At 47.5% G+C, this 70,895-nt stretch overlaps 5 protein-coding genes across 6 annotated transcripts; 3 read left to right on the top strand and 2 right to left on the bottom strand.

The window, feature by feature from the left end:
* The first annotated feature begins 5,440 nt into the window (after window positions 1-5,440).
* LOC136544995 (zinc finger protein CONSTANS-LIKE 13-like) lies at window positions 5,441-11,781 on the top strand. 2 transcript variants are annotated; one of them, XM_066537062.1, is made up of 4 exons: window positions 5,441-6,313; window positions 6,437-6,637; window positions 11,011-11,306; window positions 11,404-11,781. In XM_066537062.1, exons 1-4 carry the CDS (start codon window positions 5,714-5,716, stop codon window positions 11,495-11,497), a joined length of 1,191 nt encoding a protein of 396 aa, XP_066393159.1. In that variant the 5' UTR covers window positions 5,441-5,713; the 3' UTR covers window positions 11,498-11,781. The 2 variants fall into 2 exon arrangements, with proteins under 2 accessions (XP_066393159.1, XP_066393151.1); XM_066537054.1 differs by having other exon boundaries at window positions 5,456-6,313; window positions 6,437-6,667.
* A 145-nt stretch (window positions 11,782-11,926) lies between these two features.
* On the bottom strand, window positions 11,927-14,133 carry LOC136544985 (divinyl chlorophyllide a 8-vinyl-reductase, chloroplastic-like). Its single transcript, XM_066537045.1, has one exon. The coding sequence runs from the start codon at window positions 13,748-13,750 to the stop codon at window positions 12,251-12,253; it is 1,500 nt and encodes a 499-aa protein (XP_066393142.1). The 5' UTR covers window positions 13,751-14,133; the 3' UTR covers window positions 11,927-12,250.
* A 17,410-nt stretch (window positions 14,134-31,543) lies between these two features.
* On the bottom strand, window positions 31,544-33,063 carry LOC136466061 (uncharacterized). The gene is made up of 3 exons (XM_066464556.1): window positions 32,533-33,063; window positions 32,103-32,481; window positions 31,544-32,031 (listed from the first exon to the last, which is right to left on the bottom strand). The coding sequence occupies exons 1-3, from the start codon at window positions 33,061-33,063 to the stop codon at window positions 31,544-31,546; spliced, it is 1,398 nt and encodes a 465-aa protein (XP_066320653.1).
* Window positions 33,064-46,557: 13,494 nt separating this feature from the next.
* On the top strand, window positions 46,558-51,691 carry LOC136544976 (UDP-glucose 4-epimerase 1-like). The gene is made up of 9 exons (XM_066537034.1): window positions 46,558-46,904; window positions 48,507-48,556; window positions 49,450-49,585; window positions 50,165-50,266; window positions 50,367-50,594; window positions 50,698-50,782; window positions 50,905-50,987; window positions 51,095-51,186; window positions 51,301-51,691. Exons 1-9 carry the CDS (start codon window positions 46,710-46,712, stop codon window positions 51,395-51,397), a joined length of 1,068 nt encoding a protein of 355 aa, XP_066393131.1. The 5' UTR covers window positions 46,558-46,709; the 3' UTR covers window positions 51,398-51,691.
* A 6,953-nt stretch (window positions 51,692-58,644) lies between these two features.
* On the top strand, window positions 58,645-59,220 carry LOC136466050 (uncharacterized). The gene is made up of 2 exons (XM_066464550.1): window positions 58,645-58,734; window positions 58,840-59,220. The coding sequence occupies exons 1-2, from the start codon at window positions 58,645-58,647 to the stop codon at window positions 59,218-59,220; spliced, it is 471 nt and encodes a 156-aa protein (XP_066320647.1).
* The last annotated feature ends 11,675 nt before the right edge of the window (window positions 59,221-70,895 follow it).

The raw sequence follows: 70,895 nt of genomic DNA, 5'->3' as shown, positions 1-70,895 counted from the left end.
TGCACACCCCTACCTAGCATGCCAACTATCGACAGAATATCATCGGTAGTCCTCCAAGGGGTATCCCACGAAGGTAGATTGATAGGTAGAGAAGCGTGTGATCAAGAACAAGAAGAAAATAGAGACACACGAGTTAGACAGGTTTAGGCCGTCAGTATGATGTAATACCCTACTCCTATGGTCTGTTGGTTTGTATTAGCTATCATATAATATTGCGTGAGTTTAGAGGGGGTCCCTGCCCGCCTTATATAGTATGGGAGGCAGGGTTACAAGTCGGTTAGATTTGAGAGATAACCATAAAATAATAACAGATTACAGGAATCTTGGGATCATACATATCTTAACAAATCTCATAGTATCTTCAGGATATCTTCCCGGTGTCTTGCAAAAGGCACCGAGCAGAGTCGTGCCCCGCAAGGCTTCGTCTTGTGGGCTGGGCCGCCCCTAGGGGCATAGTCCATGTAGTCTACCGTGGGTATCCGGGGTCATACCCCCCACAACAAGAGATGATGACAAAGGCCATGTGTCGGGGACCAATATTAGGGTACCCAAAGAGGAGGAGCTAATGACCGTCAACATTGATTCATCCGCGTGATCAAGAGCACGACTGCACCGCTTGCCGGGTCACTTTTCGTCCATCCACCGTGACCATGGGCCCAGCCTCATCTGACCCTTGAGGGTTGGCTCCGCCTTGGTGGGCGCTGTGGCCGTAAGCCTCATCTTGCCCGACCCCTGAGGGTTGACTCTACCTCAGGCTCACTCCTGAGGGCTAGCTCCGCCACGCTCGATGTCTGAGGGCAGACTCCGTCTCGCCCGACCCCTGAGGGCTGGCTCCGCCTCGCTCGATGTCTAAGGGCAGACTCCATCTCGTCGGACCCTCGAGGGCTGGCTCCGCCTCGCCCGATGTCCAAGGGCTAGCTCTGCCTTGCCTGATGTCTAAGGGCAGACTCCGTCTAGCCCGACCCTCGAGGGCTGGCTCCGCCTCGCCCGACATCAGAGGGCTAGCTCTACCTCGCCCGATGTCTGAGGGCAGACTCCGTCTCGCCCGACGTCTTCGCGTTGCTCCTTCATAACTACGCGCACAAATAAGGCAGGGCACTTAAGTCAACTATAATACCGAGGACCATATCCTGCACGCCTGTAGGAAAGTACCATCAGGATATGATAAGAAGAGCGCTTTGAGACCATCCAGGCATGTCATAACCCGAATAGTGTTGTAGGCGCCAACATTTGTCTTATAGTGTTGTGGGCGCCGTCATTTGCCCTCGGGCGCGGATACTGACGGAAGCTCACGACAACCACTACGGTCCAGGAGGAAACTTGCATCATCTATAGTAACAGACGTGCGATCACTGCGCCGTCTGATCCATGTATTATCGTGGCTCAGCACCCTGGTCCGTCGCGCCGCCCACCGGGGCGGGATGGGACATGACAACTTGCTGACAAATGCCAGGATATGACATCATCAGCGGACAAACGCCCAGTGTGGGGCTATCCCTGGCACCGCCTGCCATGTTAGCGGGGCCCGCATAGAGGAAAAGGAAGACCCGACATCTTTGAAAGACCTCCTTTGCCTCTGATTTTTCTTCTTTCTCCTATCTGTAATCACTGCTCTCCCTTGGCCTATAAAAGGGAAGGCAGAGAACCCCACTAAGGAGATCGATTCAACACATAACGCATCACATCACACATAGCTGAGCAGCAACCAAGCTCTCAGCACCTATTCGACCTTTCCATCAGAGACTTGGGACATATCCCTCTCTCGCGTGTTTGTAACCCCTACTATGAACTTTTCAGTGCTAATAACACGAGCAACAGTCACACTGGATGTAGGGATGTTCAGCCCGAACCAGTATAAACCTTATGTCTTTTTAGCACACGACAAATTTACTTATTGGTGTTTACTCGAAACAACGACACCATGACAAGCTCACATCGCACAGGACGGTTGGCGAACCACCACCGTGCCAACAATGCCGTCACGGCCGGCACTGTAACATCACGCCATGTCATACCATGCTGCGACGTGGGAAAAAGACCATGACGACAACCACGCTAGGACGTGCATTGACGCCAGGATAAGACGACCTTCCTTGCAAGCCAAGCTTACTAGTTTCCCCCTCCCTTAGGCTCACGACCACCCGATCGGGAGAACGTCTCCCTCTGTATGTAAGCTAGCCTCCAGACTCTATATAAGGGCGGCCAGGCCTCATTTCCAAGGAGACAGACTCTCGAGACTTTATTCGGTCTTCGTCCACCTCTCTCCTCCTACCTCTTTCCCTCAGCTTACACACACCCCATTATAAGAACTTCAGAGCATTTAACCGAGGAACACACACTCGAACTACCTCTGAGACTGGACGTAGGACTCCGGAATTTCTTATGTCTTTGGATGCTACCATCGTCTTACTAGAGCAGCGTGACACACGTATAAATTCACTGATCTGTCGACAAAACACCGACAACCTACAAATTATTTTACTTATGGGATTATCTCCATTCTCTATCATTTCTGTATTTCCCTTTCTCATTTCTTATTCCCCGGCCACAAAAACTTCCAACTTTGCCCCAGCCCCTTATCTCTGTTCTCCCGTTCATCTGTTCATCAGCCGGAAAACATCGTTCATCTGTTCCTCAATCGGATGGAATGGCACGACCGCGCGAGCCTGCTGCAGTGACTTGGTGGCGACGTTCCCACGACCCCGCGACGACCGGGCGGGGCGGCTCCTGCAACCCCACGAACCCGCGACAGCGCCCCCACGCCCCGGTGAACTGTGGCCTCGTGAACCCACGGCTGCACGACCTCGGTGCGGCACGACGACTCGGCCAGCGCGCCCCCGCCGTCGGCGTGGCCTGCCTAGGCTCTTGGCAATGGCTTGGCCCACCTAGCGCCCTCTTCCTTCCCTCCCTTCCTTCCCTCCTGCTGTGTTGTGTACTGTAAATTTTGTGATTTTAGGAAAGAGAATGAACACAAGCATTGTATATTGTAACTTTGTAAGCGAGATTTCATTGTGGATTGTATGTTGTAATGAGATCATTTTTTATGAAGCAATATCATTTGTCCCCAGATCCATAACAGATAAAGAGATAAGGGGCAGCGGCAAAGTTGGAAGTTTTTGTGGCTGGGGAACAAGAAATGAGAAGGGAAATAGAGAAATGATAAAATATGGAGATAATTCCAGGAAATGAAATAATTCGCAGGCTGAGTCCTATATTCTGAAAGGCACGCGAATTGAATCCTACATTCAGTGAGGCAAGTGAACTCAGTCCCAAATACTGAAATTTCTGAAAAAGAACATGTTGTTTGGTTTCAAGTTTCAACTTATTTTGGTTATAAACAACTTATAAGATGTACCAAGCAGGGCTCTGGACTCGTATTATTGTTCCTCCCATTCATACCTCCAATCTGGGTCAAGTTCCAACCTGCATTCAGAATGATGTTTCACGTTATTTCCATTTTTCATCTGTGAATGGAGTTCTCAAAATGTGAAAAGAGACCATGTTCCACATATAAGGTTGCTAAGGGTTGATCACATACTCGCAAGGGTGCTGTAGGTTACATGACCCATAGATATCATCACGAAGGACAAATATGGTCTCTTGAAAATGTGCTATGAGGATGCAAGGTCAACTACTCGGAGTGTGGAGTCTACATGAGGTACAAAACAGTTAAAACCCTCATTCCATACGATACGGGATTCATTTGCATATGATGAGTAAATCAATCTGTAACACAATTCACTAAAAACATCGATGTTGTAACCCTTCTTCTCGAACTCGTAACACGAGATTCGATTGAATTTTATGCTGCTTTTGTTAGCATTAGTCATGACTAGAACTTGTAATAATAAATGCTCGCATGCATATAGCTAATAGAGACAAAAATAAAGACTACTGATTCTATTATAAAAACGGCGTGTCTCAGGGACATGTGATTGACGCTTTGATTAAATGTCAGTCACCTTCTCCTTCAGCAGCGGTCGTCGCGCGCCCGCTCTCCCCGCCTTCTTCTCCGCCAACGCAGCCTTCCTCTCCCACCCTTGTCTCCTCCCCCGCCGTCCCCGGCCACCGGCCATCTCGACCCCACCCTCCTCCTCGTCCTCGCCCCCGCCACCTCCCATCGCCCGCTGCGGCGTGCTAGGGTTTAGGGTTTAGAGCTCCCCCGTCACCCTAGCCATTGGATACCTTGCCACCGGGCGTCTCGACCTAGCCCTCCTCCTCTTCCTCGCCACCGCTATTGCCCATTGCCCCGCCGCGGCGCACTAGGGAAGACGGTGACCTCGGAAATGCGCCTTATTAGGCGATTGTAGTCAAGTATTTCTGTATAAAAAATAAGATGATTTTTGTGATTTTCTCAACAAAGTGAGTAAAAGTAGGCTGCCGAGGCCAGCGTGGGGGAGCACGTACATATCTGGTTCTCTCGCCTGCATGCCTCCGTGCTCGTATTAAAAAAAACAACCAAATGTGCTAAAAAAATTCCAACAAAAATACAAATGGATGGATGATGAAAAGTTCTACGTTCATATAAAATTGAGATGCAACAAAAAATTACACAGGACAGGGAGATTAAAAAAGTGGAATCAGCACTTTAGTGTCAAATCCGCAGCTTTTCATGTGCTGATTTCACTTTGCTGTTATATAGATTTTTGTTGCATCTCAAATTATATATGAACATAGAACTTTTTATAATCTATTCATTCATATTATAGTCGAAATTTTTTGAGCATATTTGGATGGTTCTTTTTAAAATCGGAACACGAGAACTTGGCAAAGGGTTTGTAGTCGGGTGGGAGACTGGAAGGCATCGAACTATGGAAGGGAGGAAATCGTCACTGCTGACATCACCAGGCTCCCGCAGGTTCCTCTGCTTCCGAGCTGTCAGCTGTCCCATCTCCACCAACGGCAGCATCTCCCGCCGGGTCGCACAGCATGACAGCAGATCTTCCCGCCAGACAGGTGCACCTCCTCTCTTCCCGATCCCCGTCCCGTCCCGTCCTCGTCGAACCGTGGCGAAGCTGCTGCTCCGTGCCTTTTGTCCTTTCTACCCCAACGGCCCTACCCTCCCGGGCAATGCGACGCCTTCTGGCTCCCCTCTCCGAAAGCGACCACACCTCCCGCCGTCGCTGCTGGCATCGCTCCTCGCCACGCCCGAGCCCGACGGGCCCCCGCTCCCTGCGCGCGTAGGTACAACGACCTTCTCCCTTGTGCCTTCGCCAATTGCCATCACGTCGAGAACGAAAACGAGCTTCTCGCGGCAAAGACGCCGTCCCCTCACGAGTCGCGCGCTGTGCCTGTGCGGGGTCACCACTCACCGGTCACGTAGTACACCCGATGCGGTGACAGGGTAACCGACGTGATCACGGGACACCTGTCCAGCGCCGACGGCCGGCAAAGCTTCGCGCCTTCGCGGGGAGTCGCCGAGCGGACAAGTAGCAGTGCACGGTAGACGCAGGGGCGAGCCTCTCGCTCTTTCTTCCTCGTCGACGTCGTGCGTGGCGCCTCCCTTTAAGGCTGTCCCTTTCCGCATTCACGCTTCTCGCTCCAGTCCAGTCTCCGCCCGCCCCCTTCTTATCCCCCACGCAAAGCCCGGTCAGGGCAAACGGAAGCGAAACAGGGCCCGTCTCTCCCTCCACTCCGCAGACCGCATCTCATCCTCTAGCTCAGTCTCACGATCCAGTAGTGACTAGCGGCTTGTCATCGCAAGTCCAACGGCATGGGTGAGGGTGAGGACGACCAGCGGAACCAGATCCTGGGCACGGGCCGGGACCATGAGCCGGAGCGGGCGGAGGCGGAGGAGGCCAAGAAGCCCGCGCCCGGCGAGGCGGAGGCCGGCGGCGCCGGCACGGAGGCGGCGACCTGTGACTACTGCGGAACCGTGGCGGCGGCGGTCTACTGCCGCGCCGACTCCGCCAGGCTCTGCCTGCCGTGCGACCGCCTCGTGCACGGCGCCAACGGGGTCTGCTCCCGCCACGCCCGCGCCCCGCTCTGCGCCGACTGCCGCGCCGCCGGGGCCGTCTTCCGCCGCGCCTCGTCCTCCGCCTTCCTCTGCTCCAACTGCGACTTCGGGAGGCACCGGGATGGCGGTGACCCGCCGCTCCACGACCGCTGCGCCGTGCAGCCCTACTCCGGGTGCCCTCCGGGGAGCGACCTCGCGGCGCTCTTCGGGGTGCCCCTCTTCGACAAGCCGGCCGCCGAAGATGGTGCCTGGTGGAACATCTGGGAGGAGCCCCAGGTGCTGAGCTTGGTGGATCTGATCGTGCCCACCACCCCTTGCCATGGATTCGAACCTCTCCTAACGCCGTCATCGCCCAAGGTAGCAGCAATGCTTTCTTCCCATATCTCACTGCCCCCCACTAAATTTTTGTGATGTCTATTTTTTACTCATTCGGTGTGATTTCTGTGATCTAAATTCTCGACTGGTTATCCAATGCACAAGTACCGGAGCATCTCGCCGGACGGGAAGCTGAACGAGGAAATCCTTCGGCAGCTGGGGGAGCTTGCAGAGTCAGATGGCGGTGTGCAGGCATCAGCAGGTCGTGACGAGGCAGAGCAAGCTGGTGGAGATCAGTTCCCTTCCTGGGCGTCGCCACAGTATGCCACTGGACATGGCAATTTTGGAACAGAGTACAACCACGAGGTTGCAACCATTCCTACTCCTCTTTACGAGGTTTGATCTGCGGACTTGAATCTCTTCTATGACTGATTACCCCCGTCTTTTACAACCTAAAACTATGGATGTAGACATGTGGTAAGGATCTTTCACTGCATTTGTTCACCCATTGAGGAGCCATTGAGGGACAGCCTCGTTCAGAAACTTATACCTAGACAAGTTAGTGTCTGAAGCGTTTCCATTTGAATGGCAGAAACCATAGATGGCATATTCTACAACATATATAATTTTTTTTTCTCAAAACGTGCTTTGCATTAAGTCATACCTATCAGATGAGGGATATATTCTGATCGAAACTGCCTCAGTCTCATGACTTCAGCATACATCTCACGGGAGTAAGGTAGTGAGCAGTGAGTACCCATGCTGTTCACAAACTATGGATGAAGTCAGTACTTAAAGAAGTTATGAAAAATCTTGTTATTCGCAAAACATGTGGTTTCTTCTCACTCGATAAAAACAACAATAACAACAACAAAGCCTTTAAGTCCCAAACAAATTAGGGTAGGCTAGAGTTGAAACCCAGCAGAAGCAATCAAGGTTCAGGCACGTGAATAGCTGTTTTTCAAGCACTCCTATCTAAGGCTAAATCTTTGGGTACATTCCATCCTTTCAAGTCTCCTTTTATTGCCTCTACCTAAGTCAACTTCGGTCTTCCTCTGCCTCTCTTCATGTTACTATCCTGGCTTAGGATTCCACTACGCATCGGTGCCTCCGGAGGTCTCCGTTGAACATGTCCAAACCATCTCAACCGGTGTTGGATAAGCTTTTCTTTAATTGGTGCTACCCCTAATCTATCACGTATATCATCGTTCCGAACTCGATCCCTTCTTATATGACCGCAAATCCAACGCAACATACACATTTTCGCGACACTTATCTGTTGAACATGTCGTCTTTTCAGAGGCCAACATTCTGCACCATATAATATAGCAGGTCTAATCGTCGTCCTATAAAACTTGTCTTTTAGCTTCTGTGGTACCCTTTTGTCACATAGGATACCAGATGCTTGGCGCCACTTCATCCACCCTGCTTTGATTCTATGGCTAACATCTTCATCAATATCTCCGTATCTCTGTAGCATTGATTCTAAATATCGAAAGTTATCCTTCCTAGACACTACTTGACTTTCCAAACTAATATCTTCCTCCTCCCAAGTAGTAGTGCCGAAGTCACATCTCATATACTTAGTTTTAGTTCTACTGAGTCTAAAATATTTGGACTCCAAAGTCTCCCGCCATAACTTCAGTTTCTGATTCACTCATGTCCGGCTTTCATCAACTAGCACTACATCGTCCACGAAAAGCATACACCAAGGGATGTCACCTTGTATGTTCCTTGTGATCTCATCCATCACTAAGGCAAACAGATAAGGGCTCAAAGCTGACCCTTGATGTAGTCCTATCCTAATCGGGAAGTCATCCGTGTCTCCATCACTTGTTCGAACACTAGTCACAACATTTTTGCACATGTCCTTAATAAGCCCGATGTACTTCGTTGGGACTTTATGTTTGTCCAAAACCCACCATAGAACATTCCTTGGTATTTTATCATAAGCTTTCTCCAAGTCAATAAAAACCATGTGTAGATCCTTCTTCTTCTCCTTATACCGCTGCATAACTTGTCTTATTAAGAAAATGGCTTCCATGGTTGACCTTCCGGGCATGAAACCAAATTGGTTCATAGAGACCCGTGTTATTGCTCTCAAGCGATGCTCGATAACTCTCTCCAATAGCTTCATAGTATGGCTCGTCAACTTAATTCCCCGGTAATTAGTACAACTTTGAATATCCTCTTTATTCTTGTAGATCGGTACCAATATACTTCTCCACTCGTCAGGCATCTTGTTCGATCGAAAAATATGGTTGAACAGCTTGGTTAGCCATACTATAGCTATGTTCCCGAGACATCTCCACACCTTGATTGGGATACCATCCGGTCCCATCGTCTTACCTCTTTTCATCCTTTTCAACGCCTCTCTGACTTCAGATTCTTAGATTCTCCGCACAAAGCGTCTATTGGTGTCATCAAAAGAGTCATCCAACTGAAAGGTTGTGTCCGTATTCTCACAATTGAATAATTTGTCAAAATACTCTTGCCATCGATGTCGGATCTCATTCTCCTTCACCAAGAGATGCTCTCTTTCATCCTTAATGCACTTAACTTGATTAAAGTCCCTTGTCTTTCTCTCACGAACCCTAGCCATCCTATAAATGTCATTCTCTCCTTCCTTTGTACTCAAATGTTTGTAAAGATCCTCGTACGCTCTACTCTTTGCCACACTTACAGCTCGCTTTGCAGTCTTCTTTGCCACCTTGTACTTCTCTATATTGTCCACACTCCTGTCATGGTATAAGCGTTTATAGCATTCTTTCTTCTCCTTAATAGCTCTTTGGACTTCCTCGTTCCACCACTAAGTATCTTTAGCCTCGCCTCCACTTCCTTTGGTTACTCCACACACCTCTGAGGCTACCTTTCGAATGTTGGTTGCCATCTTCTCTCACATGTTGTTTATGTCCTCTTTTTCCTTCCAAGAGCCCTCTTTGATAACCCTTTCCCTGAATACTTCTAACGTCTCCTCTTTCAGTTTTCACCACTTTGTTCTTTCAATCTTAGCTTGTTTATCCATACGGGCATGCACCTGAAAACGAAAGTCTGCCACCAAAAGCTTATGTTGAGAAACAACACACTCCCCTGGTATCACCTTGCAACCAAAGCATGCTCGTTTATCCTTTCTTCTTGCGAGGACAAAGTCAATCTAGCTAGAGTGTTGTTCGCTACTGAAGGTCACTAGATGAAATTCTCTCTTTTTAAAGAAAATGTTGGCTATCATCAGGTCAAAAGCTACCGCGAAGTCCAGAACTTCCTCCCCCTCCTGATTTCTACTACTATACCCAAAACCTCCATGAACTGCCTCGAAACCTGCGCTTGTAGTACCTACATGTCCATTAAGATCTTCTCCTATAATTTTTTTTCACTACTAGGTACAGCTCTAATCAGGCCATCTAAGTCTTCCCAGAACTGTCTCTTAACACTCTCATCGAGGCCTACTTGGGGGGCATACGCACTAATTACGTTCAAGACCATATCTCCAACGACAAGCTTGACTAAGATAATCCTATCTTCTTGCCTTCTCACTCCCGCCACACTATTCTTGAGGCTCTTATCAATCAAAACTCCTACTTCATTTCTATTCGCGACTGTCCCTGTGTACCAAAGCTTGAAACCTGTATTGTCCAGCTCCTTCGCCTTCTGACCCTTCCATTTAGTCTCTTGAACGCATAATATATTTACACGCCTCCTAGTCGCGGTATCAACTAATTCTCTTAACTTACCTATAAGCGACCCTACATTCCAACTACCTAAACGGATCCTAGTTGGTTTGACTAGCTTCCTTACCCTTCGCATCCGTCGACAGAGATGTGAAGACCCTTGCTCATTTTTCACTACACCCGGGCGTCGATGTAGCGCGCCAATAAGGAAGCGACGACCCGATCCTTGCTCACTTGATACCATGCTCAGATCGCGACACGGCGCGTCACCAAGGGAGTGCCGACCCGGCCCTTGCCCATTTAACACCATACCTGGGTTCCGATATGGCGCGTCGCTAAGAGGGTTATGCCCTAATGGTTTTCTTTCAGGTTTCATCTCCATTAGAATGGCTAGATTTAACGTTGGCTCGCCACGCCTATCACAACCCTCTTCCTTTACCAGCGCTTGGGACCTACTATGTTGAGACAAATTCCAGTAAATTTTTTGCCACAGCATCAATCAAAATTCAAAAACTATGCCAAGGGAAGATAGTGTCTGAAGCATTTCCTCTTGTATGGCAGAAACCATGCATATTCTTCATCATATGCTTAACACACTTTCCATTGAGTCATAGCTATCTTGAAGAGGGACATATTCTGAATCTGAGGTTCCTAGTGTCAACAGCTCGACACAACACTTTGGAATCAGAAAGAAGTCACTGTAGTTAAGAATCTTGCAAATTCCATTTGGATAACTGGAATAAGACCAGAATAACTTGCTTATGATATATTGATACGGTTCTATTGCCCCCTTTTTCTCTTTTCTGGCTATACCACCAAAAGATTCGATTAATAAACCTGAAACAATGATTTGATACTGCCATAGTTTCACACCTCGTTCAGGAAGTAGTACTGCTACATGCTGTGGTTGAACTTAGTCATGAAAAAGGAAACTAAAGTCTAAGTATGGGGTGTAAAATCAAAGAGCTCTGGAAAGCATAAATGTACACTTCCTCTCAGTGCTCATACTTCTGTACACAGTGCTTACTTATTTGGACACCAATTAACAAGCTGTTTTTTTCTGGCTGGCAGAATGGCAGATGGAATAACTGTGATTTGGATGCCCTAAATGATGCATGCAAGGCCGGGGTCGCATATGATCAGGTTCCAGTCAGCTCAGCTGAACCGTGCTTGTCATCATTTGCTCCATTGTCGGAAATTTGTCCCAGCATGAGCAATGGTAATAGTATGGAGGATAACCACCAGGCTAATCCTGGCATTGGCATGCCCATGCAAGGTCTATCCAAAAGGACTGGCTTTGATGTTGTGCCTTGCCCTGATCGTGACTCGGTCATTTCGCGCTATAAAGCGAAGAGGAAGACAAGAAGGTGAGATATGGATATGCCATGACATGATTCTTGTTTTCCCTGACAAGGAGCGGTAACTTCTAATGTACATAACTGTGCTGCAATGGAACTCCTGCAGATTCGACAGGCAGGTCCGGTACGAGTCGCGCAAAGTTCGTGCTGATGGCAGGCTCAGGATCAAGGGGCGTTTTGCGAAGCCAAACCAAACGTGAACCTAAATTTGCAATATGCTAAGCATCTTCCAGCACGAAGAAGAAAATTGATTAGGGGCGATTCCGCGATTATAATGCATAAATGTGCCAGAATTTTGTTTGCCTTCAGTTCAATAGCTGATAACCATAGCCTCATATACAGTGGAATGATGTGTGTATATTCCTGTCATGTGACTAGTGGCTACACTACTTTGAGAGATCAAACACCTGTATATAGTCCTACACCTACATAGTACGAGTATGTGATTTTGTCATGCTGGAGATAATAATAGCACCGTTATGTTTGGTTTGGTGTAGTTATTAACTTATTATGCAATTTGATTTCCAATGCAAAAGCTTCTTTCACTGATGAGCAATGAACAACGTTGTAACGCAAGAACTGAGAAATGATGTTAACATGGAATGGTGGAAACGTGGAATCTGTTAAGACGAATAATTCATATTCTGTGGTGTGGATTTCTTTCAACAATTCAACAATCGTGGAATTATATTTTTCAGTGTTTACTGTTAAGAAACAGTGGGCAAAAACATATACTGTGTGCAGACAAGATTTCAGCTTCTTTGAACCAACAATGATTTTGAGACAAACAAAATTTCTCTTCCTCCAAATCAGAGAATCATCATACTATGGTACAATCGAATCGCAAGTTGTGTTTGCATCATGTGAAGTAAAAAAGCTCACCTTTCTACAAGTACATTGTCGGCATAGAATTTACAAGTTCCTTTCTCTCGGAAAGTGACAATGGAGAAGGCCTAGAAGATGGTCTGCTCGCCGAGCTCCTGTCCCGCCATCCCTTCCCTTATAACTCTTTGGAAGAACTGCTCGAGCGTGTCCTTGCCGTAGCTCGGCGTCTTCTCGTCGCTGTACTCTCCGGTCTCCGGGTCCAGCAGCAGCATGCTCTCTGAGGCATAGTACCTGCCAATCTTGCCGAACTCGGCGGCGTCCTCCAACCACGGGAACAGCTTGGCCAGTTCATCGAGCACCCAGATGACGGCGTCCATGATCTGGATGGGCACCTTGATGAACTTGGGCTCGCGCCCGAGCAGCCGGAACAGCATCTCCCCCTGCTCCAGCGGCGTGAGCGCCTTCCCCGGCCCGCCGATGGGCAGCACCTTGTTGGCCTTGTCCTGGTCGTAGATGCAGTCGGCGATGAAGGCGGCGAGGTCCTCCTCGCTGATGGGCTTGCAGGCGCAGAGCTTGCCGTCGCCGAACATGACGTACGGCTGCCCATTCTTGACGATGTCGACCTGGCCGCCCAGGCTCTTGAAGAACGCCGTGGGGCGCACGACGCTGTAGGTGAAGGCGGGGTCCCGCGCGGCCTCCGCGGCCAGCTCCTCCTCGAACTTGAGCTTGGCGCGCTGGAACTCGAGGAGCGGCTTCTGGACGCAGATGGCGGAGAGGAGCACGAAGTGAGCGGCACCCAGCCCCCGCGCGGCCTGGAGCGTGTGCAGCGTGGCGCGGTAGTCGACGCGCCACGAGTCCTGCACGCCGCCGCCGCGGCTGGCGAGGCAGCAAACCGCGGCGTGGACGGGGCCGTGCGGGGCGAGGTCCGCGAGCAGCGCGGCTGGGTCGGTGACGTCGGAGAAGACGACCTGGGCCGGGGCGAGGTCCGCGACGACGTCCTCGGGGGAGTTGTGGCCGCGGATGCCGCTCCGGGACCGCGCCACGGCGAGCACGCGGTGGCCCCGGCGGAGGAGCTCCCGGACGACGTAGCGGCCGATGTAGCCCGTGGCGCCCGTGACGAGGACCGTGGTCTCCGAGGCCGGCAGCGCGCGGAAGGGCTGCGCCGCCGGCCCGGGCGCCGGCGGTGAGGCCGCGGAGGAGGCGAGGAGCGGGCCCCGGCCGCGGCGTCGGGTGGTGGTGCCGGGGAAGGAGAGGGACCGGGGAGCGGGGCGGGTGGACGACGACGGCGTGGCGGTGCTGGTGGTTGGGAGGCGGGGGGATAGGAGGAGGGCCGCCATGGCAGTGGCGGCGGCGGCGGTGTTGGACGGAATGCGGGAGGCGGAGCGGCGGGCGACGTGGACGGGGAGGCGGGAGATTGGGGGAGTGTGAGAGCGCAAGGAGCTGGGCAGCGTTTGTGGCGATGCCGAGGTGTGGCCGTGTGGGGAATCCGGTGGTGTGATTCTGGTTTCGGACACGGCGAGCAGAGCAGGAAACGGATGGATGGATGGATCACATTCATATCGCATCAGCTGCGAGGTCGTTTCACTTGCGATGTTTTTTTCGACCAGACAGAAGACGAGGGCGAACATGGCAGCGTGATTTTGGGCTCGATTCTTTCTCAGCCCATGGGCCGGTTCGCAATCGAGATTCCCACCACAAAACGTGTCCCGTCAGAGATCAGCGTTCAGAATCCTTTCTCAGCCCATGGGCCGATTCGCAGTCGAGATTCCCACCACAAAACGTGGCCCGTCAGAGTTCAGCGTTCAGAATCGCAATAAAAGCGGAACGCAGCGAACTCTTCCTTCTTATTAGCAGAAGAAACCCTAGCCGCCGCCGCCGCTGCCGCTGCTTAAAACCCTTCACCTGCTGGCTGTGGCTGATGTAGCGGCTTATTTCGATCGTCGTCTCTGAATTAGGATTTCTTTTTCTATATATCCCTTTTCGCACCTCCGGGGCGCCGTTTCGTTCCTTCTCTCGTCCCCCCCCCCCCCCCCCCCCAAATCGATCCGTTTTCAACGACGATGGATTTCTCTCGCTTTTTCCGTGTCGATCCGTTTTCACTTTTCAGTGGAGTTGGATGGATTTCTCTCGGTTTGTTTCTAGTAGAACCGCAAAAGCTTCGCATGATCCTCAAACGCTTATTTTGCTCCCCATCTGTTAAACTACGCTGGATTGGTTTTATGTGCGGGTTACTGACTTAGTGACTTGAGTGGTTCGTTGCCGGTGATGACAGCGTATGGCATGAGTCTCGATAACTATTTTGCGCTTCGGGCAATCTCTTGCCCGAGTTATCGGCGACGAAGATTAATGTGCCAAAATGCTAATCTGAGGCCAAATATATACCGCATTTTTCTCTCTTTCCCCCAAAAGAGGAAGACTCTAATTACCCCCAAAAAAACTGCTTGCCCCCAAACGGATTTTGAACTCGGCTGAATTCTCTTTCTTAGGACTATACTCCGTATAATCTACTGTCGGTCTTTACAACATTTGGAAAGGGGTTGGAATGCTGCTTTTTCATGTTACTAGTGCTAAGCTGCTGCCGGCTGTAGCTCAGAAGTACGCCATTACTCCCAAAACACGAGTGCCATACCACTAAAACAAAGTTAACTTTTATTTAACAGGATACCCCAGCATCTATAATTCTATATACACATCGTGTGTGTTTGAGATTGCTAGTATACCATCTATAATTCTGTTAGAGATTGCTAGTCCATACACAAATAACAAGCGAACAGACCGCTTCGTCGTATCAGCCACGATACAGTTTTTCTCTCTCACAATAAAACAGCATCAGCCGATTTATAAGCCACACAAACGATAAAGATAAGGTGAAGCAAGTTAGCAACCATACCGATGGCACATGGCCAAGAAGATGATAACGGTGCTATCTTCACCAGTAAATTATGGATGAAAGAATGCTTATGTTTGTTTCCACAGCATAGCGTCATTGAACCAATACACAAACTGATCACTCCCATAGTTACATTGCAGGCTTGTTAATGGCTCAGACTCGGTGTAGCTTGTTTACTTTCTCTAATGAGTTGGGCTAGCAATTTAGCTCGTTTAGTTGAGTTGGGCTAGCAATTTAGCTCCTTTAGTTCATGAGCTAAACTAGCTCGAGCAGGCTCGCAAGCCAAACGAAAAAAACCAACAAGCACATAACCTCCGATCTTCCCATAAAAAAACAAAACAAAACAAAAAAACTCGGATCTTCGACCGACCGAGAAGCACGTTGTCACTGAAAGGATCAAGATGCCCAAGAGGGGGGGTGAATTGGGCTAATTCTAAATTTTCTTGCAATAATCAAATCCTACGGATAGCCCAATTAACCCCTTATGCCTAGAGAAGTGTTTATATCAAATTAATGCACAACAACCTCTCAATCTAAGTTCCAAACTTACTCTAGCAAGCAATTCTTATGGGAATAAAAACAAGTATTGAATTGCTCAAAGTAAGTGCTTAAAGTAAATAGAGAGAGAAAGGAACGCGGCGATGTTTTGCCGAGGTATCGGAGAGTCGCCACTCCCTACTAGTCCTCGTTGGAGCACCCGCGCAAGGGTGTAGCTCCCCCTTGATCCGCGCAAGGATCAAGTGCTCTCTACGGGTTGATTCTTCGACACTCCGTCGCGGCGAATCACCCAAAACCGCTCACAACTTGAGTTGGGTCACCCACAAGCTCCGCCGGGTGAACACCAAACTCCCAATCATCACCAAGCCGTCTAGGTGATGGCGATCACCAAGAGTAACAAGCACGAACTCTCACTTGACCACGCGAAGCCTAATGAGAAGATGGATGCACACTTTGCTACTCTTGATTTGCTAGTGAGGCTACTCTCTTGGATTCTCGAATCACAAACACCTCACTAGGACCTTGCTCTTCTTGGCACTCACAAATATGTTTCTCAGCCGTTGGAATGAGCAAAAGATACTCCACTCACGAGTGGAGCTTCTATTTATAAGCCAGCCTGAAAAACGAACCGTTATGAGCTTCTGCGGGATGACCGGACGCTCCGATCGTGATGATCGGACGCTCCGGTCAGTTCAACCCGCGAATCAGATTTCAAGTGATGACCGGACGCTGTCAGGGTCCGGTCAGTACCGACCGGACGCGTCCGGTCGCTCTTGGATGCTTACTGTAAACGACCGGACGCTGGATACACAGGGTCCGGTCACACTGACCGGACGCGTCCGGTCACTCTTTTCCAAGTCTGGACCCTTACTGGACTCGACCGGACGCTGGCCCTCAGCGTCCGGTCACATGACCTCCCAGCGTCCGGTCATACCAGACTTGATCCCCTTGGTCAAATGAACTGATCGGACCCTGCGGCCAGCGTCCGGTCGCACCGGAGCCAGCGTCCGGTCAGTGTTTTGACCCTCCATTCACTTCCAACTTCTGAACATATGTGAATGAAGTTTGCTCCAAAAGATCTTAGGCATTCATAGGAGCTACCTAGAGCTAGTTTTAACAAGTATGCACCACACCTAACTCACTAGACTCAACTAGGTCAAGCTACCCGTTCATACCCCCCTTCATAGTACGGCCAAAGGAAAAACAAAGTCCTAAACTACTCTAAGTGTCTCTCCAACTTCAATCGACACTTAGAACTAGTTATCCTTAACCTTGTCGTCCATCCTTTGAAAACCGAAACGATTTCCATCGTAGGGGCATGACAACCTCGATTGCCCAATCGATCTCTATTACCATGACCTAACTTAATTGTCTCTGCAAAACATACGTTAGTCATAGTAATCTTGTATTGACATTAATCACCGAAATCCAACTAGGGGCCTAGATGCTTTCAATCTCCCCCTTTTTGGTGATTGATGACAATACCACCTCGAGTATGTTATGGAGTGAGGTTTTTGACGGGCTTGGTTCATATAAGCTTTTGTCAATAAGAACAAAAGAGTTAGTCAAGCTTATATGACCCAAGCCAAAACAATGTACTCAAAGGATATGAATTGAGCATGAGTACCAATAACAAAGCTCATTTGCTTCGAAGTGTAAACGCGGAAGCAAAAGCAAATGAGCATTCCACAAGTGATATGACATAGAGATAAAGCAAAGTAGAAGTCACACATGTCAAATATCACACACGAATGCATAAGTAATAGTGTATCACACAAATAAAACTCCAAAAGTATATAATAAGCTAATACTAGATAACTAGCTCCCCCTGAAACTCGCTCCCCCTAAGTCTACATACTCAAACCCTCTCCCCCTTTGGCGTCAAACACCAAAACCTAGGGGTCGGACGGCGGGGCTGCAGCGGACGAGTCGGGCGCTGAAGTACGTGGAACAAGATGGAACTGGGCGCCATCATCATCTGACCCTGAGCTCTAAACTGACTGACCCTCTGAAGTAGGAAGTGTCGCTAAAGCGGTCTGGGTCTGAGCTGGTGCTGCCTGTGAAGCTGCAAGTATGTCTGTCGTAGGATCTGACGAGGCGACAGACGAGGGGAGCCGCTGAGTAGTCATGATAGCTGGAGCTGCTGTAGACGGACCGGCAGTATGCATGTGAGGCGGAGTAGGCATACCGGTCAACTCACTGAATGATGCTCCAAGACTCCTAGAGACTGACGACTCAGGCACGAATAGTGAAGACGTCTGCTCTGGTGAGAAACCCATGTGATAAGGAGTGAACTGCGGGGCTATACCAGGTGAAGCTAACCACTGGGACACCTGTACAGGAGGTGACGGAAACTGAGCTGGAGGCTGTCCCTGACTCTAAAGCCCGATAGGCTGTACTGCTGGAGTCGTCGAAGTGGTAGGAGGCTGTGCAAGCTGGGGCGAAGTCTGTGGCAGTGGGATCCCAATGGCTGTCACTACATGCTGCATGAATCCCATGAGCTGCTGCTGCATAAGTAACTGCTGGTGCTGAAGGAGCTGCTGCTGCCGCTAAAACTCGTCCTAACGAGCCTGAAACTGTGCGAAGTTTGTAGCTGTCTCCTATGCCTGTCGTGTCTGATCCTGCTGCATCCGCTCAAGAATGGCAATGAGAGCGGGGTCTGTCTGTGGAGCTGGTGGAGCAGAACTGGAGCTACCTGCCTCTGCATCGTGTCTGCGTGGAGGCATCTGAGGTATAGGCTGGTAGTCGTCATCGGAGCTATCACTGTACTCACTCACCTCCTGCTGTGCCTCTAGCTCCGCCTCCTCAGTGGCTACAATCCCTCTGATGATCTCGTCCTGCTGAGCTGTGGACTCTGGCACATCGGGACGATGGCTAGGCTATCTGGGTGCCGAAGGAGTGGCGTGTCTGATCCTCTGTGACAGGTTGTAAGCTGGGAACTCCGTAGTGGCACCTGTATACTCATCCATCATGCCAGGGGGCTTATCAATCACTACTCTACGGATGAGAAATGTGATCCAGTGAGCATAGGGAAGCTGCCTGCGACCCTTGAATCCCTCAGCTATAGTATCCTCCATCTCTGAAAGAAGGAGGTCCCAGATATCAAACACTGTCATCTACATAATGGCATTGAGAAGTCAGAGCTGTAAGCGAGTCAGGCCCTCCCTGTATCCCAACCTGGGAAGCAATGTCCTCCTGATGATGGCCTCCAGTATCCTCGCTGTAGGAGTCAAGTCACTGGGGTTCCTGCTCGACCCCTCACCAAATGGCTCCTTGAAGCAATGGCGCACTAAGTCTGTAGGGGGCACCAACCCTCCATGAGGACGCCTGGGAGGCTCCTGATGTCCATAGCAAACCTCATGCATCCTTATAGGCTGCTCCTGTAGTCTTAGTATCTCTCTGGCCCTGCTACTCGTCACTCTATAGTCTTTGCCATTGAAGACAAAGTGAATGAATCTGTGATGAGGATCGATATAGAGCAAGGCATAAAACTGACGAACCCAAGAAGGTACATATATCCCTGTCCGTCCAATCAGATCTGACAGTCCTGGCAAATATGACAAGTATTGCCGAATGCCCTCTCCGGCTGCTGCCACAATGGACTCTATCGAACAGACCCTCTGTGATCTGAACACTGCCCCACTATTTAGATATGCATTGTAGAAATCCTCCTGCAGTGGCGTGTAGAACCCCTCAGCTGCTCTCTCATCCCTCCTCGGAGGAAACCAGACCTCAAACTCAACAAACCGCAGCTGCTGAACCTACCTGGCTGTAGCGGCCCTCAAGTCGAGGTGAACCACTGGAGGCGGACCCTGTGGTCTGGGCGGAGGGCGTGAACCCCTACGCTGTGTAGCTGGCCTCGGTGGAACTGCAGCACTGGTGTGACTCGAGCGGCGTAGCTGAGGTGCCGGCTCGGTCTCCTGACTCTCCTGAGTCTCCTGGGCTAGCTGAGGCTCTGCTGGTGGAGGCTGCTGCTGTGCTGACGGACCCTCCTCAATGGCAACCCGTCGTCCTGCAAGCGTGGCAGTCCCAGCTGGACTACCGTGACGATGCTCAACCTCCTCAATCGCAGCTCTGACTGTGGGTGAAACTGGCTGATCTGCAATGACAACTCCGCTGCGGGTGCCACCTCTCTCGGCACGCTCTGCGGCCTCTGCAACAGCTGCTGCTCTAGCTGTCTCTGCGTCGGGGTACTTCCGCTTCTTGGATGTTACTTGCTTGGTTGATTTGCCCTTGGATCCGGCTGGCTGACGAGGCAGGGGCCTCCGATCATCATCACTTGGGCCACCACCAACATTCTTGGTGCGAGCCATCTGAGCTGACAAGATGGTGAACTGCCGCTGATGGAGATCAACTGTCAATACTGCCGCTTTCGAGGCTTGGCCTCGATCCTTACTCGCGAGCTTGGCTCCGAGTTGACTGCCAACTACCAATTGAACCACAACGGAACTGACTCGCTGCACGATAGAATAGATGGATATACAAATAAATACCATATGTCTAATAGATACGAAACCCTAGTAGAGAAAGCAATGTAGATGCGAAATTGAATCGAATGGCTTTCTACCTGACAAACAGCGAACCGAGAAGAGATAAGATGTCACGCGGGGGATCCTCGGAACTGGGCTAGGGTTAGGTCAAACGCCCTGAATGCAATATGGGAATCAGTGCATTTAGAATTGATCTAGATCACAATTGGAGATCAAGATTGAAACGCAGAACTCGCCTTACCAACCAATGGGAGGATAGGGCAAGAGCACTTGGCGTGAAGACGGGCAGCCTGGCAACGGTGGAGCGGCGAACTTCAGCGCGAGGTGGCCGGCGCGGTGCTGCAGAGTCGAGCTGGCGCGGTGGCTCGGCTACGAAGGCACGACGGCGCGGCTAGGCAGGCGCACGGAGGCGTGGGCGCAAGCTGACCGGAGCAGGTGGCGCGTGGCTAGGCTGCGGCGGCGCATGGCTGGCAAGGGGGCCAAGCGCGGTGGCGCAAAGGACGGCGGCGACTTCGGCAAGGCAGCGGCGGCGCGGCTTGGTGGCTTGGGCTAGGGCACGGCGGCGGCTCGGGCTGAGGTCAAGGAAGAAAAGAAGATCCGGATATATAACCCCCAAAACACGACAGAAAAGGAAACAGGAAAAGAGTCCATAAGACGCGCGAGGTCCACTGACCGGACGCTCCGGTGGTAGCGACCGGACGCTACCACCCAGCGTCCGGTCGATTCCAGAGAGGTCCAAATCCTCTGGAATCGGGACCGGACGCATCCGGTGGTCCATGACCGGACACAGGCAGGGTCCGGTCAGTACAATTTGATCTTCCTCCAATCGACCGGACGCTGAACTCTTTCTGACCGGACGCACAGACGCAGCGTCCGGTCACTCCTTCAACAGCAGTTCACCTCCTGTGAACTGACCGGACGCTGGACAGCAGTGTCCGGTGCAGCGTCCGGTGCACCTTTTCCAGCAAATCTTCAAACTTCCTTCGCGCTGCCTGTTCCCAATCAAGTCCCAACTTAAATAAGATCCAAATAAACACCAATTGGGACTGATGTGAGTGACCTCTCTTAAACCCTCATATTTTTCAAAGTATTTTGCCTTAGGCTATAATTCTTTTTAAGAAAATAAGCAACAAGAGGGCAAATGGAACAAAACGACAAAACAACAATCATGCATATGTAATGCTTGTAAGTAAATCTAGTTGCTTGTCAAGTTTGATCCAAGGTTAAGCTTCTTCACATGCTTTTCGGCGGTTATCTTAACCTTGTTAGACAAGCCCTATATGCATTTCCACAAATTAAACATGTTGTATATTACAATGAATACAAGGGACAACACAAGCTCAATTTTTTGTGAAGTTACTAAAATCAAGTACATTGAGCTCGTTCCGCAATCTACAAAATGTAGCTTCATCTAGCGGTTTAGTGAGGATATCCGCTAATTGATCTTCGGATCTTACACCTTCTTGTGATATATCATTTTTAGCCACATGATCTCTTAGAAAGTGATGGCGGATATCTATATGCTTGGTGCGAGAGTGTTGAACCGGATTATTTACAAGTTTCACCGCACTTTCATTGTCACACAAAAGAGGTACTTTCTCTAGAACTACTCCATAGTCTAGTAAAGTTTGTTTCATGTATAATATTTGTGCACAACAAGCATCCGCGGCAATGTATTCCGCTTCGGTGGTGGACAAAGCCACACTATTTTGTTTCTTGGAGGACCAAGACACAAGTGATCTACCAAGCAAATGGCACCCTTCGGATGTGCTCTTTCTATCAACTTTGCATCCGGCGTAGTCCGAATCGGAATAGCCAATTAATTCAAATAAAGCTCCTTTGGGATACCAAAGGCCAATGCTTGGCGTGTGCTTAAGATACCTAAGGATTCTTTTTACGGTAATTAAATGTGTTTCCTTAGGACTAGCTTGAAACCTAGCACACATACACACACTAAACATGATGTCGGGACTAGATGCGGTTAAATATAACAAGCTACCAATCATAGAGCGGTAGAGAGTTTGATCAACCGAGTTACCTCCCTCATCTAGGTCGAGATGTCCATTGGTAGGCATTGGGGTCTTGATTGGCTTACATTCATCCATCTTGAATCTCTTGAGAAGGTCTTTTATGTATTTCTCTTGAGAGATGAAGATGCCTTCTTTCATTTGCTTGACTTGAAAACCAAGAAAGAATGTAAGCTCACCAATCATTGACATCTCGAACTCCTTAGACATTAATTCACCAAATTCTTTGCATGAGTCTTTATTTGACGATTCAAAGATAATATCATCAACATATACTTGACAAATGAAGATATGCCCATCAAGCTTCTTGGTGAATAGTGTGGTGTCGACCTTCCCAATGGTAAAGCCCTTCTCAATAAGGAAATCCCGAAGGCGCTCATACCAAGCTCTTGGGGCTTGCTTAAGCCCATATAGTGCCTTGGACAACCTATAAACATGATTAGGATATCTAGGGTCTTCAAACCCGGGAGGTTGATCAACATAGACTAGTTCATTAATAAAGCCATTTAAGAATGCACTTTTCACATCCATTTGATATAGTTTCATTTCATGATGTGATGCATATGCAAGAAGGATACGGATGGCTTCTAATCTTGCAACCGGTGCAAAGGTTTCTCCAAAGTCCAAACCTTCAACTTGAGAGAACCCCTTTGCCACTAGTCTTGCCTTGTTCCTCACAACAACACCTTGATCATCTTGCTTGTTGCGGAACACCCACTTTGTTCCAATCACTCTTGCACCTTTTGGTCGCTCTTCAAGATTCCATACTTCATTGCGAGTGAAGTTGTTCAACTCTTCATGCATGGCATTGATCCAATTCGGATCTTTTAGAGCTTCTTCTACCTTGGTAGGCTCATAGCAAGAGACAAAAGAGTGATGAGCAATAAATGAGGTAAGTTTTTGAGATCTAGTCATCACCCCCCTTTGTTGGACTCCCTATGATGAGATCTTGTGGATGATCTTGTAGGAAGGTGTATTTCTTCTATTGACCACTTGAGGAGGAGGTTATGGAGCATCAATATCTTGTGCTTGTACCACCATTTGCTCATGGAAGATGTGAGTATCTTCATTTTCTACTCTCCCAACTTTATCACCATCTTGTGGTACATTTGATGAAGAGGGTTGGTTAATGACTTGTACATCATCTTCATCATCTTTTGGCTTGATGTCTCCCACCGGAATATTCTTTATAGCCTCCCTCAATGGTTCATCACCTACATCATCAAGATTCTCATGTGCTCCTTGGGAGCCGTTAGATTCATCAAATTCCACATCATATGTTTCTTCAACCAAGCCGGTGGCATGATTAAATACTCTATATGCTTTGGACTTCGATGAGTAACCAACAAGAAAACCTATATCACAACGCCTTTGAAACTTCCCTAGGTGTTGCCGCTTCTTGTAGATGTAGCACTTGCAACCAAACACCCTAAAGAAGGAGACGTCCGGCTTCTTCCCATTAAGCAACTCATATGGTGTCTTGACAAGGAACTTTTGAAGAAATAGGCAGTTGGATGCATAACATGCGGTGTTGATTGCTTCCGCCCATAGAGCTTCGGGGTGTTGTACTCATCTAGCATTGTCCTTGCAAGAGTGATCAAAGTCCGGTTCTTCCTCTCAACTACACCATTTTGTTGAGGAGTATAGGTTGCGGAGACTTCATGTTTGATTCCAACTTCATCACAATAAGCTTCTATGTTTGTGTTGTCAAACTCTTTGCCATTGTCACTTCTTATCTTCTTGAGCTTCACTTCAAATTCATTTTGTGCTCTCTTGGCAAACTTCTTGAAACAAGATGCAACTTCGGATTTATCATGAAGGAAGAACACCCATGTATATCTTGAATAGTCATCCACAATCACAAGACAATAGAGATTTCCTCCTAAACTCTTGTATGTTGTTGGTCCGAATAAATCCATGTGTAGGAGTTCTAGCACTCTTGTGGTTGACATGAAAGCTTTGGTTGGATGAGTGTTTGCAACTTGCTTGCCGGCTTGACATGCACTACAAAGCTTGTCCTTCTCAAACTTCACATCCTTCAACCCTCTCACCAAATCATTCTTCATAAGCTTCTTGAGTGAGCTCATCCCAACATGAGCAAGCCTTCTATGCCATAGCCACCCAAGTGTTGTTTTGGTGAATAGACAAGTCTTCAAGTTTGCATCTTCGGAGGTGAAGTCAACTAGATATAAGTTGTTGTATCTAAATCCATTGAATATCACTTGATTGTCATCTACCTTAGATACAACCACCTCCTTCTCGGTGAACAAGCATTGGAAGCCAAGATCACATAATTGACCAACGGATAGCAAGTTGAAACTCAATGAAGCAACATAGAGCACATTTGAGATGGAATGATCATTTGATATTGCCACTTTGCCCAATCCTTTGACCTTGCCCTTTGAATTATCTCCAAATGTTATTTTCTCTTGTCCATCTACCTCTTCATCTAGTGAGATGAACATACGAGGATCACCGGTCATATGTTGAGTGCAACCACTATCAATAACCCAATGACTTCCACCGGTCTTGTAGTTCACCTACACACAAGAGATTCAAGCTTTAGGGATCCAAGCTTGTTGAGGGCCCTTCACCTTCTCAACAAGTGACTTAGCCACCCAAATTTTCTTAGGCCTACTCTTGTTGGGGGGACCTAAGAACATGACTTTCATCTTTCCACTCGAATCTTTTCTAAGCATGTAGTGAGCATTGAAAGCAAAGGGTCTAGCATGCTTGGGCAAGGGTTGTGGTGGTGGAGTTTGACACTCATGAGCAAAATGGCCTTCTTGTCCACATTCAAAACATCTCTTTGGCTTTGGCTTTGGCTTTGATTGTTGGTGTTGAGCTTGAGCCTTCTTCTTCTCTACACTTGCCATATATCCAATGCCACTTCTATCCATCTTCATGACGGTATTCATGAGTAGCTCACTTTGGAGATGCTTGCCTCTAGCAAACTTGCTCAATCCCACCTTGAGATGCTCTTTCTCTATCTTGAGCTTCTTGTTCTCTTCCTTGAGAATATCATTGTTCTTCTCCTCCTTGAGTTTCTTGATTTCTTCTTTTAATTTCTCATTCTCAAGGATCACCTCTTTGTCATGATCAAGAGTTTCTAGCACAATGGTGTTGTGACTTTTCATCTCTTCAAGATCTTTCATGAGCTTCTCATTGTTACTCTTGAGCTTGACATACTCATTATAGTCATTGCATTCAACCACTTGCTTGCCCTTGCTACTAGATCCATGCTCAATGCTTTCATCAATTAAATCATCACATGAGGTAGCTATATCAATCTTAACAACATGGTTAGTAGCATCATGTGGCTCATTTGGTAAGAATTCTTGTGCAATAATAAGGGTATCATAATTGATCTTTAGAGTTGCATATTCATCTTTTAGCTTATTGTGACTAGTGATAAGCTCATTGTGTACCCACTCAAGTTTATCATTTTTATCTTTAAGCTCTTTCTTAGAAGATTTGAGCTCCTTGAGTTTGGATGATATAGAATCATTTGTTTCCTTGAGCTCATCATTAGCCTTTTCTAATGTATCACACTTAGCTAAGAGTGAATCATTTTTAGCATCAAGCTTTTCATTTGTAGCTCTACTCTTTCTAATGATCTTAGTATATTTTCTTAGTATTTTGACAAGATCATCATAAGTAGGTGAGTCATCATCATCGCTATCACTATCATCACTAGCATGTTCATCATCACTACTATCATCACTCTTAGTTACCTTGTGTTCACCTTTGGCCATAAGGCATAGGTGTGTAGAGGATGATGCCGATGGTGGTAGTGAAGATGCAAGATCAATAGCAATGGCAGCTACCTTTTCATTGTCACTATCATCATCGGATAATCCACTTGATGAATCAATGCCCGTGAGCCAATCACCGACAATATAGGCCTTGCCACTCTTCTTCTTCTTGTAGAACTCCCTCTTTTTGCCATCTCTCTTCTTGTATGGCTTGTTCTTCTTCTTTTCATCTTCATCACTTGAATCATCTTTCTTGCCCTTGTTCTTGAACTTGTCTTTCTTGGGCTTTGTGCATTGATGAGCTAGATGACCAAGTTCGCCACAATTGTAGCAATCCATCTCGGAGATTGGCTTTCTCTTGAGCTAGTGAAGAACTTCTTCTTTTTGCCATCAAATTTGATGCCACTCTTGTTTAGCCTTTTTAGCATCTTGGTGGTCTTTTTCACCATGAGGGCAAGGCTTTCTTCATCATCTTCATCACTTGAGCTCTCATACTCAAGTCTTGCTTTGCCCTTGTCTTGGCTAGCTTTGAATGCTAAGTCTTTCTCTTTCTTCTTTGTAGAGGATGAGCCATCTTGTGGTGTGATGTGCATGTACATCTCATGAGCATTGATCTTTCCCAAGATTTGTGTCAGTGTAGCGGTGGAAAGATCACCTTGATGTAGCACGGTCACAATGTGTCCATATTTGTCAATGGGGAGGACACTTAAGATTTTTCTCACAACGTCGGATGGTGACATTTGAGTAAGTCCAAGCCCATTGACTTCCTCTACAAGAACATTTAATCGAGAATACATCTCATTAGCACTTTCTTTGGGAAACATCTCAAAAGAATTTAGCTTTTTAATTACAAGATGATAGCGTTCCTCATGCTCACTCTTGGTTCCCTCATGGAGCGCACAAACATCCGACCATAGTGCATGGGCGTCTTTGTGGTTCCTTACACGATTGAACACATCTTTGCAAAGGCCTCTAAAGATGGTGTTGCGAGCCTTTGCATTCCATTTTTCATAATTTACTTCATCACCTTGAAGTTGTGCGGCATTCCTAGGTGCGGGGAACCCTTGAGAGGTGGCTCTAAGAATTCCAACATCCAGAGCTTCTAAGTAAGCCTCCATGCGGATTTTCCAATATGGAAAATTATCTCCCTCAAAGATAGGAGGAGGACCATCCCCGTGAGACATCTTGCTCTAAGCGATTAAGCTTAAAAACGTGAGCACGAGGCTCTGATACCAATTGAAAGGATCAAGATGCCCAAGAGGGGGGGTGAATTGGGCTAATTCTAAATTTTCTTGCAATAATCAAATCCTACGGATAGCCCAATTAACCCCTTGTGCCTAGAGAAGTGTTTATATCAAATTAATGCACAACAACCTCTCAACCTAAGTTCCAAACTTACTCTAGCAAGCAATTCTTATGGGAATAAAAACAAGTATTGAATTGCTCAAAGTAAATGCTCAAAGTAAGTGCTCAAAGTAAATAGAGAGAGAAAGGAACGCGGCGATGTTTTGCCGAGGTATCAGAGAGTCGCCACACCCCACTAGTCCTCGTTGAAGCACTCGCGCAAGGGTGTAGCTCCCCCTTGATCCGCGCAAGGATCAAGTGCTCTCTACGGGTTGATTCTTCGACACTCCGTCGCGGCGAATCACCCAAAACCGCTCACAACTTGAGTTGGGTCACCCACAAGCTCCGCCGGGTGAACACCAAACTCCCAATCACCACCAAGCCATCTAGGTGATGGCGATCACCAAGAGTAACAAGCACGAACTCTCACTTGACCACGCGAAGCCTAATGAGAAGATGGATGCACACTTTGCTACTCTTGATTTGCTAGTGAGGCTACTCTCTTGGATTCTCGAATCACAAACACCTCACTAGGACCTTGCTCTTCTTGGCACTCACAAACGTGTTTCTCAGCCGTTGGAATGAGCAAAAGATACTCCACTCACGAGTGGAGCTTCTATTTATAAGCCAGCCTGAAAAATGAACCGTTATGAGCTTCTGCGGGATGACCGGACGCTCCGGTCGTGATGACCGGACGCTCCGGTCAGTTCAACCCGTGAATCAGATTTCAAGTGATGACCGGACACTGTCAGGGTCCGGTCAGTACCGACCAGACGCGTCCGGTCGCTCTTGGATGCTTACTGTAAACGACCGGACGCTGGATACACAGGGTCCGGTCACACTGACCGGACGCGTCCGGTCACTCTTTTCCAAGTCTGGACCCTTACTGGACTCGACCGGACGCTGGCCCTCAGTGTCCGGTCACATGACCTCCCAGCGTCCGGTCATACCAGACTTGATCCCCTTGGTCAAATGAACTGACCGGACCCTGCGGCCAGCGTCCGATCGCACCGGAGCCAGCGTCCGGTCAGTGTTTTGACCCTCCATTCACTTCCAACTTCTGAACATATGTGAATGAAGTTTGCTCCAAAAGATCTTAGGCATTCATAGGAGCTACCTAGAGCTAGTTTTAATAAGTGTGCACCACACCTAACTCACTAGACTCAACTAGGTCAAGCTACCCATTCATACCCCCCTTCATAGTACGGCCAAAGGAAAAACAAAGTCCTAAACTACTCTAAGTGTCTCTCCAACTTCAATCGACACTTAGAACTAGTTATCCTTAACCTTGTCGTCCATCCTTTGAAAACCGAAACAATTTCCATCGTAGGGGCATGACAACCTCGATTGCCCAATCGATCTCTATTACCATGACCTAACTTAATTGTCTCTGCAAAACACATGTTAGTCATAGTAATCTTGTATTGACATTAATCACCGAAATCCAACTAGGGGCCTAGATGCTTTCAGTCACTCTCCCCCCTCATCTCTGACTCTTTTATCTCCTTTTCAATTCCCCTCAGGGCTTGTATCATTCCGTATTGCTGAAGTTTATATAAATTACATAACTAATCCAACTGGATTCTTTCCGGAAGATGATTTTGTCGAGAACCGAACGAGCCCTTAGAGACTCCCACGATCACAGGTGTCTATCCCCTACGCCCAATGTGATGGTGCATCATCCGTAGGGAATAGTTCCTAAACATAAGCTAGAACACATTAGAGCAAGGATAATAACCTAGCCAGCTGCTGGCTGCATACAAATGCCATGTCACTTGAAGCCTTCATCAACATATACCTGTATAATAAGCGGGCTATTAGGTTGGCTGTTAGCCCTTTCTTTTAAGGGGAAATTGGCTGGCGGACACCCACAGTGGTGGTCGTTTGCTGGTGGAACCTAAAGTGGAGTTATGTGCTAGAAGACACTCTGGTTTGTTGTAATTATGCCTGAGGACACCGCGGGCCGGTTTCCACCGGTTGAGGAGAGAGAGAAATTCAGTTTGGACATCCGGTGTCCCGGAGCCACGTTTGGGTCTGGTTGGACCAGCTAATAACCGACCCGAGCCTGGTCTAGTTAACCGGCTCGTCTCCATCTGTCTCAGTCTCCCCCATCTCCACGACAAAGGAAGCTTTGGTGGCGGTGGCGGCGGGCGGGCGCAGCGTTGGTGGGCAGGCGTCGTCGACAAGAAAGGGCAAGCGGAGGTCGGTGCAAGATGGTGATAGGCTCGGGCGCTTCGTCCTCGACAGGTTCGTGTGGAGTGAGAGAGGCGCAGCCATTGTGCCCTTTCTGCAGGACGACGACTGTTGTGGAGCGGACATCGAGAACCCAAAACAACCCGGACAAGCAGTTCTATACTTGCAGGAATCGGGACTGGGTGAGTTGTTTTCATTTCTTTTCTTTGTGTTCCATTTTGGCCTTTTGAAATCCTAATCTAGGGTTCATCCCAATCTTGTGTTCTTTGGCGTGAACAGGGCAACAACCAGTGCGGTTTCTTCATGTGGAAGCCACCGAGCGCAGGAGATGGCGTGGATGCTGCAACAGTGATGTCAGGCTTGAAGGCTTTGGAGAAGTCTCTATTGAACCTGACCAATGTTGTTTCTGGTCAGAGGGCTGCTATGAGTAGAATAGCTGGAGAGCAGAGAGTGAATAGGTGGATGAATGTGGCCAGTGTATTTGTAGGAGTTCTGAGCTTTGTTGCCATGTGGATGAACAATGCATGAACTTTGCTTTGTAATGTTTGTGAAATGAATGGAATGCAGTTATCTGACTGAACAATGCATGAACTTTACTTTGCTTTGTTGCCATATGGATGAACAATGCATGAACTTTACTTTGCTTTGTAATGTTTGTGAATGTTGCCATGTGCTTTGTAGGAGTTCTAAGCTTTGTTGCCAAGTTTAATACATTTTAATCATTACCAACTTGAATACAGCAAGCAACATTACCATTAAAAGGTAGGTGGCACATCAACCATACTAAGTTGACTAGAATACAATACCAAGTTCAGTGCAATACAATACCCAGTTCACTACAATACCCAGTTCACTACAATACGCAGTTCAATACAATACCAACTACAATACCCTCCAGCTGTTGCAGTTTGTTCTGGCAGTGTTCATATGCCACAGAAGCCACAAAAGCACAGAAAAGCACATAATCTTTCTTCTTCTTCTGTGTTGCTTGCAGTGCCTACAAGTCCTTCAGGGCCCTCTTGCTCCTAGTGCAAGCGCTTGGACTGCCTGGTAGCTATGAGGAAGCCTGACTCCTAGTCAGGGGCCTTGGGCTATCTGCCACTTGGTGTTTGGCTTGGGTCCTAGTGACTGGGGAGTTTGGAACCCTACAAGATGAAACATGTGGTTAAGATGTAGTAAACTAACTGAAATGAAGGCAAGAGATGGATCATGTACTGTGTAGCTTGTTCAGGAGGTGTAGGCTCAGCAGGAGTTGCCTTCTTCTTGGGTTGTTTCCCCTTGGAGGAGGCCTTCCTCTTCCTCTTCTTCTTAGATGGGTCATTTGTGGTCTCTATAATCTCAACCACTTTTGGCTTATAAGTCTTCCTCTTCTTTGGTGGTGTAGGTGGTGGTGCATCAGGGTCTAGGACAGTTTCATTGTAGGTTTTCTGGAGGTGGCCAAATCCATCACACCTTTTACACCTTCTCTTCCCCACAGCAGTTGCATAAGCTGCTTTGAACATTTCTATAGAGTAGTAAGGGTCCACAAAGTCCTCCAATTCTACTCTTCTTGTGCCAATGTAAGCTATGGCATGCACACAAGGCAAACCAGTTAACTGCCAACCTCTACAAGTGCATTCTTTCTTTTCCAGATCAACAATGAACCTCCATGGGACTAAGTCCTTATTCACTCCTCCTACTTCTCCAACCATTGGGCCACTCCTATGAATGGTGTACTTCAGATTTCTGCTTTTGTTGTGCAGTTCCTTCATGACATGAGGCAAAACCTTAAACCCAGACAACTTTGAGGCCAGCTGCCTCCTTGTGCAAAACTGTTGTTGGTGACATAGTCACATTTGCTTGTTGTGCTGAACTTTGACCTTGCCCATAGCTGTTTGTGATTGTCCATCAGCCAGGTTGTTGCCTTTGGGCATGCCTTAAGCATTTCATTCCAGTGTCTATCATGGGTTGTTTGTCTGTAGCACCTTGATGCAGGCCACAAGTTCTTTTCAAACACTTCACCCCTAAATCTTTTCTGAAAATTCTTCACAAGATGCCTCATGCATTCTCTGTGCTCTACACCATTTGTGAAGACTTTGATATCTACCTTATCTATTCCTTTGCCTACATTAGTTGAAATAACAAGACCAGGTGGAGAAATAATAGCCTTGTGTAGCATCTTCATGAACCATTCTCAGTTGTCCTTGGTTTCACTGCCAAATACTCCATAGGCCACTGGAAACATCTAGTTGTGGCCATCAATCCCTACTGCAGCTGCTAACTGCCCCTTCCACTTTAGTATCAAAACTATGGAGTCAATACCTAGATAAGGTCTGCAACCTTCAAGAAAGCCATCAATGCATGGCTTCAGTGCTACAAACAACCTACTGAATCTTCTTTTGTTATTCTCAATATCCCACTCAACCTCTACAATACTGTCAGGACTCCTCTTCTCAATTTCTCTTTTCCAAGAAAAGACATGTACAAAGCTGTCCTCCCAGCCACCCAATATCTCATCTAGGGCCATTTGCCGGCCGGCCCAAACAACGTAGTAGCTCACCTGGATGCAGTACTTGTCCTCTAACTTGCCCTTCAAAACTTTAAGACCAAGAGTTGGATCTTTCCTAAGCCAATTTATGACTCTATCCTTGACCCAGTGATTGGTAGCCATGCAATTCCTTTGCACTTTGCTTGTGCTGGCATAGTTATGCTTGTGTGGTAACTTCTTAATCTCCACCCATCAATAAAACAAGAAAACAAAGTGAAGAGTTAGTAACACTAAATCAATAACTCAATCAATAACTGCCATGTCCTCCCATCTTCACACTGAGATGCATGAATCCTCCACCTACACCTCTTGGCCTTACAATGTGCTCTATACCGCCATGACTCACTATAAGGAACTGCAAGTTCAACTTCATTAAGCACAGCATATTGCCTAATACACCTCTTAAAACATAAACCATCTTCAAAAGTAACACCAAGAGCTATCTTAGGGTTCTCTATGTCAGTCACATGCACCACACCCTCACAGCCCCTCTCATCATCCACACCTAGTGGGTCATCATCTTCTGGGTCAGTGTCAGGATAATAATCACTATCCTCAGCATCATCAATGAGCACATCCTTGTACTTCTCTTTCTCATCATCTACTCCTACATACTCAACTTCATCAGACTCTCCCTAGCCGTCATCAACCTCAACATTATCATCACCTTCAGGATTATCATCAACCTCAGGATTAGCATCAACCTCAGGATTAGCATCAACCTCAGGATTGACATCAACCTCAGGATTGGCATCAACCTTAGGATTAGCATCAACCTCAGGATTATCATGAACCTTAGTATTATCAATAGCTTCTGGATTATCAACAGCTTCTGGATTATGAACAGCTTCAGCAGTATGAACAACTACTGGATTTTCATTAGGCAGAATCATAGCTAATGGCAAACAAATGACCTGACTCTGTTCTGTGCTAATAACAGACAAAGTATCACCAGATGCATTGGCATTACAAACTTGAGACTGTAATAAACGAGGACCAATGTCAACAACCTCTACAGTCAGTGGCACCCTTCTACTATCCCAATACACATCAAATGCATGTAGCAGAGCAGAATCAGAATCTATGTGCACTGTCTCATCCTTGGTTTTGTCAAAGAAAGTAACCTCTAGTGCTTGATCTTTACCATGAACTATGTCCTCAGCAAGGCAATCATAAAAACCCATCCAACTGAAGATATCCTTGTCCACCACACGCATGAAGTTAGCAGTTACATGATAATCATCGAGCCTATCTGGTAACTAGATTAGCAATTAGAGTCCGCCTATGTAGAGCAAAGACTAGACGCCGCGCCTGCCCGTAGCCTCAAGAAATGAAATGAAAATAACTCACCCAGCCCCGATTCCTGCAAGTATAGAACTGCTTGTCTAGGTTGTTTTGGGTTCTCGACGTCTGCTCCACAACAGTCGCCGTCCTGTAGAAAGGGCACAGTGGCTACGCCTCTCTCACTCCACGTGAACCTGTTGAGGATGAAGCGCCCGAGCCTATCGCCATCTTGCACCAGCCTCTGCTTGCTCTTTCTTGTCGACGACGCCCACTCGCCGCCGCCACGCCCGCCCGCCCGCTGTCGCCGCTTCCTTTGTCGTGGAGACGGGAGAGACTGAGACTGATGGAGACGAGCCGGTTAACCAGACCAGGCTCGGGTTGGTTATTAACTTGTCCAACCAGACTCAAACGTGGCTCAAGGGCACCAGATGTCCAAACTGAATTTCTCTCTCTCCTCAACCGGTGGAAACCGGCCCGCGGTGTTCTCTGGCATAATTACAACAAACCAGAGTGTCTTCTAGCATATAGCTCAACTTTGAGTGTCCGCTAGCAAACGACCACCACTGTGGGTGTCTGCCAGCCAATTACTAGTAGGTGCATCTCATCAGCTATGGTTGTGGCTTCATCTTTGTAGCCATTTTATCAAACATATATGGCCCCATTCGCGTGCCCTTAAATCCGACTTTGATCCGCTTCTTTTTTTATTCGGAACAGTGTTTTTCTCTCATAAATTTCTTTAGATTCTTCTAGAATTCCTCCAAGCGAACGGGACCATGCAATTGTGTTCATCCATACATATGTGCCAAAACAAAACGACGGAATAGAAGAAGAATAACTGATTAAAGAAACATATAACTGGTTAGCTTCAAAAAACTTTATTTTGCTCCTAGAACATGTCTCTCATCTGGAACGCTTGAAATATGACCATGCGACTGCGACACTGGGTCGCATCCCAAAGGTCTAAAGCCTATTTTCAGAGTAAAAAAAGCACTTGCGTGATAGAAAGTTATTTCATAAATTTAGCATTAGGAAAGCAAATAATCTTGTGCTTCCGTATATTCAATGCAGCGGACAAAACGCATCCAAGGAAAATAGAAAAGAAAGATCCAAAGAGGGCCCCCGGAGGAACCTGGAGCAGCGGCGCTCTAGCGATTCCCGGCCGCGGACAGCCGTCACAGCCTTACGCCCCCGGCCGGCCGCCGTGTCGGCGTCCTCCTCCGGTCTCCGGCAGCACGGGCAAGACCACCACAGCGGCGGCCTCCAGCGACCTAGCAATGGAAGGTTTTCTGTTGCCTTAACTATTTCAGTATTACTTTAGTATTTTTCTCTCACAACAAATTAGTATAAGTATTAGCATAAGCTAAATTTCAGCTGTTAGCCTACGGGCTGATGTAGATGGCAAAGATGGGGACGGTGTGAAAGAAGCACGAGATCCCAATGCGGAACAAAACGTTAACGCTATCGACCTTGTTCGACAGGACTGAAAAATAAGTCAAAATACTATTCTGGCTGATTGTTATGAGAGAAAAATATTGTTCTGTCTGAAAACACTGTTCATGTGAACAGTAAAAGTGTTACTGCGCTGGCCAGCCCAGCCCCAGCCGGCCAGCCAGCCGAACGCAACCATCGCTCGCATGGGCTGTAAGCGAGCGTTTTTTCCTCGGGGGGACATCAGCCGGACGGATAGTGGAGCGCTTGTTCCACTCTCTCTCCAACCTTCTCACTCATCCATGTTGGATTTTGATGACATGGACTACCTTATAGCTCGCTGACTAGGACTTATTGGTCCCGTTCGGATGGTATGGTTCTAAAGGAATTTGGATGTTTTGGAGGAATTCTGAAGGAATCTATGAGAGAAAAACATTGTTTTGAATAAAAAAAAAAAGCGGATCAAGTCAAGTTTAAGGATACGCGAATAAGGGCATTATACTTGCTCTTACTTGCACGTGGCATACCTAACTCTCGAGGCTAGAACGTATTATTAGTATGCCTGACACTGCACCACACACACGTCCCACCTTCACCCTCAACCATAGAAACCACCGAGTAGTTGCTAACAAGCACACATTGGTCACATCATTAGCCGGTGCAAGGTACACAATAGCACAAATACAAGCAAAATTGGCTCTGTTTTGGGGTGTTCCGATCACATGACTAAATTTTAGTCCCCATTACATCGATGTGTAGATGTTAATTAGAAAGACTAAACATGAGCTAATTATAAACTAATAAGTTGTGGCTAATCTACGAGATAAATCTATTAAGCCTAATTAATCTATGATTATGACATGTTTACTGTAGCATCACATGGACCAAGCTGAGCTAGCCCCCTTGCTCTTCAATTGGTTTCACGACTATTTTTAACTATTTATTGTACTCTTTAATCATTAAAATATAGAAAAATTCTGTACTGACCGTTTTTGTTTTCTATACTATAATGTCGTTTGTGACTATTTCTGTCCATTTTCATCTCTACCTACACTTAGGAATAGAGTGACTGAAGCCATCGCGCCCCATCGCAGGCTATAGCGACGTAGCTCTCTCTCTTTAGAACCTTTTCAGCTTTATCGGATGAAAAGCAAATGTTGGGAGCACTTATCTTCCTCACATCGAGTTCTCTGATGGTTGCTTTTGTATTTTGTCAAGTAAGACATATGTGACTTCTGCAGGTTACTAACAGGCTCTGCGAGGACACCATTTTCTTACATACCTTTTCTCATCCAATCCTACGTGGCATGACGAAGCCAACATCCAATATGGAGTGAGGTGGCCTACGGGCTTGCCCAACCCAACACCGTGGCTGTGTGCCTGAGGTTCCACGTCCGCATGCGGTGTCCACATCCATTCTCATGGTGGTTCCGCAATGTGTCAGTGCTTCTTGCAGAAGACACGATTGCTTCACTTGACAAAAGTGAGAAGCTGATATCCAAGCGCTTGTTAGAAGCCAAAAGCTGCAGCTCTATGATGCGTTGGAACTAAGCTAAAAGTGAGACGCAACTTTAAGGTGAAACCACCATCGTTGTTGGTTTGCGTTGGTCCTGCCCTAAGAGGCTTCTCCAGAAGCAACTATAGCTTTATCCGACAAAAAAGGTAAAGCATGTATATATGGGGGTGGTGCATTGAGGTGATGAGGCATCCAACATGTAGCGGAGAGAGAAATATAAGACAAATGTCAAATGTCCCTTGTGTTGAGAAAATATTAGCTTCAATACTAGACCTCGTAGGCGCTCATCAGAAATGCGTCGTTTATATGGTTAAACTCTTTTTCTTAATTATAATGATGTGCAAATCTTTTATGTATTCGAAAAAAACATAGTAGCTTCAATACTTGTTTTCATACATAGAACACAAAACTCCTTTGAGGGTTATTGATGTTATATGGCTACGTTGTTGCTGCCTTTAGTGGATTTTTTTTCAGAAAATAAAACTTAGTTGATGTCTACTACAAGTTAATTATTTTAATTATTTGAATTCATTCTTTCAGATTTATGGTTCTCTAAGTGTGCATGCATTTACATCTCCTCTTCGTATGTTTACTCTTGTTTTGTCAAACCGTAGGTTACAGTTTCTTATAAGTTCGATTTTTATTTGATACGTTTTTTTACGTGCAACTTATTTGTGTCATTCTTCTCCTGTTCTCTATGCAACATAAACCTTTCACTTGTCTCCGAAAGGCGGACCGAAGACTGACCTAAAACTAAAAGAAATGTAACTTAGCCTATACAATTTCTAAAACTCTCTTTACGCCTTGGTACTCAAGTTTCTACAAGTCTATTATGAGCTTCATACGTTACCTTCGTAATTTTTTTGACAATCACGTTACCTTTCATTTGGATGCACTGCAACTGCACATGATGATCGGTTGCTGACCCTGAAGAAAGTGGAACTTTCTTCTGTTCACTTGAACTTACCGGCCTGGCTTATCAGTTATGGTACAGTATTTTTCTCTCATAATAAACCAGCGAGTAGTACTTTTTAGCCTGACTTTTCAGCAAAGCGACAACAGACACGGGGTTCAGGCCGGAAGAACAGAACAAAAGCAAGCGAAGGGACCGGAAGGCACGGGGCGCTGCCAAAGTGCTCGCTCCATCGCCTCTGCCCCGGCCTCTTCCGCTCTTTCTCGTGCGCCGCAGAGCAAAAGGGCAAAGCTCCACGCCTTTCGCTAACTAACAAAACTCTCCTAGTCCTAGCCAGCAAATTGAGAGGTCGTGCCCAGTTTTTTTTTTTTTTTTTTTTTTTTTTTTTTTTTTTTTTTATGAACTACGTTGTGCCCAGTTCAGCTGGTTGCAGCGCGCTACTGCAGTTTTTTTTTTTTTTTTTTGAGGGAACGCGCTACCTTAGTTGTTGCTAGTGCAACTGTAACAACAGCACCTGCAGACACCTAAACCGACATCTCCTGTGTTGGCTTCTCCAGAATCGTAGGCGACGGTTTTCTAGATCCTTTTGTATCCTTGCTCTTGAGTCACTGCGTTGGCTCTATAATCGTAGCTATGCAGCTACACATGTACTTCACGGGAGCTGTCTTCCCAATTCCCTGTACCGTGCTTATGTTTTAATATAAATTAGAGTCGTTGTCAAAAAATAAAAAAGGGCTAAGCCTCTGTTCAGTATGACTTCAATTTCTTGCTACAGAGTACGTGAAAGAGATGGAACCAATAAATAATGGCTTCAATTTCTTGCTACAGAGTACGTAAAAGAGATGGAACCAGTAAATAAATAAATACTGAATTCACTAGCTTCTAGTTCATTTTTTAAAGGGAGATACAACCAGCTCCTTCCTAGTTACTACAACACACGGAGCTAAAGCCGAAGTTGAATGAAGCTCCACCAAAGACATAATGTAATGTAACAGTCTCATTTAAATTAAATCAATCTCTTGTTAATTTTCATAAGAAATTAATTATTTATCGCACGAGCATTTATTATGTATTTAGAATCTGTACGATTTAAGGTTAGATCAAGTCTAATTAAATGTGACAAAAAACAATTAGATCGTGTATTGAACAAATACTCGGCCTGTTCGTTGGTTGGTTTCTGGGCTGGTTTGGGCTGGCTGGTGCTGGTTTTATGTGAGAGGAAAATACTGTTGGTTGGCTTGTTTGGGCTAGTTGAAACCAACAAGCGAACAGGGTGTTAATGTATATAGATATGTATTTTCTAGTATATGGATATAACATTAGTAGGACCCACTCGGCCTGGCCGTCCAAGAGAGAAGGAAAGATTGATCCATCCTTCCATCGGTGGAAGCTGCCCTGCGGGCTGTGGCATCATACGAGTATATGCCGAAATGACGAATTGATGATAAGGCTTGAACTGAAGGCCAATGCATATGTTTCCTTTGTTTTGTTGTCTAAGGCCCAGTTTAGTTGTCGAAAATTTTGGCAAAACGACTCTGTAACATTTTCGTTGTTATTTGGCAATTAGTGTCTAATTATAGTCTAATTAGGCTTAAAAGATTTGTCTCGTGGATTTCGTCTAAACTGTGTAATTAGTTTTATTTTTTATTTATATTTAATGCTTCAAGCATGTGTCCAAAGATTCGATATGATAGAAAATCTTAAAAAATTTAACGTTTTGGAGGAGAACTAAACAGGCCCTAGACCACCGGATGAGTGAGACACTACTCGGGTCGCTTATCTCATCAGCCTGTTCGCTTGTTGGTTTCAGCCAACCCAAACCAGCCAGCCAATAATGTTTTTCTCTCATAATAAACTAGTACCGACCAACCTAAACCGACTCAGAAACCGATCAGCGATCAAGCCGCATACCTGCTGCTGGACAGGTCCGGCCAGAGAGGTCAATTCCAGACATCCACGTCGTCTCATCTCATTTCACTACAGTACGTGTCACTCTAACGTTGACTCATCCGTCCAGAACTACCGTGTACTAATAAACATGTAACTCTGGGCAAAATTTTTCTTAATGCGCCTGTTCGCTAGTTGGTTTCTGGGCTGATAAGCTCGACTAATACTGGTTTGTTGTGAGAAAAAAATACGGTTGACTAAAGCCCTGGCTGAAACCAATCAGCGGACAGGCTGAATATAAGTACGTTCATAAAGTCATTTCGTTTTTAAGCATTACTGTGCATCTACAAGTTTTACAAAATTCTTAACAGTCGGCTGGGGCCGGTGGGTGGGGTCCTTGTTTACTTACGCGGAGCGAGGCGGTTGACCTGACGGTTGTGCGTGTTGTGCTGTCCGCAGCTAGTAGCGTATGCAGGAGTAACTGCCAAAGTACTACTACTAGTAATTAACTGATGATGCGGTGATGCCGATGGGTTCGAGAGGGAGTCCGAGATGACCGAGACTGCATGCTTGCGTTGCGTCCCATTAATTCCGATCATCAGACATGTTGATCCTCCCTCCTCCCATCGCTTCCATCCAGATCCATAGACGCCGACTCCTTTTTCTCCACCCATGACCCCCTTTAATTTTTCTCGGGCCTTCCGGGGGCCTGCTGCCTTGCCCTCCATCCAAAATCCAAAAATGGCTGATCTTATCTTGTTACTACCCCGCCCCATCCTTGGTTTCGGTTCACTTTGAGCAGGTTATTGGTCCTGTTCGGCAGCATTTATTGTTGCTACGGTTAATTTGTAGGACTGATTTGTTGTGAGAAAAATAATGTTTCTATTGTTAAAAAGTAAGACTGATTCGGATCGATAAGCTGAAGCGAACAGGGTGCACCATCCATGATGTCAAGCTAACCCATCCGCCCTACCTGGATGCCTGCCATGGGTGTTGGGACGGGGTTACTCTTACCTGTCCTATCCAGATGAACCAGTTTTAGCTCCATTTGAAACACAGAATTGAAAATCGTAGAAATAGAAAAAATATAGGAATATGATAGGAATACACGTGGAAAATGTAGGATTGAAAAACATAGGAATTATGTTAGAATGGATGTTTGGATGAGCAAAGAAAAAATGTAGGAAACAACGGTATGGGTAGGAAATAAATCCATACTAACAATCTATTAGTCTACTAGCTTCTTCACCGAGGAAAGTTATTTACATGTGGCCCAAGACTGCACCATCTCTGTTGTACGTTATCTTTTGCCTCGTTCCTACGCACGCATGATAGAAAAATGAGATTGCACTGGATGTTTCATTTCCTATATTTCTCCCGTGAAACCACTGTGAAAGGAAAAGTTCCTCTAATTTTCCTGCGCCTCAATCTTGGTAACCAAAGGCTGCTACAGTACAAATTCCTCACTACTGGATATAGGAGATTTGCTGAGTGCCAGGGGCACTCGACAAAGTCCCAAAAACACTCGGCAAACTTGTTAATGGCAAACGCTAGTTTGCCGAGTGTTTTCTATCGGGCACTCGGCAAAGAAGTTGCCGAGTGCCCAAAAAACACTCGGCAAACTTTTTTTTTCAAAAAAAATAAAAAAGGCACGCCCGCACCACCATCCACGCCGCCGCCCCCACGCTGGGGAAGAAGGGAGGGCCCCACCACGCTGCCGCCGCCACGCCGGGGAAGAAGGGAGGCCCCCACCACGCCGCACCACCACCACGCCGTGCCACCACGCCCAGGCCGGGGAAGAAGAAGGGGGAGGGGAGGGAGGCCCGCCGGGGAAGAAGAAGGTGGAGGGAGATCCGGCCGCGCGCTGTCGGATCCGGCCTCCGGCCACCGGACCTGCGAGCAAAGGAGGGGAGGGGAGGAACGCCGCCGGTGAGGCCTCCCCCGCTATTGGAGTTGATGCCCGTGACGCCGGTGAGGCCTCCCCCACCGCGAATCTACAAGAGAGAGAGGGTAAGGGACGGATCCACCATGGATCTGAGAGAGAAAGAGACAGGAGAGCATACCTCTTCCGCCGGGAGCAAAGGCGTGCAGGTTGCCGGTGGCCGCAAACTCCATCGCAGTGGAGACGTCGGCGTAGTAGGACGGGGTTTGGGATGGGTGGCGCCGCCACCGTGGGGAGAGGGATGGGTGGCACCGCTGCTGTGGGGAGCGGGATGGTGGCGCCGCTAGGAGAGGAGGGGAGGGGATGGCCGCCGAGGGAGAGAGAGAGAGTGGAGGAGGGAGGCGCGCTACTATGTTGGGGGCGGGCCAGGCGCCCGCGGGGTAATCAAGAAGGGAGGAGGGGGAGGGGCGAGCGAATTAGATATTTTGTCCTTTGCCTAGTGTCCTAGATCTGGACACCCGGCAAAGTTTTTTTTCATTTTTTTCTTCTTCTTCTTTCCTAGAAAAAAAAATTTATTGATTTGCCGAGTGTTTTTTTACACTCGACAAACCCTCTCTTTACCGAGTGTTTTTTTTGCCGAGTGTTTTTAGCGCAGCACTCAGCAAAGAACTTGTTTGCCGAGTGTCCGAGAGAATACACTCAGCAAACATAAAAGCACTTGACAAATTTGACATTTTCGGTAGTGCCTATAGGAACGGGAATCCTAGGGTTATGTGAGATACGAATAGCTAGGGTTGGCGACTGCTCCCCACATCGCACCATCGCCGTCGCCGGCCGCATCCCCGGAGCCGGCGGCCCCTCCCCCACCCCCTCCTCCTCCCTCCATCACAAGCCCAGACTCCACCACTACTCCCTCAGGCTATAGATCTGCGTCGTCAGGAGGATGCGTCTCCCCAACGCCACCGCTGGCCCTCTCCTCCCCTTCTGACGACTCTAGCAGGATTGGCGCGAACACTGAGGTCCTAGCTGCTCATGGGGAAGACGTTCGGACATCGCCTCCTATCGATGCCGGGGGATGCACCCCCACCTGGGCACCGCCGCCACCGTTGGACCCTGGGCCGAGCCCGGTCGCCGGCTGGGATGAGCCCGCTGCGCACCGCGGCAGGGATGAGCCTGTTGCACAGCCGCCGCAAGAGCCGGCGCCGCCTGCGGATGGATCTAGCGCGTGCGGCTCTCGAGCGGGTGGTTCCACGTCTGCCGGTAACGACACGGCGACGTTTCAGCCGCTCCTTTCCTCGCCTCCCTCGATGCCACTTGCCTACTCCCTCCTGACTAGCCTGCCGGGTGCCACTCTAGCACCGCCAGCCACCTCCCCCACCAGCGCTGAGTTGTCCCCCTCCTCACTCTCCCCTGACGCCGCTCCATTTTTCCCTACTCCGCCGGTAGGTCGAAGAGCATGCGTTGGGAAGATGATTCGTTCTCCCTCTCTAACGGCTCTGACGACGACCGCTCCCCCTCTGCCGGCATGTACCTGGCGGCTTCTTGGCAGGCCCTTTTGGCCACTGTAGAGGTGGGTCCTCCGGGCACAGCACAGGCATACGATGCGGTTGCTGGGACAACGCAAGCCGCAAGTGCAGGCAAGGCGCCAAGACATCGGTGGCGGTGTCGTCGTAGCTAGCGGGAACCAGCCGCAAAGCATGTGGACAACCAGGTTGCCGGTGGGCTGGTGCCGGTGCACCAACGCTTGGGGCAGAGGCAGCGCAGAGCACCTAAGCGTCGCCGAGCACAACCACAGGTTGACAACACTGGTGGCAGAGCCTGGGTCATGACTGATGGTGCCCGCTTGCCAGTCCATCAGAGGTTGGGCCCACGGGTTCCGGCTGGCAACCGTCGCCGCATCTCCGCCCCGAACATGGATGGCTGGCGCAAGGTCCTGCCGACAACCGCTCGCGATGGTGGGAACGAACCCAACACGCCCGCGAACCTACGACCTCCGAGGCACATTCCGCCAGGTCTACATGGCAAGTGCTTCAATTGCCTCTCCTCTTCACATCGAGTGGCAACCTGTGAGTTGCCCCAACGTTGTCTGCACTGCAAGGGTCTTCGACACATTGCGTGCCACTACATGCAACCACGGTGCCGCGGGCTCTGGGAGCTCGGGCATTGTCGGTGCTGTGGGTCGACAACCGCGCCCTGTTTATAGCGTCGGCAACCCTGTTGATGCTCGGCCAGCGGACAATGGTGCTTCACGTGGCGCTAGCGGGACCATGCTGGACAGCGTCGTTCCTGCTAATAGCGGCCAATGACGCCGACGACGAAGGCATCTCGGGCGGTCGGCAGGGGCTGTTCTGTCAGCGTCGGGAGAAAACTCGGCCACCAGCAGCTTCCTATTTCCCCGAGCCGGAACACTCCTCCAACGATGCTGTAGCTGACCGTGGCGAGCTGGCCAACGGGACGCCACCTCTTGGGGTCGATCCGTTGACGCTGGCCATGTGGCCTCATGACTTACTCCCTGTTCGTGACTTCACAGACGACCCGATGGTGGAGGAGTTTGCAGCTTCTCTTGTCACCAGTCGTATTGTCACATGTCCGGTGACCACCCAGCCAGAGATTGCGGCCAAGGCGGTGGTCACCTGCATCTACGCCTGTGGGCAGCAGACGCTGTCCTAGCTTGCGCCTCCGCAACCCACTCAGTGGGTTGTGGATTCACCACCGGCGTCACCTCAGCCTCGCCGCTCGCCATCAGTGGATTGTGGATTCACCACCGGCGTCACCTCAGCCTCGCCGCTCGCCATCATCGCCTGACTTGGCCCCACGTCAGTCCCCCCTAGGTAGGAAGCGGCTGTGGATGCCTGTGCCGAATTCGGAGGCTATGGAGCTTGAGCTGTTGAGGCCCAGTCATGGGTCATTGACTGATGACGAAGGCCACAACACTCAACCTCAATCGGCTGAGGCATATGCATCCCTGTTGATACAATTGGAGGCGTGGGTATGCATCCCGTTCGAGACTCCGTTGATCCGCACGCCGAGGTTGAGGAGGTCGAGGACACCTTCAACGGTGATGTTGGTGCGTCGGAGTGGGAGGCTTGCCGCTAAAATCAAGGACTCCAACCCGACTATCCAGGCATAAGATATGCTCAAGCAAAGGCTAGGGATCGCAAGCATGGCACAGTGTCCGGAGCCTGCGACTTTGGACAGTATCAATGCGTTCTTTGTTGCGCCGTTGTCGCTCTCCAAACTAGGAGGCCCTTCAGGCGCTCTTCGCTCCAGATTTTGATCCGGTGACCATGGAGCTGAACCTCAGTGTCTTCGAGCACGACGCTTTTTAGCCGCTGAGTTCAGGGCCTATTGTATTTGTCCCTATGCTTGTTGCTCTTCACGCTGCGTAGTTTCTTTTCTTGTGTAATCACAACTACGTGAGCTTTGTCGGTTGTTTGGTTCGATAACCATAAATTATCGTCCCAGTTTTAGTTTGTAAACTCTTATTCTGCTTAATGAATACGAGCCAATGGCACGTTGGAGAAAAAAATCCAGATGAACCACGTGACCGATATCCATGCACATGCTACTCACGCTGTCAGGACCCTTATGTCAGATTTTTACATTAGAGACACGTCTAGACAATCATTACTCATTAGTGACGCGAAAAAAAATTAAATCACTTATTTTACGTCTCTGATGTGATAAGGCAAAAGTATTTTTCTCTCTCTCTTATATCTATTCATGCTTCGATGAAACCTAGGAAAGTGGCATCTTTTCAAATAGAAACAATACGAACACACGGGGATACACACCCTACATCTTTGAACGTCTTAAAAAACTAGTTTAGTAAATATAGATATTAACATAGTGCATTCTGGTATTTAAAATTTATCCTGAAATATAAAGGAGTCGAGAACAAAAAGATAATATTTACTAAATAGGAATGCTTGATTCAATACTTGCCATATTTTTTTATAAGAGAATTGAGAGTCTATCCTTTAATCATGGGGAATAGAATTGTGTTTCCATAAATTAGAAAGTTAAGTGAGAGATACATGTACCTCATTATTGACCGATAGGTGCGGTGGGATAGTTAATTTTCTTTAGATGTGCAGGTGTGATACTATGCATGGTTCATATCAAAATGTGATACTATACATGGCTACGCTCAATTGGTATTTAGCAAATGAGATGAAATTTATATAATAGGAGGTGTTATCAAATAATGCAAGGATAACAAAAAGGGCATGATTCTTGTTGTATACAAGTAGAATAAAGCCACATTTGGATCTCATCGTAGTCATGATTCTAGATAGTGAAATAGAATATGGATCTCATTAATACATTATTGCCATTGTAGGATTTGTTTGGAACGCATGAATAAAAAACATAGGAATAGAAAAAAAACACGGGAATAGAAAGTGAGTAAAGGTTGAAAATAGAGGATTGAAAAACGTAGGAATCTTGTGGGAGGAGTGTTTGGAATGGAGGAACCAAAAGTTTCAGTTAGAACATTAATACCACTTTAACGATATTTTTTGTATTATAATAATCAGCACAGTAGGCCTTAGACAAATGATCCCATGCATCTGGACAACAACAGTATCGAAAAATGAGCTAGTGCTCTTTTGTTTATCTACTCAGTGCTCTTTTTGCCTCGGTCTTATGCGAAACCAGAGCTCAGATTGGATGTATTTTTTCTATGTTTTGTGAAGGGAACAAAACCTTTCCTCTGGAATTAAAACGAGCGTTCCTCCGTTCCAAACGCTGCCTAAGGTCAGCCAAACAGAGGAACTGGTTTCCTTCAAAAGTTCCTGTGAAAATACTCCAATCCAAACGGGGCCATATAGTGAGAATCTCCAAATCGTAAATGTCTAGATAGATAATGAACTCTAAAACTTCATTATAGAGATCCAATGTATAGTGAGAATCTCATTGGATCTTTATCATCTTTCTATCTTATTCTTATTTTTCTTGGAGATCCAAAAAGGTCTAAAATAATAGAGTAATTAAGGGATGGCATTGGCGTTATTATGTAGTGGATTTATATGTATTTGTTACTCCCATTGTTTTTATTTACATACATACTAGGTTTATCATAAGTCAAACATTTATATCTTTGACCATTATTTTTTTAAAATTATATAGATTTATGACAGATTTATATTTTTAGATTCACTATAAAATATACTTCCAAAATATATACTCACCCTGTTCGCTTGATCGTATCAGTCATGCTTATCAGCCATGATACAGTGTTTTTCTCTCACAACAAAACAGCATCTGCCGGCTTATAAGCCACAAAAACGATCAAGCGAACATGGTGACTATAGGTGTTGTAAAACTATAATGATATTTTTGAAATTAATAGCAAAATATAATAATATTTGACTTAAGACATATCTAACGTGACATGTAAAAAAGAAATGGAGGGGTAGCTGCGAAATAAAATCCTCATAATAATGATATAAATTATTTATGTGTATCGTAGGTAGCATTAATGAATAAGTATTAATAATTAATATATGGAAGCAAATCCCGTTTCCAAACGGGTGGATTGTGGTGGTCAATTGCTTGGATTTGATATGGTTGACTTTGATGCGGCATCGTGGATGTACGTACGTACACTTGGACGGCCGAGATCGGGGGTCGGAACCGCGGGTGCAGCGGAGAAAAATCTGCGCGGCTTCGTGGGGACGTGGCGGACTCCCGAATCCTCGCGCGCGCCCGGCGCCCGGCCCTCGGCCCTCGGCCCTCGGCCCAGGCCCTGAAGGTCCGGGCGAGCGGCTATATATGAGATGGAGATGAGCCAAGCAAAAACACGGCAGTCCTAGTCGATCTCGATCGCAGGCGCAGTCAGTGCACACACAACTCCGTTCTTCTCGTCTCCCCTCTCTCTCTTGCATCCTTCACGGGCGATCCGCCCAGGAGATTGACGACCCAGTAGAACAACCAACAAGGAAGGGGAGCGATGGTGTCCGCCGTGCTCCGGACCATCCTGGTGACGGGCGGCGCCGGGTACATCGGCAGCCACACGGTGCTGCAGCTGCTGCAGCAGGGCTTCCGCGTCGTCGTCGTCGACAACCTCGACAACGCCTCCGAGGTCGCCCTCGTCCGCGTCGCCGAGCTCGCCGGCCACAACGGCGCCAACCTCGTCTTCCACAAGGTGCGCGCACTCTACGCGTGATCGATTGCTTCCTACCCTGCCGTTGCCAGTTTCGTTTCGTTTGTTTAATTTCTTCCTACTGAGATTTTAGTTAGCTTTTTTCCCCCCCTGACTTGCTGAAGTTCCATTGTTTGGATCGTCGCCTCGATAGAAATTTGGCGGGGCTTGATTCCGATGATGGAATTTTATATTATTTGTTTAATCATTTTTCTTTTCCACAAACTAGTAACGGAATTCCTCAGTCCTACTTGATTTGTTTTTTTTTGTTTCGTTACCATTCATTATTTGATTTCCTACTAAAATCAAAACGAATCAATGGACAAAAAGGGGCAGATATTGATTTGCGGGGCGTTTTTTCCCCTGCTTTTCCCTGTTTTTTTCCCTTCTACGTCTAGTCTTTAATTTAAAACTACTATAGTAGTAGTATCCAACTAGCTCTAGCTCCTCTCAAAAAAAAAAAAAAAAAAAAACTAGCTCTAGCTGTCCATGGTCACACACCAGTACACCACCCGCGTCGACGCCGTTTCGTTTGGTTTCCGTGGCAATCGGCAAAGCCCCGGTAAGTCGGCCACCGCCCCGGTCTTTCCTCGCGTTGACGCGGCCGCGTGACGCGACTGATGCGTGCCCTCCTCTAGTGGAAACTGGAAATGGTACACCTACACCACATGCACGCCACGCGTTGCTTTCTTGTTTCATTTCTCTTTTCTATCTATCCTTCTGCCTTCCTTACCCTTACAAATTCCTTTCTTCTACACGTAAATAAATTAATAAAAATAAGTAGACAAAACAGACCGCGTCGTCGTGCCGGCCTCGCCGCCGCCTCCTCTGCTTCACTGCCGTGTCGGGTCAACCATTAGCCAGTTAGCCTACTTCCACTCCCACGGCCCGTGCGCGCAGCCAAACCTGAATTGAACCTGACCTGCCTATAAGTCCATCATCCATTTCCGTTCCGTTCCGTTGTTGAATGGTGCGTGATTAGCGCCGAATTATATTGACCTCCCCGCCCACAATTTAATACACGTCCCATCGCGCCTATTCAGCACCTGCATATTCATTCGTCAGATCGCAAGAGAACTAAGTATCTAAAGATATGATTCGTTGTGGCCAGCTCGCTCAGCCAGCGCGTCCACGTCGCTGTTATTTCGGGCGAGCCGCGGTCGTTTTACGAAAAACCCCTTTCAGTTTTCGGAAATCAACCCGCGCTTCGGACGTCCTCTCAGAATGTTTTACAAAAAACGCCTCATGTTATTTCCAAATCACTGCGCAGTCCAGAACGGATGCGCACTGGTTTGTTTGCAAAAAAGACCTCCACTTTATCGAAATTCAACCCGCGCTCCATAGACACTCTCATCATTTTTTGCGAAAACATCCTCTGATTTTTCTCAAATCAAAAAACAGTCCACCTTTGATTATTTCTTTTCTTTTCTCCAAAAAAAAATATGTGGGGCCCGTGCACCGCGCGCCAGGACTAGTACTATTGGTTTCTGCATATTCATATGTATGTCTGTTTCTGCGATTTTTTCGAAGGAAACTGTTTGTTTCTGCATTACGCACGCTTAACTTAAACTGGCCTTCTAATTAATACTGCCTCTGCCTCTGCAGGTTGACCTTCGCGACAGGCACGCTTTGGAGGAAATCTTCTCGTCCCACAGGTAACCAACAACGCCAGTTCAATCTACCTACTCTTATACAGCCTGTTCGGCTGGGGCTGAAACGATCGTATACGGTCGTGGATTATTACTGCTGTTTGGTTTGGTGTGAGAGAAAAATATTGTTCTAGCTGAAAATTTACGATCGTTTACAACCAAGCGAATATGCTGATAGTGCCTTGTTTATCATACATTTTATGGGTGGCCTCTCGAATGTTCCAGCAGCATACTACACAACGACAGCTGCTAAATAAAGTACCCTCCAAACTAAACTAGTACTTAGCAGCTATGATGAGTCCAGTCGTGGTTGCCAACAATTACCACTGATGATGTGCAGTAGTATGCCTCTACTTTATTTATTCGTAGCAGATAACAATGTACCATATACCACCTCTGCTGTTTGTTTTATTATACTATCACCATGACATGCATAGCCTGTACTTTGTGGGAGCCTGCCAATCAAACTAACTGTCGATGTACCTGCCTGCCGTATCCGCCCCTTGCTTGCATTTCCAGAGGTGTCAAATGACTGGATTCAGTTCAGTTGACTTGAATTGATTCCTGGCAAGCTTTTTCTGGAATCCGCCGCTCTTCTTTATTCAGTTTAATTGACTAAAATTATTGCCGAATCTGGCATGCTGTTAGTTTTAATTGACTAATTCAGTTTTAATCGCCGAATCAGCTGCTTTGCTTGCATTTCTATAAAGCAAGCTGTTTCTAGTGCTTGTGCTGCATGTATATCTTGATTACCACAGCTCAACTTAGCTAAGCTGTCTGCCTATCTGTGATGTTCACTTTCTCGGCACCACCAGGGCAGCTGTTGTTGGTCACTAAAATATTTGGCAGTTTCCCTTTGCTCCTGACTAACACACGATCACTTCAAACTGTGGCTGCAGGTTTGAGGCTGTCATTCACTTTGCTGGGCTCAAAGCTGTTGGCGAGAGCGTGCACAAGCCCTTGCTTTACTATGACAACAACCTCATCGGCACCATCACCCTTCTCGAGGTGATGGCTGCAAATGGCTGCAAGAAGGTAACAAACATACTTGCCTCTTGTTTCATATAAGAAGCCATCTTCTCTGGCCCTGCATTTTTGGGCACTCATGTTTGCTTGCTTTACAACTTGTTTCTGTTGTCGTCGCCTACTTTGCATTGCGCAACTGCATGCCCCCTTGCTGGGGCTCACAGGATACCGGTGTCCTAGTTTGCTTCTGGACCAGGTGCCACTGTCCCTTTTTCGTTGTCTGCCAGCCAACTTGTAAATTTGTGTCACGGAGGAGCCACGCGTGCTGTCCGTGACGAAATCTTCAATGCGATGGTTCCAGATTCTGCTGCTTGTGTCTCGGCCATCCATCCGTATAGCGTTTTCTGTTCCCTAGTGCTAGCGTGCTGCCACAATAATTTTTTCTGGTACAGTAGGGGCTAGCAACTGCAAAATGACCATCCTTGCTCCCAACAGATAATTATTCTTGTTTGATTGATAGTACCTCAGCACTCATTTCAACTTAGAATCCATTATATATCGCATTGATACAGCAGGAGCCTGAGTAACGTATGCATCACCATCACTTTCTCTGGAAAGCTAACTGAACATGTTTCCTTGTCATTACAGCTGGTGTTTTCATCATCTGCAACTGTCTATGGGTGGCCCAAGGAAGTACCATGCACCGAAGAATTCCCGCTTTGCGCCACCAATCCCTATGGCCGAACCAAGGTTCCTTTTCTTCTTAAGAATTTCTTTGTTCAATACTGCCTTTTGCTGTTCAATGATCATCTATTAACTACATAAAATATATGATGATACCGTGCTGCAGCTTGTGATCGAAGACATCTGTCGCGATGTTCACCGTTCGGACCCTGATTGGAAGATCATACTGCTCAGGTACTTCAATCCTGTTGGTGCTCATCCAAGCGGATACATCGGTGAAGACCCCTGCGGTGTCCCAAACAACCTGATGCCCTATGTTCAGCAAGTCGCTGTTGGGAGGTTACCTCATCTCACAGTCTATGGAACAGACTACAACACAAAGGACGGAACTGGGGTACGTACTCTATTGCTTGTGCTCCTCTGTTATTGTCTAATGGTAGGTAGTCCAGAAACTCAGCTCGTTACTGATCTATATGTACTTCTAAAAAAACTGCCAGGTGCGTGATTACATCCATGTTGTTGACCTGGCTGATGGCCACATAGCAGCCCTGAGGAAGCTCTATGAAGACTCTGACAAAATAGGTTGGTTACCAATTGTTGATTCTAAACTTCACGGACAACTCAGCTGTTGTATATTCAATCAATCAGCCAAAGCTGGATAATGATGGGATGCTCATCTATTGGTTGGTTGCAAACTCATGTAGGGTGTGAAGTATACAACCTGGGGACAGGAAAGGGGACATCGGTGTTGGAAATGGTGGCAGCATTCGAGAAGGTTTCTGGCAAGGTAAAATTAAGTTTACTTACTTGAACCATAGTGCATGCATATATGTTCGCCAACATATTGATGTTTCGTTCATCCAACTGGTTGCCTGACTGGCTGATTCTGTACAGAAAATCCCTTTGGTGTTTGCTGGGCGAAGACCTGGAGACGCAGAGATCGTCTATGCCGCAACTGCCAAGGCAGAGAAAGAGCTCAAATGGAAGTAAGTATGCTGCTAGCTATGGCTTGTATGCTGCTGGTGCTGGTCGATGGATTCCGTGCGGCATTCTCCCGATCCGATCCTTATTTATAACGAAAACAATATGAAAACTTGCAGGGCAAAGTACGGGATCGAGGAGATGTGCAGAGATCTGTGGAATTGGGCAAGCAAGAACCCATACGGCTACGCTGGATCAAGCGACAACGGCAAATGAATCACCCATGCATCCATCCTGCAGTAGTAGCAAGCAGCAAACTGAGCAGCAGCAGCCTATACTACCATAATTAATAACTCATCATATGTAATAGTCAGTCATCTAATTAGGGGATGCTGCGATGGGCCTCGTTTCTTCAATGTATAGAGGGAGGAGTAGGGGGTTCCATCTCATCTATCCATCTTGTTATTCTTTTTTTTTATCATTCCTGTGTGATTATTAGGCCAGCCTGATATTACTCCATGGTTGGTTGCTAGAAAAGGAATAAACTCCAGGCATACCTAATTATAGATATATACACCGTGACTGTCTTGTAATTTATGATACTAGATAGACTGTTTGACTTGATCGGTTGATGAGACCTACTCGTGCTGTCGTGCGCTTTGGTTCTGCATGATCGCTCAGCTCAGAGCTCCCCTACTGTATAACAAGACTCGTACTCTAAAGTGAGCCTAACTCCATCCTTGGAATAGAAACGAACATCTGAAATCCTATGATATTGCTCTTTCTCTGCCTCCTAGCGGACAGTCGGGGCCGCCCCAGGGCGGGTCCTAACTGAAGCGCTCAAGCACGCCAAGTCGCAGGCCACTAACTCCTAGCGGACAGTGCAGAGCAAGCTTTTCGGTCGTACAATTAGTTTCTTAGTTAATCACAACAGCGTGTGTTCCACCGCTTAGGTCTTTGTTCGTGTTCTATCCATCACTAATGTCACCTCACTGTGATGTGATATCGGTTGCGTATGCTTTCTAACTTCTTCTTAATCAAACATGTGCTAAGCACGTTCTCGAAAAAAAATGATATTACACTGCTAATGATTCCATGCTTGAAAAAAATATTGTACCTTATTTTAGGAAATTATTAATAGGGGCAGCCTAAAAGACATGTGAACTGTGGCCTTCAGCGCCAGGGGTAATAGAGTCATTCCGTGTACAGTTAACACCCTTAGACCATCAAACTAACGGAAGGGTCAAGAAATAAAAAAGAAATTCATTTTAGGGCCAAATAAATAAGTTTAAGAAAAAAAGAGTGAATAAACTAAGCATCATTTTTTGTAGGCCAAGAAAATAATTTTCTCTATTTTTTTGTTCCATTGTACAATTAGAATCTTCTTTGCCAATTGAAAATGTCATTGTTCCAAACACGAGATATGCCGTGACTGCCTGTGACTGTGACTGCGACTGCGGGGGGTGATGGGCCATGGCCTAGGGAGTACTTTGGAGCAAGCACATGCACGCCCTCTTGCTATCATCTCGGAATGGCATGCTCAGCTATTAGAGTGTGTTGTTGCAGAGATGAGTGAAGTGTTATTTTTTTTCTTCAAATTCTGTATAAAAAACAAATGCACATGTTTTTTTTGTCAAAATTCCGTAGCATCTATGGTATGGGTCCATTGAACTTGAACCAAGGAAGCTGGTTACATTTGGGCCACATCTCGGAATGGCATGCTCAGCTATTAGAGTGTGTTGTTGCAGAGATGAGTGAAGTGTTATTTTTTTTTCTTCAAATTCTGTATAAAAAACAAATGCACATGTTTTTTTTTGTCAAAAATCGGTAGCATCTATGGTATGGGTCCATTGAACTTGAACCAAGGAAGCTGGTTACATTTGGGCCGAGATAAGGTCCACTGCTGCTAGGCCATGCGGTGCTGGGCCTCGCGGAGCACGCTTCACGTCACAGGCGCTAGCAGCGGACACGTGTGAGTGGGCCCCGCCACCGCAGTTCGTCACCTCTGTTATAAAACATGTCGCTATCTGATACAACCTTCTCCTCTCTATTTCTTATGATCAACAGATGAAAATAGAAGAATAAATAAACACAAGATAGAGAGACTATTATTTATTTTTCTGAATATTAGTGATTGTATAGAGCTCCTACGTATATATAATCCTACCAATGCCTAAAAATTTGGTAAGAGCACACGTGCAAACGGACTAGGATTAGGATTTCTCATTCTTCTTTTCTTTTAGATAGAGTCCGTATGTTTTATAGCACTCCCTCTTGGATGATTACCATGATATGCATATGCCTCATTAAAAACTCTATCAAAAAACCCAGTAGAAAAAACGGTTCTTGAAGAAAAGAGTGCATCACATTCGTTAATTGTATTGCACATGTTGTCTCATTAAAATTCTTGTGTGAGAAACCTTTAAGTAAAAACTTACATAGGAAAAAAGAGTACAACATTTAACCTTCTTGGTCATGTATTCTTCAGAATATTCTATTCTTCATGAATATATATTTATCTTCATGATAAATGCATAAACTTTAACGTTTTAGCAAATATGATTTAGATCTTGATAATTCTAGTAGTTTAATTACCTTCAAGGTAGATTCAGATAAATTGCTCCCCCTCATAAAGCGATTCTTTGAACATTATTGTTCAAACTACACTTTTTATAAATATGTGTTTAATAATGGTATGCAATACCACAATACTATATCTTTCAAAATATTGGCTCGCAATTATAATATGAGTAAACAAGAGCAATATGCTTCATGCATAAATAACCACTTAATTAGTTGTGCAAAACAAATAAAATTTATCCTTCGGGGTAATAAATCCTTTCAGATGATTATGGGGTAAATAGTTTACAATATTCAATATCTTCTAGATAGTGTATCAAACTTATACTTAGAGTTTGAATACTTCTCTAATTCTTCCTCAGTGGATTTCCAAATTATATTCTCTATAGATCTTTAGGATTTTGATTGAACCACTAAATAATAAATCTAGTCTTGCATTTGGCATTTAGGGGATAATTCAATTGCCAAAATTACTCTTATTCTCATACCTTCTATGGTATTTAGAGGATATCAAAACTTCATTGATAGCTTTACAATATACACTTTCTGAGTGTTTGTATGACATCTTCATGCTATTTAGGATTCCTCATTTTTTTCTCGGGTCTACGTTCACTTCAGGGATTAATGATGCTTCTCAAGAATCGACTGGTAAATCCTTCATGGATTAAATCTTTCAAGGGTGTTCTCATTCTTATTGAATAACATTTCTCTTCTATGAGATATATTCTGTACTACATGATAGATTATGAGTAGATTATTATGTGATATACACAATGAGATAGTATTATTCACTGCAAAGTCATTCGATGATTGTTCCTTTTAGGACATGCTTTTCTTAAGACTTTTTATATTCATTCAGGAATATATTATACCTTAGACTTCTTAAAACTTTGTATGAGATTTAATTTCCATATGTTGTGATTTATATTCTTCAGGAACTATATGGATCTTCATAATCCACTTATTAACTGGATATTACATATTCATTTATTTCATTTGGTAGAGATATAACAGAACAATTATTTGTTCTTAATAGGAGATTCAACCTCAATTGCTTTCTTTATTGATCCGATATAATCGCTACAGGCGACTTTGCCATGGACTTTGTTTTCTGGATCTGGGTTCTTATAAGAGAAACATTTGTAATTATAGAGGTAACATTGTCGACAACTATTATTTTCTCCTAATATTCATACAATATGAGATCATTCTATCTCTTTATCATTTCCCAAACAAGAGATATTTTATTGTTCTATGTACCCAACACATGAAGCGTACGCTTAGTATCGGGTTCATAAACCCAAAGTCCCTAATGGGCCCGCTTCCCAGCAAAAGCCCGGCCCAGCAGACGGTATTACAGACGACGTGTAACTCCTGGGCCGGCCCATATACCTAACAAACAGGTCGGAAGAGTGATCCAGTCTCCGACCAAAAGGCCTATGACTCTGACCGGCTTCTCCGGCCGGAAGGAGGGGACGACATCCGCTTCTGACTCCGACACGCTTCTCCGATCGGAAGTACACCGAGCCTCTACTTATAGCTCTTTCTTCGACCGGCGCGGTCGAAGCCGACTGGGAACGACCGAATAGGGACGCCCGCTTGGTGAGGACCCAAGAATCAGGTGGAGCAGATAAGGCAAGGCGCTCAAGTCAACCACAATACTGAGGACCACACCCTGCACACCTATAGGACAGTACTGTAAGGTCATGTCAGAAGGGTGCTTTGCAACCTTCCAGACATGTCAGAATAGAAATAGTGTTGTGGGTGCCGACATTTATCCTACAGTATGGTAGGCGCCGATATTTGCCATACCAGAAGAACATGATGGAGCCTACCATATGCATCTGAGGGCCAATAGTATTATGGGTGTCGACAAACTGTGTTGTACCCGACGGCGTGGGCAACAAGACTAGGTAGCATACACACTCTCTTTCTCTCACTCTCTCTCACTTGTAAAGCCATCCCCTTCGTCTATAAAAGAGGATGCGCCCTCTCCCAACAAAAGGAGAACAAGACAGATGAACAACAGATGGATCATTCCAACTCACTCTCTGCTACCTTTAGACATCCTAAAGCTACACAGAGCATACGTTCCAATACATAGCGCATGTAGGAGCTCTCGTCACTCTCGGCCCTTCGGTCTAGAGTCCAACCGGACTTCTAACACCCCCATCTTACTTCCACTAGTTTATAACCCCACAACAAACTTTAAGCACCTAGGCTCAGGAATAAAGTCACCGACCGACTCAAACTGGATGTTGGGCATGTTGCCTGAACCAGTATAAACCTTGTGTCATTGAGTACTAGGCCACATCCGATCACAACGTACAGCAATATGACAAATATTTACTTGCTGGTCACTTTTCGCACAGACAGTTGGCGCCGTCCATGGGGAGGATGTCGTACGTTCACGCTTTTTGGTCATCGGATGGCCCACCTTTCTGCCATCTTCGGTATGGTGGGCTCAAGCGATATGACTCGCTTTGACTCGCTAGAGTTGCCCATGCTCTCACCTGTTGGGATGTGGGTTCCTCTCATCTTCGAGCCATTCCAGACCTTCCTCTTTGGAAGCCTAGACTTCATCGTTGACTAGCTTGGCGTGCTTTGCCTTCACGAGGAGGCACTTATCCCGATGCCCATTGGAGGAGGAGCGCCCTCCATTGGCTTTGGGACACCCGGCGACCTCAAGGATGAGGCGCCTGCGCTTCGCTTCAAGCCCACGCTGGGCTCAAACCCCACTACGAGTAACATACATATTGTTATTTACTTGCTATTTACTGTCTTCCGCTGACTCTCTAGAGGGACCACATCGTCTCCACCATGACCGCCATGCAACCGGTTCCCCTATGGCCTCATGTCCCCCGTGGACGTGTACAAACAAGGGCTCCGAAGGATGCTGACGCTGCCCCCTCTCACATCCAAATTCATGGGGATGGCGGGCTACGCTCCCGCCTCTTTCCACAACCTTGTGGATGACGAGGTCGAAAGCGACGTCTCCAGCATTGGCGACGTCATGGCGCCTGGCCACCCTCTATCCTAGGAATGCGCTATGGCGGATGCTCTAGGACAGCCACCGGTGGTAGCACAGTCCCTATAGACTCATACCCCTCCGGACCCTCATGTGGAGGCCCTCGCGCGTGCATAGGAGCATGGCGAGGAGCTACAACAAAGGTGGTAGGGCCAGCCGCCACCTGTGCCGACGCGCTCGGCGTAGCATGTTGCGCCACGCGCACGTAACCCAGCAAGCGGCGCCTGGGGTCACGCCCGCCAGGTCCAGCGCAACATCATGGATGGGGGGAACGATCCCCCATAGTTCGGTTGGGCTAGCCAGAACATCACCGCTGCGGCGATGCTTCTACGCGGTCGTCTAGAGCCTGTCGACCCCTAGGAGTAGGCGGTCCACTAGAACCTCTGGGCGCTGGTGGAAACCACCACCATTCAAAAGGCGGAGAGCTCTGTGTCGCGACACTGACTCGTGGCTTCTTTCCGTACCGGGGGAATGGGGGTGCATCAGTCGAATCGCTCCATTCGCTCACTGCTATAGTCGTCGGTCGTGGAATAGGAGGCCACAGCTGCACCATAGCCTGACCTGGCACTCGCTCCACACCAACCACCTGTGTGTGAACGCCTTGGGCCAAACCGAGATGCTCGCAGCGTCATCAACAATTGGCGTCAAGCCCGACACGATGATGACGTCCACCATGCGACGGTGAAAGCAGGCGGCACAAGCCCTGGCTAGACCATCGAGGGGAGCGAGGAAACGCACCCCAGGCATGGTTGCCGACTGGACGACTAGAGCCCTAGCCCGGATGGCCTAGGACCATGGGCCTTTGGCCGTCGCATCTAGAGAGCATCGTTCCCATAGCGCTTCTGACCGCCTATCAACGTCACCAAATATACCGGGGAGATGAATCCCGGTATATAGCTCAAAGACTTCTAGCTCGCCTACTAAGCCAAAGGAGTGGATGATGACAACTTTATGATTCAATACCTCCCCATCTATGTGGGGGAACATGTTCGAGCATGGCTCGAATTGCTCCCGCATGACAGCATCCATGACTAGGCGGATCTTAAGAGGATCTTCATCAAGAATTTCTAGGGGACGTATGTCCGTCCTAGGAAGTCCTGGGACCTCAAGAGCTGCCAGCAGGAGCCCAACAAGTCTCTATAGGATTACATCCATAGGTTATCAAAACGATGCAACTCTCTTCCTGATGTCATTGATGTGGACGTCATCAGTGCGTTCCTCTCTAGGACAACCTATGAGTCCCTGATCCACAAGCTCGACTGTCTGAAGCCCCGTACCACCCGCGACCTGCTCGATGTCACCACGAACCATGCCTCTAGTGAGGAGGCAGTCTTTAGGGGAGGCTGGGACAAGGGCAAGGCCAAGCGTGAGGACTAAGATGAGGGCCCCTCCATGTAAAGGGGCAAAAAGAACAAGAAGGATCGGCGCCGACCGATCAACTCCGCGTTGGTCGCCGCGGCCGATCGCGTAGGCAAGCGGCCCTAGCAGGGCTAGCCCGACCACTTTGACAAGCTCATGGAGAGCCCATGCACCAACCATGCCTACCCCCATCAAGCACCACTACAAGGACTGCAAACTCCTCAAGCGCTTTCTACGATAGGCCAGCGGACTAAAAGAGGGAAAGGGCAATGAGGCAGCGGCCCAAAAAGGAGGCGCGACAGGTAAGTATGGGGATGGCTTTCCCGATCTTGAGGAATGCCTCATCATCTTCGAGGGATCTAATGCCATCTACTCCAAGCGCCAGCACAAAGTGCACTACAGAGATGCACATGTCGCCCAAACGACCATCCCCTCCTTGCTTAGCTGGTCAAAATCTCCGATCACTTTTGATCAGAGGGACCATCCTTCCCATGTCACCTAATTGGGTCACTACCCACTCATCATCGACCCCACTGTCCTCAAGAAGCGCCTCACCATGGTGCTGATGGACGGAGGCAGCGGCCTCAACATCCTCTACATCAACACCCTCGACGCCATGCGCATCCCCCGGTCGGAGCTCTGCCCAGTGAGCTCTTCCTTCCATGGTGTGATTCTAGGAATGCAGGCATACCCACTCAGATAGATTGACTTGCCCCTCATGTTTGGTGACTGACCCAACTTCCGCTTGGAGGTCCTCACCTTTGAGATGGTGGACTTCCCAGGGTCCTACCATGCCATCTTGGGACGGCCATGCTGTGCCAAGTTTATGGCGATCCCCAACTACACCTACCTCAAGTTGAAGATGTCAGGACCAAACATCATCATCACTGTGGGTAGCACCTTTTCACACGCCTACATGTGCGACCGCGAGCATTACGAGCTCACCACCGCTATCATCAACTCAGCCGAGCTCCCTCGACTCGGAGAATCATCGACCCTAGCAGTCTCGGACTGCAACAAGCCAACCTCCTCGACTACCTTCCACCCACTCAAGGAGACTAGGGCGGTGGGGATCGACCCCACCGACCCAACCAAGATGGTGCAGATTGAGACCCAGCTCCTGGCCAAATAGGAATGCGAGCCCACTAACTTTCTATGTGCCAATCATGATGTCTTCACTTGGAAACCTTCTAACATGCTAGGCACACCACGGTAGGTCGCCAAGCATGCACTACACCTCATCCTAGGCTCAAAGCCCGCTAAGCAATGCTTGCGTCACTTTGACGATGAGAGGCGTAGGGCCATAGGCGAGGAGGTCGCCAAACTCCTAGCAGCCAAATTCATCAAGGAGGTATACCACTCCAACTGGCTTGCCAATCCTATTCTTGTTAAAAAGAAGACCAAGAAATAGAGAATGTGTATTGATTATATTGGCCTCAACAAGGCTTGTCCAAATGACCATTTTCCTTTGCCACGCATAGATCAGATAGTCGACTCCACCTCAGGATGTGAAATCCTCTCCTTTCTGGATGCCTACTCAAGCTATCACCAGATCGTGATGAAAGAGTCCAACCAGCTCGCAACCTCATTCATCACCCCGTATGATTCGTACTGTTATGTAACCATGCCTTTTGGTCTAAAGAACGCTGGCGCCACCTATCAACGGTGCATTCAGCAATGCTTCACTGACCAAATCGACCCACTCGACCAACCTGACCAAGTCGAGCATCCAAAACCAATAATCGTCGTCTATGTTGATGACATAGTGATCAAAACGACTCAAGCTTGCAACCTGATCGCAACTTGGCCATAACATTCGCAAACCTCTGAAGGTTCAACATCAAATTGAATCCCAAAAAATGTGTTTTCAAGGTTCCTAAGGGGAAGCTACTTGGATACATCGTGTCCAAACGTGGCATCGAAGCCAACCCCAAAAAAATCATGGCCATCCCCAACATGGGCCCTATACGCAACATCAAGGGCATACAAAGGCTCACCGGCTGTTAGGCGAGCGGGGGATGCCTCTCTACAAGCTTCTCAAAAGGACGGATGTGTTTGTCTAGACTGAGGAAGCATAACAGGCTTTGGAGAGCCTCAAAGCATCACTGACGTTGGCCCCAATCCTTGTCACTCCCGAATGGGGAGAACCCCTCCTCCTCTATGTCATAGCAAGCAACCATGTGGTAAGCGCCACCCTAGTCATCGAAAGGGAGGAGCTGGGACACCTCCTTAAGGTCCAATGACATGTATACTTCATCGGGGAGGTACTCACCGATGCCAAGGTTTGTTACCCCTAGGTGCAGAAACTTCTATACGTCGTGCTGATGGTGACCTGGAAGCTCCTACACTACTTCACCGACCACGAAGTCTCGGTCATCACTTCATACCCGCTGGGAGACATCATCCGCAACCACGATACCACAATACGAATCTCCAAGTGGGCACTCGAGCTGATGGGCCACGACATCAGGTATATCCCCCACATCGCTATTAAGTCTCAGGCTCTCGTGGAATTTGTCACCGAATGGACTGAGGTCCAACTCCTGACCCTAGACATCACCCATGAGTACTAGACGATGTACTCCGATGGGTCCATAATGGCACTTGGCTCGGGGGCTGGAGTAGTTCTGATCTCCCCAAACAAGAGCAGGCTTCGCTACATGATCCGCCTCCACTTTTCAGCCTCAAACAACACCATAGAATATGAGGCCCTCATCAATGGACTATGCATCATCATCAAGCTCAGCGCTACCTGGCTGTACGTCTGTGATGACTTAGAGTTAGTCATCGACCAAGGCATGAAGGAGTCCTCTTGCAAAAGCCCCTCATGGCAGCATGCTGCCAGGAGGTGCGCAAGCTCGAGGACAAATTCTAGGGGATCGAACTATATCATGTCCCCCGAAAGGACAATGATGCCGCCGATTTTCTCACAAAATTGGTTGTAGGAGGGCTCTATCTCCAAATGGGGTCTTCATCAATGACCTTCATGAGCCATTTGCCCACATCCTAGAAAGTTTGATCTAGACACACCCTGATGCCAACTTGGCGCTCAGGGAATCCGACCTCGATGCCTTTGTGACGACGTCGCCCGCCGACGTCACCGTGGTAGCACTCCATCAAGCCGACTGGCGAGCGTCGCCACTCGTTTACCTCCTCGAGGAGGTTCTCCCACATGAAAGGACTAAAGCATGATGGATCGCTTGACGCGCAAAGACATTCGTCACATTCAGTAATGAACTTTATAAGCGAAGTCCGTCAGGAATACTCATGAAGTGCATCCGTACCACCCACATGAAAGGTCCATGCCAGAATCTGTAGACATTACGTGGCCCTGAGGTCACTGGTTGGAAAAGCCTTTCACCAAGGTTTTTACTAGCCCACCGCGCTATGAGATGCAGAGGAGGTCATCCACAGGTGTGAGGGATGTCAGTTCTACGCTCGGTAAACTCATTTACCAGCACAAGAGCTTTAAACCATCCCCATCACATGGCCATTCATGGTCTGGGGCCTTAACATGGTGGGACCCCTCAAAAAGGCCCCAGGCGGCTTCACTCACCTACTCATAGCGGTCGACAAATTCACCATGTGGATAGAAGCGAAGCCCATCACCAACATTCGTTCGGAAGAGGCGATCAAGCTCTTCCTTGACATCATCTACCATTTCGTCATTCCTAATTGTATCATCACAAACCACGAAACTAACTTCACAAGGAAGAAGTTCCTAGACTTCTATGATGGAGACGGCATCAGGATCGACTAGGCCTCAATCGAACATCCACGTACTAAATGTTCGGTCGAACAAACCAATGGCATGGTCCTCCAAGGACTCTTTGGCAGAACCGCCTAATCTAATGCCTCCTAGGAGTGCTCATCTTCCATTAGACACTAAGCACTCAAGGGAGAACACTAAATTACTCGGTTCCGTCGGGCACACCCCAGGGGAGAACCCGAAAATCCATATTTTTCCATCAGGATCACAAATGAGAGAATAAAGCTTACATCATTCTTAACCATTTCTTACATCACCTTACATGTACATCAGAGTATAATATTTATTATTATAACAATGGAATATAATCATATTATCAGAGTTATAAACAGTTTAATTGAACAACGGAATTTAAATATGTGATCAGAATTATAGCAAAAATAAATATCTAATCATGACATGATGAAGTATTGATATATAAACTACGACAACCGGTTATGAAACTTTCATTTATAAAAACATTTAGTAAGAGTTATAAATAACAACTACAATCGCAGCATAAAGGAATCCTCGCTAAGCCCACCAGGAGGTATCCACACACAAGGGTCAGCTCTAGGATCCACCTGTCACCTGCAACAGGGGGAATAAAACCCTGAGTGCTCAATTGTACTCAGCAAGACTTACCCGATAGGAGGAAAGAAAAAGACTCCAAGGATATGCAAGGCTATCTGGTTTGTGGGGTTATTGCATTTGTAGGAAGCATTACTAAGCGTGCGTCCTTATATTCAATTTTTATTAATAGCCACATTGATTCATTAACTAACCATTCTATGTAAGCACCTGTGCTACTTTCAAGCAGGTGATAAGCAATTAGATTTCCTTTTTCCATTCCATCCTTCATCTTTCAGTTCTTACTACGGTGCTAGGCATAAGACAAGCCGTACCGACTCGACGGTGATTCACGAACCAATGTCCCCAGCTGGGTACCCTGAAAACACATGCCCCACTTGTACCCAAGGCACAAGCAGGACCAACCCATCACTCTCCTATCCTGGGGTCCTAGGTCCCCATCCAAACTAGGACTCCAAGCCCCCACCCTTGAGTCCCGGACTCAGTGCGGTGCAAGGACCTCCTCCGCCAAAAATAAAACCCTTACAGTCGGTCTGGAAAGAGCAGGAACCCATGACAAGAGAGCAATAAGGCTTTCAAGTGCCCATACACAAGTATGTGCTCGAGATAATAAATCTGTGACTTGCCTCGATGGCTTATGCAATGATCGGTCCTTAACCGACACAGACAGGGAAAGCAGTGTAACCAGACCATGCCCTGCATCCACAGCAACACAACCTCGTACACCCACCAATGCCCAAACCATATCCCTGCCCGATCACTATTTTCCTTTCCACCATTTATATATTCCAAGTGATCATAATACAGTAATATATTTTCCTATATCTCACGAGTGACAACCATCACTCGACTTCTACCGGAGTCCTGTAGCATAGCAATCTACATGATCCTGTCATACTAGTAAGACTCATAGGGTATATATATATATATATATTAAAAGTTAGTATCTTTATCTTCAAATCATCCACCATCAACTGGATAGAAAGCCCATTGCATCATCTCCTGGAGAGAATACCATTACACCATCTTCGAATTCCCAATCATCCTTCAATTATTCGTTGATCCATCATCATACCTATATGATATGCATTGATGCAAATGCATAGATGTAAATAATCAACGATAGCTGAAACACTTAGAAATTCGATCACGCCTCACAAGCTAACGAGATAGCTCTAATGCTGGTCTATGTATCCATGTTGTCGAATAATGCGTTACTTCCCAACCAATGTTTTAGTAATACAAAACCCAAGGTGTTTCTTTATTTCATTCTATCCATTTAATCTTTATTCGCCATAGGACACCATTATCTCTTTAGCAACTAATTATTTTGGAGCTACAAAAATTACAGTGAGTACCTAATATTGCTAGGAATCTACTGTAGAAATTTCAGATTCAACAATATTATCAATTTATCATGGAAATTCCTACAAGTTTATATTTTATAATATTAAGTACCTTAAATTAATTATATAGCTTCCAAGAATATTATCAAACTATATGAACAAAATATACTAATAGGTAGATCATGATTTTAGAGACTCAACAAAACTGGTTTCACCATTTTTGGATACATACACAATTTTATATTGATTTTACAAGTTTACTTTGTAAGCGAAATTATAAATTACCCTAGAAATCAAAACAGACCAGCGTCAACGATCTCGGCCCAACGCGAAGCGCGGTCCAGTGGAGGACGGTGGCCCAGGCGGGCGTGAACGGCGGCCCAGGCGTGGGCAGGGAGTAGGCCGTGGGTAGCGTCCTAGACAGCGACGGCAGTCCAGCAGCATAGAAACAGGCCGGCCACAGGCCTAGGCGGTAGTGACACCCGATCGGCCTAGGCGCAACCGGACCAAGGCCCGCCCAGCACAGGCATGAGCAGCCCGGACGCATCGACAACTAGCCAGCCTAGCTCAACGTAGCAAACCGGCCCAGCGCGGTGTAGCAACAGGCTGACCCAGCAATTCCCCAAGACGGAATCCAGCGTGGGTGCTAGCGTTTTGCTAAATGGTCCTCGTTTTCTTTTCTATTCGTGAAGCTACCGATAGTACTATTCAATTGAGTTAAGAGCTTTATATCAGGAACCCTAGAGGTATTTCAATTCTTAATTTCAAAGGTCCTTGGCCAGACTTAACCAGAGGTCACGCAACTCTGGCTAAACGCCAATGTATACGGCCCCACCGGCGACAACCAGCACTGCCAAATAACTACACACGTCTAGATCAACCTATTGAGGTATTTCGCACACAAAACGATGTGGTACCATAGCGGGGACACGTGCTGTGGTGGGGTACGGCCGTGGGTACGTCGACGTCGGTGGCAATAGCTCTCCAGGCTATGCTACATCACCAGAAATCCTTCCTTAAGTTACTGTTAACATGCCAGAAGCCTTAGATGCACTAGCACTACTCCTTCTCGACCCAGCCCCAGAAATGGCATCTAAACCGAGCTCATCGGCGGCGGCGAAAGTGTCCTGGCGAGCACGAAGCTTAGATAGTCAAACCGACTACCACAAAAGTAGAAGGACCTCATCAAAAACATGTAGGAAGGGCTGGACGAGGTTGCAAGGCTCGACAATGTAGTCGACTATGTGTGCACCGGCAGGCTGTGCGCGCCCCAGCTTGGCACCATCGCGTCACGTCGTCAACGGAGAGGTCGCTGGCCAGACGGGGATGAGCAACAACATGAGGGGATCTATGTGAACTCATATGATCAACTAATTGGAACCCCACTGAGGGATAATACCTTACCCCCAATCGCACTCTGTTCCAGCGGCGAACTGACCAACGGCGACGGCGATGCTACGTGTGCGCTCTCTGCTGGATGATTTCCACCACGATTGACTACAGTGGCAAGCTAGGGACCTTGGGCACCAGTAAGTACAAGGAATTGGAGGGAGGTGCTTCATGCATGATGAATTTCGGAGGAGAGGGAGGGTGGTCACGGTGACTAGCGATGATGACATGACATAAAGGCGCATAGCTGAGCGGGTCGCTGAGCTAACTGGTCGAGCGATCAGGGCATGGGGCAGGGGCACTCGTGGCACTGAGTGGCCGGCAGGGCACGTCGGCTAGCATGGATAGTGCCATAAAGGTGCGCCTGCGCGCGGTCAATTGCAACAGTGACACGGTCAGCAACGTGACAACATCGACAACAGGGAGAGGTAGGCGGTTCCAGTAGCAAAGGATGAGCTCTACAGTGGCCAAGGTGACAAGAGGGTAAGGCGTAGATCTACATCGATGCGAGTGAGAAGCACCACGGTCGGCAACAGCTTGCACACCACAGGGAGCGGATGCGACCCTGTTGGGCCAGGGGTGCAGTCGATGGCCACTAGGCTGGCCAGCGGGGCAGGGCACGGTAGGAGGACAACCAGGCGATCAGGGACGACAGTGCAGCGATGGTGGATTGGCTCAGCTAGGCACTCAGCTGGTGGGCCAAGCCACGACACAGCCAGACAGCAGATGCGCTGAGACGCGTGGTGACCACGACCACAGGCTGAGCAGTAGAAACCAGTGACGTGCACGTTTATTAAAGCAAAGCCAATGCTGCCCACCAGTGCAGTTAAGGTTCAACCAACCTCACTAATCCAAAGTCCATGCCACCAGCTAGCTAGGGAAACATTCAGTGTGACCCAAGAATGACTAGGGAAAAAGATACGAGAAGGCCAAGATGAGTTCATCGAGCAGCTCGCCGGTTCACAAACAGCACACCGAACATAGTTCTTCGCGTGTTCTAATGAGTTTTCGAGAAATTCTTGGGATAACCCTGCTACATCAGACCATTCTATGATCCACTCCATGCGAAATTACTCACGATGAAGCAACTAGCGATACAAGAATATAAAGTTAGTGTTTAAGAAATTTAGCTAGAATTTAATTGCTAACATGTCATTGTCAATCGTTTTCGACTTAGAAAATTATAACTTTTAGTTTTGAACTAACATCCAAGAACTACCCAACTAATTAGTTCAATATAACTTGCCATGAGCGATACTTTTAAACATCAGTTAACTGTTAAAATCCGAGAAAATCATTTAGAAAGTTTGTCTTAGGCCTAAATCGTGGTGCTAAATGAGCTCGTAACACCGGGGTGTTACAGACTCAAGCCACGCATCTTCAACCGACTCAATAAGTACGTCGGGCGATGGGTTGTAGAAGTCCCAGCGATCCTCTTGGGCCTGAGAATGACCCCGAATAGATCCATAGGGTTCATACCCTTCTTCCTGGCCTGCGGAGCTAAACCAGTGCTACCCTCTGACCTTGACCATAGTGCCCCAAGAGTGAAGGCCTTCGACTATGATCGAGCTGAGGAGTCTCAGTAGGACACAGTTGACCTATTCGAGGAGGCTCGCGAGATGGCCATCATCTGCTCTACTCGCTACCAGCAAACTCTCCGCAGGTACCATGAAAGGAAAATTAGAGGGAGGATCCTAGAAGTCAGAGACCTCGTACTCTGAAGAACCCAATCAACCAAGGAGAAACACAAACTCTCTCCACCATGGGAAGGTCCCTATATGGTGACTAAGGTGATCCGACTAGGCGCCTACCGACTGAAGGATGACAACAGCAACGTTCTCACCAACACTTGGAACATCGAACAGTTACGTCGTTTATTCCCCTAAAATTCGGTCTTCCCGCTTTGTTTCATTCAATGTTTGCTCCTACAAGCACCCTAGCCCAAGCACTCTCAGACTGGGTCGCTCAAGGGCTCCATGAGGGTGTGATACCACCTCTCTTTTTACTATCATATAGTAAATACTTTTTACCTGAATGAAAGGGTAGTCTGTTCCATTAAATTACCCTACGTAACTTTGTTTTAAACTCCTGACCGATCACAGCCCGCCACAACCTATGGTTATGAGCAGCTAAGCCTCGCGGGCCATGCTCGAGTTATTAAGGTTGCAGCCTATGGGTCAAAAAGGCAGGTGCAAAAAAGAAAGGATAAAAAACAGAGCTATGCTAGGGTAAAAACAAAGAATGGATGGGACAAGCTTTCTCTTACAAAGTGATTCCATCGCAAAATGAAATTGATGTATTCATGAATACAAACTATTCACATGGGGCTTCTCCACAAACTTATCCTTTACATATGCTGATTACTTCTACTATAAATTCTACAATGGTCGCTCGGTGGCATCGGCTGACAGCACGACCGACGAAGATAAGGGCTGCTCGTTCTTCGACGGGGCGACCTTTGGTTCAGTCAGAGGCAGGACGATGCTCGCTTCCAACCTAGACTCCACTCCATCCACAGGCTAGATGATGTCTTCTTGATGCACACCTTCAGCCATGCTCCCACGGTGAGCCTCCACCACCCACTATGTGGAGAGTTGCTCGGCAACCATCTGCGTAAATGGCACCAAGCTCTCCCCCAGCGCGTGGATGGCGTCCGCGCTCCAGCCATCGGCATACCCCCTATAGATGGCGATGAAGTCTAGGCCAGGGTGGTGTGTTGCCACTAAGGTTAGCACCCCCGATGTCCCATAGAACATTCCATCGGAGATGAGCGCCTGAACCTCATTCAGGACCTCCGCCAGCAGGATGGCGGACATGCTGGTGCTCGGCGCTGACCCAAACACCTTGGACACAACCACCTGGGCAACATTACGGATCTGGTTGAGTTCCCCATCAAGAGCATGTCGCTCTTTGAGGGACTTGGCTAGTGCCTCCATGCTTCGACCGATCGCTGCCTTGGCTGTCTTTAGCTCTCACGCTAGAGAACCGATTGTTCCACCCAGTTCTAGAAAAAGCACGACAAGTTTAGATGCAAGGGAAAGGAAAAACCAAGACATCAACCAAAGGCATAATAGGTACATACCGAGGTGGGTGTTCTCAAGGATGGAGATTCCTTCCTCCTGCCGGGTCACCTTCTCGAGCAGCCGAGCGTTCGACTTCTCCGTCCCAAGCACTCGCCCTTAGAGCGTAAGCACTTCTCGATTAGCCTCCGACCAGACCTTCTGCTCCATCTCTAGAGTCTCCAAGGACTTCTAGAGCATCGCCTCAGTCTCCATCTGGTGGACCTTTGCCGCCATGGGTCCTCACATGGCAGCGATTGCCCATTCCGCCGTGAGTAGTTCCACCGCACGCACTCCCATCGCCTCGGTCGCCCAGTCTTGGGACTCACGGTGGGTGGACTACAGCTGGTGCTCAATCTCATCGACCCACCACAACATTGTGGCTTCCCATTCCATCCAACCATGTTCCTCCTGAATGAAACGGGACTTACAGATCGACTTTGCCTCTAACTCCTGTAAAGCAAGAAGCAAGCACGCTGACACAACCAGCGGAAGACCAAGGAGTTGAGGACAAACACTAAAAGCACAGAAAGCTTACATTGGTGACGTGCAACATGTCGACTGAGATCGTCTGATGGATGAGCTCAACCCGCTCCAAGGCCTCCCTGATCTTTGCCTTGGTTTGGATGAGATCGGACTCCATCGACAGCCCTCTCTCCTCTAGGAAGTGCCAAAGCACCACCACCTCATCGTCGCGAAGGACGAACCGAGCCTTCCTTAGGTCATCAGGGCAAGGCCACACCAGCTAGCGGGTCACCCTGAAGCCGTTGGAAGATCTAGCTACTGCAACATCATGCGATGACTAGACCACCGCCAGCTCCAGCGACGGTAGGATGGCCGGCGGCTCCACCCTGGCGCGTGCCTCGCTAGAGTAGGGGATCTCCACTATCTCAACCCCATGGCCTGTCGGTGAATGTTCTACCTCTGGCCTGACCGCGTCACCTTTCGACACCTCTAGCTCAGACCAGGAGGGCGAGCCATGCATCCCTCCACCGAGCGAGGAAGGGAGCCCAGTCTCCCTCCTCTCTTCTACCGTAGCTGGTGTGGGGGGATTGCAAGGGTCACCTCTAACCTAGCCTTCACTGTCACCATGGGGATCACCGCCATCACCGCCACTACCACTGCCGCCATGCTCATGACCGGATAGGAGGGCGTAACCCCTAGAAGGGAAGGACGCATCGCCGCTAGCCTGCTTTCACCGCTCCTCATCGCAACTCGCTGTAGGCTGGGTCTCCACTCCTCCCACACAGGAGGTGGGGCGATGCTCAATCCCATCAATCCCTAGCTACTGTAAAAAAGTACAGGTTAGTCCTGCTCAAAAACTCAAATGTGAGATAAAAAAGGGACACTGATGCATACTTGGATGAAAGCGGCAGGGCCCTAAAACCCTGACTTGCTGGCAACGAGCCCACCGGAAGAGGACCGCTCATGGGTCATGACCCGTGCCCCCTCACATCGACCGAGGGGGGAGTCAACCCGGCCGATTCCTGATCGGCCCACGAGTTGTCGCGACCATCGGCTCGTGGCGCACCCACCGAGGTAGCTGACGGGGCATATATCATGGTTAACATGTTCAAAGCGTATTTGGGAAATTTTATGAGAGCATCGTGACTTCTAGACCAACCACAACCTACACCATGTTCAAGTACACAATGTCGATGCAACCAGTCATGCAAAAACATAGATATATTGCCTAATCAGTTTTGTTGGAATTTAAATGCCAAAATGGCATTGTCTACAATTCTTTTCCGACTTAGAGAGAATAATAACTTAGCTAGAACCAACAACCTTTAGCGCCTTTGCCAAAATTTTTAATATGCCTAAACCTAATTAAGTCCAACCACTACGCATTTCATACACTAGTCCATACGTCATACTGACTCGTAGAAAAAAACATCTAGGAACTAATTAACTCGTTGTTCAATATAAGTCAAAAAATGACACTTTTGAACATAAGTTAAATTTTAAAGTCTGAGAAAATCGTTTGGTAAATCCTCTTAGGTCTAAAACTTGGTGCTTAGCAAGTTTGTAACACCAGAGGTGTTACAACCAACCCCCCTAAAAAGAATCTCATCCCAAGATTTGAAGCAAGAATCAAAAGAGGGGATAACACATTACATTCCGTAGATCAGAAATTACATGAAAGATTACACGACTTTGAATACTAAACCATACGGGGATTTAGAGATACATGGTTAAGAGCAACCTAGTACAACCAAGGCTTAATCTAGAAGTTAAGATAGACGAGGGCAATAGAGAAACAATAAGATAATGATTATCCAAAACATGGCGTATGACCAATAGATCCAAAAATAGGAGACTGAGAAGTCAAACATCGTGAACCCCAAGACCAAACTAACCAACGGTAGACTTGAACTTCTTTGACAAACTAGATCCTTTCTTCTTCTCAGATTACACTATCACCTCTGACTGACGAACCTAGTCCCTCGGATGACGACTGGATTTCATAGCTCTGCTCCGAATACGAGGGGAATGGGGATGAAGAAGAAGAGCAAGGACCAAGGGTATCTTATAGTGGCGACGGAGGTGGGGCACAACACATAGGAAGTGGAGGCGGCATGAATGGGATGCACAGATGGTTCATGCTGTAGGGATAAAGTCGGCCATGGTGCGCTCCCTATGTGAGTGATAGAGAGGATAAGGAGAGGAGAGG

The sequence above is a fragment of the Miscanthus floridulus genome, chromosome 1 (assembly GCF_019320115.1).
Source record: "Miscanthus floridulus cultivar M001 chromosome 1, ASM1932011v1, whole genome shotgun sequence".
NCBI lineage: Eukaryota > Viridiplantae > Streptophyta > Magnoliopsida > Poales > Poaceae > Miscanthus > Miscanthus floridulus.
Note: the sequence above shows the minus strand (reverse complement) of the source record. Positions and strands in the feature narration are given on the sequence as shown.

Excerpts from the sequence above, each read along its gene's own strand:
- LOC136544995 (XM_066537054.1), top strand. The coding sequence starts at position 5,714 with ATGGGTGAGGGTGAGGACGACCAGCGGAACCAGATCCTGGGCACGGGC. Across the intron at positions 6,314-6,436 it reads TAACGCCGTCATCGCCCAAG|TACCGGAGCATCTCGCCGGA; the intron begins GTAGCAGCAATG and ends CCAATGCACAAG. Across the intron at positions 11,307-11,403 it reads GCGAAGAGGAAGACAAGAAG|ATTCGACAGGCAGGTCCGGT; the intron begins GTGAGATATGGA and ends GAACTCCTGCAG.
- LOC136544985 (XM_066537045.1), bottom strand. The coding sequence starts at position 13,750 with ATGTTCGCCCTCGTCTTCTGTCTGGTCGAAAAAAACATCGCAAGTGAA.
- LOC136466061 (XM_066464556.1), bottom strand. The coding sequence starts at position 33,063 with ATGCGTGTGGTGGACAAGGATATCTTCAGTTGGATGGGTTTTTATGAT. Across the intron at positions 32,482-32,532 it reads AGGTTGATGCTAATCCTGAG|GGAGAGTCTGATGAAGTTGA; the intron begins GTTGATGATAAT and ends GATGACGGCTAG. Across the intron at positions 32,032-32,102 it reads TGAAGATGGGAGGACATGGC|AGATTAAGAAGTTACCACAC; the intron begins AGTTATTGATTG and ends ATTGATGGGTGG.
- LOC136544976 (XM_066537034.1), top strand. The coding sequence starts at position 46,710 with ATGGTGTCCGCCGTGCTCCGGACCATCCTGGTGACGGGCGGCGCCGGG. Across the intron at positions 50,595-50,697 it reads ACACAAAGGACGGAACTGGG|GTGCGTGATTACATCCATGT; the intron begins GTACGTACTCTA and ends AAAAACTGCCAG. Across the intron at positions 50,988-51,094 it reads TCGAGAAGGTTTCTGGCAAG|AAAATCCCTTTGGTGTTTGC; the intron begins GTAAAATTAAGT and ends GATTCTGTACAG.
- LOC136466050 (XM_066464550.1), top strand. The coding sequence starts at position 58,645 with ATGGTGCTGATGGACGGAGGCAGCGGCCTCAACATCCTCTACATCAAC. Across the intron at positions 58,735-58,839 it reads CCCGGTCGGAGCTCTGCCCA|GTCCTCACCTTTGAGATGGT; the intron begins GTGAGCTCTTCC and ends TTCCGCTTGGAG.